This window comes from Acipenser ruthenus, chromosome 28 (genome assembly GCF_902713425.1).
Source record: "Acipenser ruthenus chromosome 28, fAciRut3.2 maternal haplotype, whole genome shotgun sequence".
Taxonomy (NCBI): Eukaryota; Metazoa; Chordata; class Actinopteri; order Acipenseriformes; family Acipenseridae; genus Acipenser; species Acipenser ruthenus.
In genome coordinates, this window is record NC_081216.1 from 5,009,813 (window position 1) to 5,070,760 (window position 60,948).

Genomic DNA, 60,948 nt, shown 5'->3' on the forward strand with positions numbered 1-60,948 from the left:
TTTCCCACTGGTGAGGGAGGTAAAATCAGCGGAGACTGTGTCTCCTCACCGCACCACAGCCCTGTGAGCTCAAAGTGAACATCTGTAGTGCTGGCCCTTGCCCCCCCGGAGGCTAGTATCTTGCCAACATCCACTGAAGAGCTCCTGGATGTAAAGAGGCGATATACTTGACTGTGGGATCATTCTCCTGAGCTACGGTGAAAAACTGGGGAGAAAAATAGGGGTAAAGTAATTGGACACACAAAGGAAACCAAAGGGACAGACCATTTATTACAGGAGGTTTTCATTTTTGATTTAGACCATTTATATACTGTTTATCAAATTACATGTTACTTTCAATTCCTTTTTTATATGTTGACTGAGTAAATAGCTGATTTTATAGAGAGTACTGCCTATGTACGACTGCCACTGAGAAGAACCTCATATAGACAATAAAGTTAAATTGTGCGCAGAGCACCCAGCAGTAATAATGAATGACTAATGCTGTTCTATACAGGTAATAAATCACCAGCATTCTGACTGTTCCTTTATTGTGTTCACAGTATTTGTACAGGATATAAAATACTGTAGAGGGTATGTGGTGCAATGACACATCAGAAAGCAACTACTGTATATTATAATAAGCTGGTGACTCTCATAAAAGAATAATAAATTAAAAGCCCCCTGTGGCCTCTATAGAGCTCTCCATCATCGTACACCAGCAATACTCTGGATGTAAGAAATACTGTATTTGTTCTGTTGTATTTTTCACTAAGATATTTGTTACATACACTAAGGGCAGAGTGTTGCAGGTGGACAGATATTGGTTACGCTCTGGTGTACCCTTAAAGTTTACCACAATATTTTTGCACGTTATTTTTGCAGTTCTACCATGCTTTTTTATACTATACATTTACCATGGTTTACCCTGGTTTGCCACATTTATTAATATGCTTTTCTATACGTCGCCATTCTTCACATCCATAACTCTACACTCTATATATGATATAACATTTTTTAGCCTTTTATTTTCCACACAATAATAGAAATAATAATAGTGAGTTTGCTTTAAGTTTTGTTTTTCAACAGGAATAATGATATATTACCTTGTTTAGAAAGTGAACATCCACCAAGTGAACAGCCACCACTGTCAGGAAGTCTTGGGCAGTTATAAAGAGACTAACTAACAAACAGTGTCCATGTCATATTCTGACAAAGTTCCTTTATTATGTGTTCACAGTGTTTGTGTATGTGGTGCAATAACAATAATACTATATATTACAATAAGCTACTCCCAAGAAAGGAGCCACCCAGAACTTTCTAGACACACACACAGCAATCTGGGGGCATTTCCCCAAACCAATACCTGCTGATCACTTGCAATGATTAACTAATCAAAAATAAAATGCTCGACACACAGCGCCAACCCAATGGTGGACCTAAAATAAGGCCCAACAGGGCGTCCGTATACGTCAAATATACGGACGCCTCGGGGCGTTGTGAGACACAAGACGAACCCCAGAGTGCCTCCAACCCTTGAGAAGTCTGTATATTCAACGCATACGGATGCCCTGAAGGGCCTTATTGCATTTATAATCCAGGACAAACAGTGGATTTGAAGAAAAAGAAAAAGCATAAATCACATTTAGGGCAAAAAATTATTCATTTCTTTTTTTTTAATTAAATATCCTTACACCAATAAAATAGTCCCATTTATAACTTTGAACTACACACTAAATTAAGCTGAGCAAACACAGTGAGCAGAACAGACAAGAGGAATAAAAATAAATACAGCAATGTCTTGGATTTCAGTATTTTTTCAATATATGTGTCTGAGAGGGGTGGATTTTGTGTTTTTCTGTAGAGTATAAAGACAGCATTTTTTCTGTTGCTATCTTCCAGTTCATTTAATTGTTCTTCATCCAAATCAGCGTGTCTATTGCTACTTATAGGAGGCTGTGTGGTCCAGTGGTTAAAGAAAAGGGCTTGTAACCAGAAGGTCCCCAGTTCAAATCCCACCTCAGCCACTGACTCATTGTGTGACCCTGAGCAAGTCACTTAACCTCCTTGTGCTCCGTCTTTCGGGTGAGACGTAATTGTAAGTGACTCTGCAGCTGATGCATAGTTCACACACCCTAGTCTCTGTAAGTCGCCTTGGATAAAGGCGTCTGCTAAATAAACAAATAATAAAAAAATAATAACTTAGGGATTTTTTACAGGTAATTAGTCACTCAGTTTCATAGTTACAGCTGTAAAAGCAAGATGGCTACCATCTGATACTTTCGCAATCACTCATGCGTGCAACCAGATAGGCTCTCCTATAAGTGGTGTGCTGGTCACAGAGAATGCAAAATTACTGTACCAACAAATGTATCCAGAAAGGTGAGGCAGTTTTCTGTTTACTAACTAAACTTTTTTACTTCTTTACTCTAAATTCACACACGATAGCTAATACGTTTAACAGTTAGAACAAAACAATTTTCAAACACACACAAAACAAAAAGGGTGTACACATTGCCTTCTTTTCTTGACACCACATAGGTCTCTTTACATATGACAGTCTCTTCACACAGACTGGAAACTGCCCTGAACAAACATTTTGGTGCTGTACCTGCCTGCTACAGGCAGATGACATCAGTAATTTAACAAAACATAATTACACCTGTGACTGTGCAAACACAGCCACACCCACACACATTTATATGGCAGGGACATAAATTAATCCTATCCCTGCCAGCCACCAACACATTTTTTCAGGCAGGGATTTGCCCTGCCACAATATATAATCTTTTTATAATACCATGATACTGTTCCTGTGGTCGTGTTAATTGAAGTCAGCATAATTTTACCATTGGGACTGTCTCTAAGCAAGCCTGAGTGACCACTAGGGGTGTGCACCACTAATTCCTTTCCCCTGTAAAGCCTGGGACAGACAGGCATGACGCAGCGCCGCTTGGCATTTTCATGGTTATGTACCGCTAGTCTGCACCCAGACACACAGGAGCGGTATGCACTATGCGGTATAGTAGTTGTCAGTACCACACTGTAGGCTATGTACTCAAGTATAACTTACATATATGGCCAAAAGTTTTGCATCACCTAGTAGAATATTAGTCACATGTCACATTTTTCAATTTTTGGAAACTGCAAAGCGATATGTAATTTCAATGTCAACGTAACATTATTAATCCAATAGGGTGTGATGCAAAACTTTTAGCCATAGCTGTAATGCACCCCATTTAATCTACTAAATAGAAATACTGGTTTGTTTTTCAACTTGCCTGGCCTTTTATGAAATATGGGAGGGATCAAACACTTCAGGGTGCTCAGACATCTCTGTAGACAACAGTTTCATTCATGATTTTTCCTGGCAAGCACGTGTTGTCAGCACTTGGCTGTGATTGGTTAATCCACCGATGGTACCGTGCGGCAGGCTGAAAAAAGTCACCTGAATTCGATTTGAGCACCATTGTCCCACACTGATCTGTCCAACGCATATGAAATATGAAAGCAATGGCAGCGATACAGGTGGCAAAATGCCTCGCGTGCCGCGCCGCACCTGTCTGTCCCGGTCTTTACAGTAAGTTTCTTTTAAGTTATTCACAGCAAATCTTTAACAAAGTCACTGTTTCAATTCTAAAGCAAATAACAACTGAAAACTATTTTCAAGCCCCTAAATGCAGTTGTTAATTTCTGGTTAGTTAATTATTATTATTTTTTCTTTCTTAAAAAACTGTTCTAATGACAGTTTGAAGTAAATTGCTTTGAGAATCTTGCCCAATGATGTGATTCATTACGTGTTAAGATAACCTGCTATAACAAGTATCAAGTTTGGACAGTTTAGGCAATTAAAGCCACAGACATCATTTATGTCGTTTTCTAGGCTTCAGAGTCCTTAATAAATACCCACGCTTACAGTATTTTGCTTTCCTGGCATTCATTTTGAATGCCAAATGAATACTAATCTTGAATCAAAGTTTTTTCTAAAATCTAATACATTCTAGCTCCAGAAATACTTTATTCTTATAGACAAGAAACCTATTCGCTGGACCCTAAGCTGCAACACAATATTTTGTGTGTCTCAGTGCCAAGCAGTTAAAAAGGTGCTTTGAGGGAAAGTTAACCGATTCTGACTGTATTAGAAAAATATTTTGTTCACATACTATTTCAGGAGTAGCGATTTCACAAACGTGCTTGTTATTGTTTGGTAACAATAAAAAGTTTACCGCAGTATACCCATAACAAAGTGTGTTAAGTCTGCAGTAAGGCCCAACAGGGACCAGAAAAGTAGTCCCATTCATAACTTTGAATTGCACACTAAGTTAAGCTGAGTAAATTGATTTAACTGAAACATGCAAAAATAAGTAAATCTGAATTGCCAATGAAAGGATCCACCAGGAGTTGAGACGGCACAGAATTATTTATTTTTGTTCTGTGAGTGCAAGACACTGTTGTTTCAGCAGAATGGGAGTAAATAATAAAATAAAATAAATAATGGCATCTCGGTAAACGGTGAAGCATTTAAAAAAAACATTGTAAACTATGGGAATATATATTTGGATGAACTCATTTCCCAGCACAATCTACTGCCTGTCTATATAAATAGGATTAAAGGGTCAAAGTGCCATTTAGGATTCTCCAGACAAGCTCAAAGCCAAGTGAAAGCAGATTTAGAAAAAAATATATAATAACTCAATATTGGAGCATTATATAATAATGATATGTGGGAGGCCCCTTCTTCACTGTATGTGGTTCCTGACTGGAAAGTGCACTTTTGGTCTTTCCCATTATAGAAGTAAGGACCATGGCTTTAAAAGGTATTTCTCTACCTCTTTCTAGTACCAGCAGTATTACAACTGGCCATTCACAATCCCGTTTTTAGTACATGACCATCATGCGTTATTTAAGTAATGTGAATAGGCTTGACAACTGCAATAATAAAGGAGGACTGGCAATACACAACGATGTGTATTGCTCAGTGAAATAACCACAGGGTTCAGTCCCAAAATAATAAATACGTATAAACACACACAGAACACACACACGATCATCAGTCCAGAGTAAGTGCTGAAGTGCAAGTGAAGCAATACAATTTATTAGTGAACACGAGTGCAGTGATGTCTGGGTTGGGTGCTGGCCTTAAGCAACAGCTCCCGGGTTGTGTTAGCCGTCTATCAAGAACAAACTGAAACAAAACAAGATAACACTGATGATTTTCAATTACATCTGTTTTCTCAGGTGTGGAAAAAGTATTAAATTTGGAATAGTAAATAAAGTTTTTTTTTTTTGTTTTAACTCAATCGAAAATAGTGTTAATCAGCGGCTATAGCAACTACTCTATGGTTTTATACACAAGTTGTAAAACAAATGGTGCAGACTGACATTCAATAACTTTATTTCAACGGATCACCAGCAACACAGACATGGTACCTGTTCTCTGACAGCACTTTGAATAAACTTTATAAACACAACAGCACGATTACCAATAACACATTTCTAAAAAAGTAGCCTCACAGTAATATTTAGCTGGCTGTACAAATATACACTCAGTGTGCTGAAAGAACGAGTAACGGGATGCTTCTGGGAAACGAAGTGGAGTAAAAAGTACAACATTTTCTAAACAAATGTACTTGAGTAAAAGTACAAGTATCCCAAAAACAAAGTACTTCAGTAAAGTACAGATCCCGAAAACAAATATTTAAGTACTGTAACAAAGTGTTTCTACTATGTTACTTTCCACCCCTGGTAACCAACCAAAGGAACAATCACTGGGCCTCTTCCCCTAAATACCCTCAGTCAGGGCCTCTTTCGGTGGCGCGCCCAATCACTTATCCTCCAATCCAACACTGACACATTGCCTTCCACATTAAGGCTATGACTTCTGGTATCGTGGCCCCGTCCCCTTCCTGGATGGCCAGCTTCCAACTGACCCTGGAATGAACTGCTAAACCATCCATTTTGGGGCACTCTGCTCCAGTTATACCGCACCCTCGCAGGTCGGAAGGGAGATTGCTGAGTACGATCACTCGCTTTCTGTCACAACATTAATACCCCAGAAGCTCTGCCTGCATGTCTCTTTCGTAGCATTCGGGTTCAAAGTGGTCCTCACACACAAAAGAATTTTGACCGAATGGAAAGGTTTTCAGTGTATTCCTCGTTCTCAAATTATATAGCCGTTTTTTTTGCTATGATCGCCCATTCTGAATTAATAGACTTTGGCACACAAAATAACTTTTTCTTCTTGTTTTTGTGCTTATTATTCAAGCACCTGAAAGCTTTGCACGCCCCATGTTACACGCTATGGGTTTTCACTGCTGTATTCCATAAACCCATCAGCGCAACTTTTGGCCAATCAAGGAAATCAACGACTTGATGTCATGTTGCTGCCTGAAAGGCACTTGACCCAGAAAGCTGACAAACAAATTGAAAACATCGCTAAACGCACAACTTATTGACCAAATCGGTGCAGCAAGAAGCATTTACTGAAAATGTGGAGCACTTAGAGAGCTTTGTTATTTTTGGCTACCCTTTAAGATTTGTTAGACTATGTGTGTTTCTTTGATGTGCCAACTGAAATCTAGCATTGCTCAGTTTTTGCAATCTACAGTAGCAGATGTGCTTTCTACTACATCACGTGATGGAAAACAATCACCTTGTATTCCTTATTGAGCAATCTAGATAGACAGAATCCCATTACTTACACAATATTGGAACAGTATAATCACATTTTCTTGCCTGGGTGTACTTGAGCTTGAAATTAATAACTTTAGATCTTGTGTCGAGTCTATAGGGGTTATAGCTAACAGTTATAACTTTGCTTATCACTGTGTTTCAAATGATGGTATTAAAATTGACATTATTGTGATAGGGTGCCAATGCTGTTGTATCACTTACCATTTTCCAGAAGCCTATCATTATTTAAAAGGGCCAGTGAAAATTACATTTGTGGAAAACTTTTTTTATGACAATTGCTATTTGACTTTGAACTGAGATTGGGAGATCAACTGCATTACCCATGGATGACCTCTTCAAATCTCAAGGCAAGGTAATGCTGTTTTACCAAAAGAACCAATGCTATAAAGCAGAGCTGTGGAAAGATCAACTTATTATGGATATTATTGTGGATCAAATACATATACAGTTTTAAACATTCGTTATTACATTCAATTTTATGGAAAATAAATTCTTATGTGATTTATAAGTTATAATATCTTATTAAAGTTTCCCATAGTAAAATCATATAAATATCACAGTGAAAAGTAAACCATAGGTAAGTATTGTAAGCCCAGAGAGGTATGGCGTGAATCTACCCATTAAACAACTGTATGTGCTTCCCATTGCAGGAGATTTTTTTTTTCAATCCCTCTGATCTCCTTCTTAATCTGTCCCACATCCTCCCTCTCTGTTTGACTACAGCTATGGCCAACCGTTTTGCATCACCCTACAGAATTAACAAATGTTTCATAAAGTCGAATGAAAGCTGCCGGATAATGTTACGTTAACATTGAATTATTTTGTAGTTTTCCATATACTTAATGAAAAAAATACTTAATGAAACAAACTTTTATAAGGGTGGCTAAGGTCGTGTGAAATCCGACTACCATGTCTAAATATACATTTACAGATTTGTAAGCAGCTGCCTAACCAGCCCCACGACCAAACAACGCCGTTACCTTCTGTTGTTAAAAAACGCGTTGATTAGTATTACAGTAGGAATATTTTTTGTTAAACGGGCTGCAGAAGCGCCACTCCTCTCTTAAATAAAGCCCGCCCAGTGAGGTGGGGTCTTAACTTTAAACCGCTAAGACTGAGATATCATTCTGGCAGAACAGAAAACACTGGAGCATTCATTCACCTGGTGTGAAACTAGCTATACCGAACAGGAAGATTTAACTGCACGCCTGAACCAGCGGCGATCTGTTTAATTGAAATACTTGTAAGAGTAAAGGACAGTAATTTACCTTGGAAATGGTTGGGTTTAGGAACGTTTTCCTCTTCTATTTGCTATCTCTCGATATGTTGTTAAGAGTAGTATCAACTTCTACACCCGGCACAGGTAAGATTAAGTTTTGTGCAATCTAATGTGTTGTTATGTTTTTAAAGCAAAAAAAAAACATAGCGATCAGGTGAGCAAAATCTGCTAAGAGAGTTTGTTAATAATATTATACCAAGAAAAAAAAAAAAAAAAACAACATATTGGAGATCATCTACACTAACAATGTTTTATTTTATCAGGTCTTTATGATTTACATTAAACGAAGTTCTAAATTGTGGTACGGCTTACTAAGTATTTGCGGGGGTCTCGATTGAATGTATATATATGTGTGTGTGTGTGTGTGTGTGTGTGTGTTTTAATGTTTATATTCTTACTGTGGTAAGCCAAAAATGATCCATCAAACCCAAGTACAGTTGGTTAAGGAACACGAATATTTTCTTGGATTTTTCTTAGAGCATAGTCTGTTAAACACGTTGTTATTCAGAGGCGTCTATATTCCCATAAATTATAGTATGCCATACAGTCGATAGCGACCGTGGGAAGAATGTAACCCACAACCAAGCTTCAGTTATGGGATAACCGCACTCCACATTTGATAGAAAAAGGTCATCGATACGCATCCACTAAATGGCACATAAAGTCTGCAAAACCGCGAATCATAAATTGCAGCAGATCAAAGGACAAATTAACTAAACTGAGCATACCCTAAGGTCAAAGTAAACTAACACAGCAAGTTTACTTAATTTTTTAAACGAGGAGTTTCTCTTGGGTTGTAGTATTTGGTGGTAAACAGTTCTAACAAGTGGGCAATTTGAAGGCTATATTTGGCAATGGGAAATAATCTGTAGTTAGGGTTATATTTGTTTTAATTTTTTATCAATAAAACCCCATGTAATGACCCAAAGGGATTATATAGTAGTTCTTAAAGTTCCAATACCGTGCACCGTAATCAAACACGCTTTATTTTTAAATTGACGATACTAGATATTGCACAGAGTGACTACCCCACTCCACTCACACAACGCAAATCTGAGAAGAATCTTAGTAAGAAGAGAAATTAGAAGTTGAATGAAACATCTCATACAGGAGAAAGTGGTGTTTAGAAAGCCTAGATTTTTTATTGGATGAAAAAAAGTATAATATAGCGCTGTATGCAATCTGAAATATCTCTGGAGTATAGAAACCACCTGGGGGCCATGAGATCACCCCACAAAACAAAGAGAGACAAACACTCAAGCTGTGTTTATCTGAGTATTCAAATATTTATCTCAGCACTACTGGTATGAGGGCTTCATATAAGAGTAATACTTATAGGGTTATGTGATCAAATTGTCTTTTTAAAACATAGGATAGAACACACCAGTCAAGTCTGCTTCAGTGTTTGAAAGCTGGTCAGAAGCTTTTGACACCATGGAAAATACCATCATTCCTTTAATATTCACATTCAGTACTTGCTTGAATAGGGTGCTAATAGGTTTTCTGTGGTAAAATAGTTTCATTAAAAATCTTACAAAATTACCAGGCATAAAATAAAGTTTTGGCGTTAAGTCGGAGTTAGACACGTTAAAAATGTCACTGGTAATTGTGGGATGAGGATAAAGACAAATATTCTGTTGGTTGCTGTTTCACTAATTGTTGAAACATGCTGCAGTGTACCACAATCTGTGTGTTCTGTATTCAGGGCCATTATCAGAATACATACACAAGCTCCCCTCCCCCTTTGCTACTGCCTATCTTGGTGAACCAGATACTGTTGGCATGGTCCTGCAACTACTATCAGAATGAGGTAATAAAATAACATTCAAACTATTAAGAGTGCCACTGTTTTTCCACAATGTGTAATGGAACCCACTGAATAGATGTTGTTTTACAATGGAAAACCTCCTAAAAAAACAGTGTTAGAACACCACAGTACATCTTTAAATGACAGCTTCTCTGTTTAGCAAACAGTAATCATTTATTCTATTGCATGTTTTATGAGAATGTTTTATATTTATTCCAAGTTGTATTGTTATTATGTGAATGTTTGCTCATTGAATGTCCCTGTAATGTAGTGCTAAGGTAGCAGCTATCTCTCGCATACAGTACAACAGGATTAACGTGGGGTTTAGGAACTCTAATCTCGTTTTGTAATTGGGAGCTGCATGCTACCAAACGGCAGGTTTATTAGGATATTATGCAGCACATCTGTTTTACAATCGATTTCAGCAGATACCATCTGGTACCTGTAATTAAAGCCTAATTAAATCCGACTACAGTTCTGAAAATAATCACCCTCACTGTGTCTGTAGGAGCGTATGATGCAAAAAGGAAACCAGTTAATCATAATATAGAACCATTATGATATTATAAATAATAAACTGGATAAAAAAAAAACAATGTATTGATGATGAGATATAGAGGATACATCATGAACATTCATGGAGTATTATAACTCTTCTGAAATAACCTGTTTCTGTAACAATATATCTTGAAAATAAAGTGAACCTACATTTAACAACTTCCCTTAGGTCAGTCTCTGCATCTGTTTAGCAATATGGTGTGATTCACCTGTTGGATTTGAACAAATCCTAAATAGAAAATGTATTTAATGCTATGACATGTAATTACACAGTAAATGGTGTTGTGTAAACAGTGATTGATGAAACACAACTGAGATTATCTTGACATTGCAACTAGCTTAATACAAAGCTGTAAAAGTGTATTATGACACTGGGGGATATGATCCATAATCCACAAACTCCATGGATTTTTAAATGCATCTGTAGTAAACAAGGAGATGTTTGCAAAAGCCTTAAGCTGGGTACACACCTACACAAAACATTTCACAAGCAACTTTGTAGAGACCACCTGTCTGCTATTTGATTGTACATGGTGGACATGTTGTTTGTTAAAAACTAGAAGCTTCCAAATTCACCCAGTACAATCAGCGGGCTTGCTTATCAACACGATTCACTCCAAATTATTATTATTATTATTATTATTATTATTATTATTATTATTATCACAAGTTACAAAACTACTCAGATATTTAAGTTTGTGGCTATTAAAGGAACTTTTAGTATGGGTATGTAATATCATATTCATCAGAACTAATTTATTTGTTGTGTCGTTTAGATGCACTGTCACATCCTGGTGGCTTCTTAAAACCCCCATGGTCTCAATGGAGCTCTCAAACATGTCTTCTCTCTAAGTACAGAAGGTTATCAAAGTTTACCGTAGTAAAAGCATAGCATAGTGTAATAAAGCACAGTGAAAGCACGGTAAAGTATAGATAGGTAACCATTGTAAAGCCCAGAGAGGTCCAGTAAAGCATATTAAAAAGACTGTAAAGTATGGTAAGCAATGGTAAATGCAAAGTAAAAGCATGGGCAAAGCATGGGAAAACTCCAAACTTACCGTGCATATTTAAACTTTTATAAGATCAGGTAGATTGGTTTGGGGAAATGCCCCCAGATTGCTGTGTGTGTGTGTGTTTAGAAAGTTCTGGGTGGCTCCTTTCTTGGGAGCAGCTTACTGTAATATATAATATTATTGTGTTATTGCGCCACATGCACTCTACAATATTTTATATCTTATACAAACACTGTGAATACATAATAAAATAACTGTCAGAATATGACATGGGCATTCTTTGTTAGTTAGTCTCTTTATAACTGCCCAAGACTTCCTGAAAGGAATAAATAGATGTCAACATCAGCAGTGCTGGCTTTCTAGTGATTAAACACTGTGCCCCTTGCTCCCCCTGACCTTTCTTGTTTGGACTGATGCCAGGTCTTCATTAAATACATTTCATGGCACACAGTGCAGGAAGTGAATTCATTCTTATTGGTCTAATGTTTTCCCATTTTCATCATTCTTACCACACCTGGCATTCTTCACAATGTGTAACATTTATTCACTCCACAACAGGGGATATTTTTGAAAAAAACTTGTTGCCCAAGGGACAAAATGCTAGAAAAATCTGCTTGTCTTTATTAAAAATCTACTTGCCCCCTACCCATTGCGCAAAAAATGTAGAATATAACTTGTAGGATTTTGTTTTTATTTAACAGTGAACACAATCAATCAATTAGTGATTAACAAGGGAGGATCTAGCCTTGTAGCTTGACGGGTTCATTAAATTCTTCAAGATACACAAAAGGTTCTCTATGACCCCACCTCACCTCAACAAATGTATAACATACAGTAGATGCTGGTTATTAGCAACCCTGATAAGGACAACTTTCGGTTATTAACAACATTTTCCCAGGAACCAATCCCGTCCAATAGACTTTAATGTTAATGAAATTCTGATATCACAGCAACTGCACGACGCTTATTGACAACTTTATTACTAGGTGCCAGTGCTACAGAGCGCACTTGCATGATTTATGCACATACTTCATGCAGCTTTTATAACACACTGACTTCGCAACTGCGTATTTCAGCTCAGAGAATCCGCAATGAATGAATGATTGTAATTAGAGATGATTTAAAGAACTGTGATGGGCACTGAGGGCCCGATGACTGTGATGGGCGCTCAGGGCTTGTGAAAGATAAATTTGGCCGGAGGCCTCGTCCGTGGGTGCTCGACGGCTACCTGCACAAGGCCGGCTGGAAAAACATGAACAGTTACATGCATCCCAGTCAAGCAGATAGGAAGTGGCTATGGGCCACCCCCCACAAAAAAAGACGAGGCTGCCAAACCATGAAAAATAATAATAAATGATTAACGCACCCCACAGTGGCGCACTGCCACCTACCCCCCCAAATATTGAAAAATTACTCAATAAATAATAAAATGTCCAGTTTCATTTCACTTTGCTAGCAAAAATGAATTAATACATAAACACATTGCCATGAGATTTACAGTCTGTATTTAAAAAATAAAATATTGTACAGATAATCTCATAAGCATTTCATTTCTATCATTATAAACATATTTGTCAATCGCCATGTTTTAATAGTTACACAAATTGATGGATTGTGCGTGTCTAATAAATAATTAATATCGCTTTTGTTCAGATCTATTAAAAAAAATATAGCATTTAAATCTAAAAAAAAAAATGCAAATGTGGTAAATAGCAAACAAGGTTAGCAACACTAAAATTGAAAGGAAAAAAAAAACGATACATTTTTTGCCAGGGAAAGTTTGTCTTGAAATGCTTCTAAACATACGTTTTACGTTTTTTTTTTAAACATCCCAGCAAGCAAATTGACCACGAAGTGTTATAAATTTCACAACACGATTTTTTTTTCTAATCCGTTAATACCTTCGCCATTATGGTATGTGTGTGTTTATTTTATTTTTTTTTATTTACTTTACTAGATTACAAAATTTAAATGTCAGGTTCATGTATTAAGAAAGCAGTACCACTTATTTGCTAAATTTACAAAAAACGTAAATAATACCTTCAATTTAAAAGATTAGTCTATGCGTTGCTAGAGGCTCTCTAGGCAGCCATTTGTTGGTTTCTTTGTAACCAATAGAAGATCAGCTTCTTACACAGCTAGCCAATCAGAAGTGACAGGGGTGGAACGTAAACACTTTTTAAAATGTGTGCTTTGGCGCTAGACTTCCGCAATTCAGTTTTCAGAAACTTGCGTGGCTCTCTACATATATACCCGGAGCGTCTTTCTAGCAACAGAGCAAACATAGGACAAATAAAAACTACTTGTCTGATGGACAAAGTATAACGGCAAAACTTGTTGTCCGCCACACAAATCGTGTTGCCCCCGGGCATTGGGCGATACGAATTGCACACCCTGGCATGATAAAGATAATTGTAAAAAAAAAAATTAATTAAAGCATTTTAACTACATGCATAGAAACAAGGTCATATATCAAGCTTTTTTATAAACGCAAACTCACTATTATTGTGTGGAATATAAAGGGCACAAAAACTCTGAATATCATATATAAATTATGGCTGTAAACAATAGCGATGTATAGTAAAGCATATTGATATACGTGGCAAACCTATGATAAATGCATAGTGTGATCATGGGAAAAGCATGGTAGAACTGGGGTAAACTTTTATGGGGTACACTAGAGTGTAACCATTATCTGCCCCACTGCAACACTTAGTGGAGATAAGAAATACAGCTGTAAAAAATACAACATAGAACAAATGCAGTGTTTCTTGCATCCAGAGTATTGCCGGTGTACGATGCTGGAGAGCTCTGTAGAGGCCACAGGGGTGCATTTAAGTTATGATTCTATTATGGAAAAGTAACCAGGATGTGATGACTGAAACAGACAATGATATACAAAGTGATTCTAAATAACAACAAGAATGCATTCGTTAAGATAACTGATATTTCATACCTGTGTGAGTAATCTTAAATTGTTTCCTATTAATAATTTTGGAATTGGAATATATGTATGTAGTCATTCCAAACATTGTTATATACAGTGTGAAGGGGAGTTCAAACAAGGTTTCTTTAGAAGGAATATCTGGGATTCTGCTGTGGTGCTTCACCCATAAAACTAAATGACTGCTTTAGGCCCATGTGTTGCGAGGAAAGGACGATTAATGCTTAACTGCTTACTGAAATGGTAATAAAGGGTTTTATAGATTAAATGAATACAATATTGAGTTAATAGGGATTGGTCTTTTTTAAAAATAAAGTACCATTCTTATTTACCATGTTGTCATGGTGTTTAGCTTTTGCCAGGTGCCCTCTGCTTTACATGTATCTACTCTGTTGAATGACCACTTTATGGCTTTAGACAATCATTATTTTCAGAAAGCAAATGGTCATACTTTGCAAGGTCAAACCCTTCATCAGTTGTTGGTGTCAAAGAGGTTTTAAAGTACTTACCAAAAGATGCATCTTTAACCCAACAATGTTGAGGTAAGAGGCTGCTTGTTTCTGTGTGCATCAGGGCCACTTTAAGGGTGTTTATCTTGAGGCCTTTTAGATGCTTTTCGACTGCTTGGTGTTGTAAATGATTGCTTTGTTCTGGCAGTCAAGGCTTTTTAAGGAATTTTCCTTTGGCTAGTGATGCAGTCACCTACCAATTTCCTAATTAAATATCAAATAGGTATTAATTGATGCTATGAGAACATTGTATTGTTCAAAGGCAAAAAGCATGTATAACTTGACTAATTGACAAACTCATTTAATTTCTGGATTCATTGTACCATAATCCATCAATTAAATACACTCAAAGTGAAAAAGTATCATACCAGTTCCTTTTCGTCACACGAAGGCTGTCTTGTTCACTGAGTTGTGAATAAATTCAACACAGTTGGAGAAATTCTCTTTGTAATGATATTTCTGCATCTCCACAGATCACATAGGAAGTAGATACTTCTGCCTAAACACAGCAGTATGTGTCCTAATTATATTGACTGCAGGGTTGTCCTTAAATGCAGTGACCCAGCTGGAATATACCTTTCAAAAGCACCTCTTATGACGCCATCTTTATGATGCCAATATTATTCACTTACTGTTATTTTGTGGTATCCGCTTTTATTCAAGTTTAGTTAAATAGAAAATAAATAAATAAATAACCAGAAAAAGTACCATAAATTTAAATTTCTGAAAAGTATGATGTTACACAATTTCTGAATGCTACTTTTATGTTTTCATTATGCAAGATTTGTGTATTTGGCTCAATCGATATGTTTCTAAATGTTGGCACCCTGTAGTGTGCAATACTTTGATGTCATATTTGAACACATGGTTAGTTCATCCATAACTATGAAAGACAATATGTTGTAGTGTGGGGACAAATATCCAGATGTTCGTATTCGCTAAAAATGACAAAAATACCTTGCACTTATTTACCGCCTCACCAAAAGTTACACAACAGTTTAAAAAACGGCAAATGAAAAATAACTTTGTGAGATGTGAGATTAATATAATAAAACAGAAATAAACACAGCATCATCACAGCAGCTCTTGAGCATCTTTAAAAGTTTTAGACAGCAAAAAGTAAACAAACCAGATTATGCGCGCGCGCACTTAGTGATCTCTATGGAACACTGGAACACGTTGTGCTGCTCATGGGACAGAAAAAAGGCAAGCATGTCATTCTGAAATGCCTTTACTGGGATATTTCTCTACTTTAACGTGTTACATATTGTAACGTTTTGCTGTAAAATAAAGGCACACACGGGCCACAACCCCGGGCACTGGCTGCTATGCTGTCTCTATAATGGCTTTTATTACTTTTTGAAAAAAGAATGAATATCCACACAAATATTTTAATTATGAGCTAATATCCGAACATGAAAATCCTGTGTTCGCCCCAGCACTAATATGTTGAAATACTACATTAAAGTTATTAATTTGTTGACAAACATTTTGAAGACATTGGCTTTTAGTCAAAACTTTTGTGAAAGGATTTACTAAGATCTTTTACCATTACTGCACAAACATAGGGTAAATATCTGAAAATGTTTTGGTGTCCCGTTTGTTTCCTAAAGCAGAATATGGGGATGTGCACTGTTTGGTTAACAGTGTTTGTTTGTGATGTAAGTTACCTGCAACACTGCTTGGTTAACAGTGTTTGTTTGTGATGTAAGTTACCTGCAGCCTGCTTGTTTGTACTCCTTGAAAATCAACAGATCTTGTTTTCAGGGGTTTCACAACAGAAGGGTTTGCTTGTGAAACACAGCTGTACAAACATGAACATCATTTTAATTTGGGTGTTGGTTGGGGTTAGGGGTTAGGGCTTAGGTTGGAGTTGATTTAAAAAAAAAAAATATATATATATATATATATATATATATATATATATATATATAATGTATTTGTTCTTTTAAAAAGCTATGCATGGTCTGCTTTTTATTTTATTGATGTTTTATAGACCATATTGAGAGGTTCACATTATTTCCTAAAAACTATTTTATATTAGAATTTATTTTATTTGTTTTTGTTCTGGTTGTTATTTTTGAAATAGGATACCAAGACATAACAATAGAATGCCCCCATTTCAATATGATTTTACAAAACCATGCTTCACAGCTCAAGAGCAACAGTTTCGCTGTCTTGTGTTGAATCAACAATCCTAACAAATAACCTGACGCGTGACAAGCATTAACAAAAGAACAGGGTTTTTGACTGAAACTGGCTTCTCATTGTTGATTACTAGAAAACATTATCTGTTCTGCATTCAGGTTAAATTAACACAAACACAATCCAATCTACATAACAGATGGAATTGGCAACTTCTAATCAGGCAACAACAGTGCTTAATGTGTAACAAACTATTTCAGGAATGTCCTCTAATCCTTTTGTGCAACCAGGGTTGTTTCCATGGTAACATGGGAGCACTAGCTTAGAGTTGGGCAACACTACCTCTTTATTTAAAAGCTTCTTATAATTGCCCCATTTCCTTGTGGTCATAGTGTTCCCTTATTTGCTATTCCCTTACATTATTAAACAAAATGTTTTACAAAATGAATCCAGCACACTGGATATTTAATTAGACAGTCCAGATAGCATAGTTGTCGTCAGTGAATGGTTTTAATAAAATATGCATTAAATGTATTTAGTTTTTATTATAATACTGTATTTTTCTCCTCTCATAGACTATAGCTGGACATAACCAAAGGAGACATTTTTACGTGTATCTAAATAATACAATTTAGTGGTAGATTTTGTACTTCTGTCACCAGGGTTTGAAACTCCCATTTGACCTATGCCCAGTCCTGGAATTCCAAAACTTCCCTTGTTTAGGTATATTATTGAAATGACCAAGAGTTTGAACAAGCAGACCCCTGGTAAATCTGCTCTGAACTGATCACACTTACCACAGCATGAAGAAGTCACACCTGAGTCTGTATATTTACTATTAGGAGATATGCATGGAGCTACAACAATGTATTTAACAACAAACTCCTGAACTAATTTCAATTATATACTTACTTCAAGATAGTTTCTGAAACCCAGGACTGGGTCCGGGGCTATTGTGAGTTTGTATTTACTGTACACACTGTGGATGCAGGTCAAGGGTATTTATTTTCATGATCTGGAAAGCTCTAATTTCATAGCAGGGAATGTATGTTACTGACATGACATACATGTTATTCCATGTGTTTTTCCATCCAACTATATGAAAATAACAAGTGCTGGGATGTTTAAATGTTCATGATTGGCTTCCTGTACATGATATCGTTTTGATACAGTATGGTTATGGTTCTGATTAACAAAATTAATGTATTTGTACAGCTGGAAATTTAATGCAATTGTACTGCACCATATGCAACACACAAATGTTTTGTTTACTGGTTATTAGATGGTGCACTGTTTATTTATTTTTCGGTGTTTTTTTATTGATACAAGCAGCACTGTTTAATAGTTTTCTTTCAAATTTGAATTAAAAAACGAATTTGTAAAAGCAAATGTAGCTGGAACTATTGACCAAGTGTGGTTTTAGAAAGAAATGTTCATTAAAGCAAAGAAGGTGTGTTCTTTAACATGTTTGAGTACTTGATAAGCTAAAATAAAATAGGTTCATACAGATGTGATGTGGGATGTATAACTTGATTAAATGACTTTGTAAATCAAACTCATTTAATTTTTGGATTCATCGTACCATAATCCATCAATTAAATACACTCAAAGTGAAAAGCATTCATACTTGTTCCCTTTCGTCACACGAAGGCTGTCTTGTTCACTGAGTTGTGAATAAAGTCAACATAGTTGGAGAAATTCTCTTTGTAATGATATTTCTGCATCTCCACAGAACACATAGGACATAGATGCTTCTGTCTAAACACAGCAGTATGTGTCCTAATTGTATTGTAGTAAAATTCATAGTAAAAGAAGTACAATTTTGTTACATGAAGTATACGAGCATGGTCTTTATTGCCACCGAACCTGTTTCAAGAAGTGTTTGTTTGAATATTTGACTATTTATGCCAATATTGAAAATGGCCTTCAAATATAAGTAAGTGGGTATTTTAGCAGTGTATGTAAGTAGTCAGTAGTCTTTCCTGGAAGACCAAATGATGGATATCTGATGACATACCAAAGATTCCTTGTGTTTAAAGAGTTAAGTACTGCTCTATGAAACATTACAGAACCCAATAACCAATCTCTGGACAATGATGAAACTGTGGCTCATTTATCAGGAACCAGAATCCAGTTGTAAGCCAAGGGCAGGCCAGGTTACACCTTTCGTTATCTGCAGTGATAAACACTGAAAGGGCAGAGAAGCATTCATGTTAAAACGACTTTGTTCAACAAATATGGGAAGCTCTGTTTAAAAAAAAGATTACCCATTGAAGCAGGAAGCGACTGGACTGCTTTATTTCGTACTGCAATTCCATATCAGCCGAGCCTGTTTTCTCCCCTCCAAAGGCACAGCAGAGATCCAAACTTCACACCACTCAGTTCACACCACTCTGCAGCACAGGCTCCACTCGCTTTTGATTCAGCTACCACAACCTCTGAATTCTCAATTTCATCTGATCCTTCCTCAGATATACGTTTTCAGATTTTTAACGATATCAAGCAACTTTCATCCTCTTTCCACCTCCATTTCTGAAGTATCTGATCGCCTTGGAACCAGCAGCCATTTCATCCTGATCAGAGACACCAGCAGCAACACTCGCCTCTCCCACTGCTTCAGCCACGCCCACCCCTTCTCTAGTTGCCAATTATCACTCTAGTGACCACCTCTAGTTTAGGAACCTCTGCTTCAGTTGGTCATCGCCACTCTCTTCCTCTCCTCAACTGAGACGCAATATGATTGAGGGCAAAGATGTTAATTTGGTCTCTATTCTTACTGCAACCTCAGAATTTGTGGATCACAGTGTAGTTGACTGTGGAGATCTGTCTGTTACTCTAAAATCTCACTCTTGGAGAATTTGTGCTTGCATTTTCTGTTTTTCGTGATGTCCTTTGTGAAGTTTATGCTCACCGATGGCAAGAACTGGACTCATATCTATTTAACATTGTTAATCTCTCAGTCAGATATGGCGGTACCATTTTTTATGAGTATCTGTGGCAGGGTGCCCCGCTCCTGCGCGTATTTTGAGTTTTGTGTTTTATTTTGTTTGTTATATGTTTTATTGTAGTGGTGTGGGTTATGTAGCACAGGTGATGTAAAATGTAATTTGTATGTAGGCATGGGGAAATGCACAACCACTTCAAGTGCAGATTAAAATGGGTATTTGTATGGGGCCACAGGAAGTGCACAATTAGTTCACATGCAGACAGTGCCAAGATTCAAGTGAATGATTGATTAACAATCGAGTCTCGGCACAGCTGTATAAAAGAATGACTGTTTCACGCACACAGGGTTGGGTGTACAGTGAGGAGGTATGAGAGAGAGGAGAGAAACAGGAAATAAAACAATTGCTACTCAACACCAGCATGATACTTGTTTGGTTAAGTGTTTGTTGTGTTTTGTTATACCTTTTTATTTGTTCATTTATAATAAACCGGCACAACAGCGCGATTTACTCACAGCACTGTTGTCATTCTTTCCTGGTCTGATGTCGCCCGCCAGCCAGCCTGTTCACACTACCATAAAGCATTGGGCAATACATTGATTGACTAATGTCAACCTGATCATGATCTCTTTAATAGATTCTTCAGTGGTCTCCATGCTAATGCTTGTAGAGATTGTGTTTCTACTGCCCATTCTACCTCTCTGTGCCCAAACGCAACCTCCTCTTCAGTCTCCTCATCAGCCTCAAATTATTCTTCCCCCTACTCTCGACAACAAGGATCATGCGTCTGCAGTTCCTCCTATCCATTCTTCAGCTCCGCCTGCTTTTTCAACAAGCTAAAACAAAATGGCCAAATGGTTTAATAGATCAATTTGAAAAAATTATCCAGAGAAAAAAGGCACTTTATAGAACATTTGAAAGGGACCAAGAACAAAGTACACAGAAAGAGTACTTGGAACTGCAAACGCAAGTCAAAAAAAAAGAAGTTAGAAAGGTCAAGAGAGAGATAGAAATGAGCATTGTTAAGGGGGCTAAAACCAATTCCAAAAAGGCTTTCCAATATTATAACAGCAAGAGAACATTCAAGGAGGAGGTAAAATGTCTAAGAGATACAAATGGCAAAATCATATACGAAGAGAAAGAAATAGCAAATATATTAAATGATTACTTTACACAAGTTTTTACAAAGGAGGACACGGACAACATCTCCCACATGTTGACCTGTTCATATCCAGTTTTAAATAGATTTAGCATAACAGAGGCAGAAGTGTTAAAGGGACTAGGAGCTCTTAAAATAAACAAATCCCCTGGGCCAGATGAGATCCTCCCAATAGTAGAAATGAAAAAAGTTATTTACAAATCGCTAACCAAGATCATGCAACAGTCTCTTGAGACAGGGGTTGTCCAACAGACTGGAGAATTGCAAACGTAATACTGATCCACAAAAAGGGAGACAAAACCGAACCATATATTTTATTACGGTATATGTAAACTTATGGAAACTATAATAAGATCCAAAATGGAAAATGATCTACATGGTAACAGTATCCTGGGAGACAGTCAGCATGGTTTTAGGAAAGGGAGATCATGTCTAACTAACCTGCTTGATTTTTTTGACGATGCAACATCGACAATGGGTAATTGCAAAGTATATGACATGGTTTATTTCCAGAAAGCTTTTGACAAAGTCCTGCATATAAGATTAATTCTCAAACTGAACACAGTAGAGATTCAAGGAAATGCATACATATGGATTAGGCAGTGGTTAAAAATGTGCATTATAAATACCATATGGGAGGTACTGAAATTGAAGAAGGAATCTGAACAAGTAACCAACATCTTACTGGCTTAAAAAACATCTACTTTTAAAGCCTATACAGGGAAATGGAGGGAATTTGTCCATTGGTGCAACTCAAAATCTTTGTACACCACAAATATAAATCTACTAACCTTTTTATCCTACCTGTGCCACCTATTCCATAATGGTCTTGCGCTCTCCTCCATCAAAGTGCACATCGCTGCACTATCTAGCATTTTACCTGGCTGGGAGGATCACCCAGTAGGTTCTCACCCTGCGGTGTCCAGATTCCTTAGGGGGGTTAAACACCTAAGGCCCCCAAAGAAAAATATCCTTCCATAATCGAACCTCAGTCTAGCACTGAATAAACTCATGGTTCACCATATGAGGTAAGAAGACGAAGATTACCTGTAATATGGTTTCTTCGTAGAATGGTGAACTCCACACACCTATATCCCATCCTCCTTCCCCCTTTCTTGGTTTCACTTTGGGTAGTTGGTTTGGAAATTTGGACATAGATACTCTAGGAAGGGGAGGCTTAATAGAGGAGGGATGTTACTTGGCGCCAAAAAAGGATTATATAAATTATCTCTGGGAAAGAGATTGGCTTTTCTGACCCAAGTGACATGGAGACTGGGAGTTCTCTCTGTGTGTGGAGTTCATCATTATACGAAGAAACTATATTACAGGTAATCTTCGTCTTTTTACATATGTGTTGTTTCTGTGGTGATGCTCATTCGTGTTCCATCTGCCCTCTTTCATTACCAATCGCCTCTACCCCATCAACATCCCAGCTCTATCAGATGCTCTTCAGTGTCACCCTGATTGTGTTTTTTTTGTTAAGTCATTTCTGGCCTTATTAATGGTTTTTCTACTAGTTTAAAATCCATCCCTTCTTCCTCTATTATTTGTAAAAACCTCCAATCTGCTATAAAAGAACCAGAAGTCATCGATTTTCTCATCAGTTCCGAGATTTCAAAGAGATTCATGGAGGGCCCATTTTCAGCCCCTCTCTTCCCTCAAATCTGCATCGATCCTATTGGAGTAGCTACAAGGAAAATGTCAGGCAAGAAGCGCCTCGTCATTGACCTCTCTGCCCCTCGCAGCTCTTCTATCAGCAGCATTGATTCTCTAATTCCCTTGGATCAGTTTTCTCTTGATTACATCACTATATCTGATGCTATCCATTCCATAAAAATATCAGGATGAGGTTCCTGGTTAGCTAAAGCAGACATTTCCAACACCTTCAAAGTCATGCCTATACTCCCTTCTGTCCGTCATCTTTTTGGTATCTGTTGGAAGGGACAATTTTACTTTGCTAATAAACTAACTTTCGGATGCCGCAGCAGCCCAAAGATCTTTGATTCACTGTCCGAAGCCCTCTGCTGGCTTGTACTCAATATTAATCGCATCCCCTTTTTGCCACACTTATTGGACGACTTTATCTCCTCCATCAGCCCCTCCAGCTGTAGACCTCTTAGAACTCAGGTCTCTCTTCTCAGCAGTCAGCGTCCCCCTCTCAGAGAAGAAAACCATCGGCCCAGTTCACTCTCTTGAGTTCCTAGGAATAACTTTGGATACTATTCAAAGAGGCAGCCTGACTGCCTCTCGGTAAACACATTTGCTTTCTCATTCAATCCTTTGAGATCAGTCATTCAGTTTCTAAATGGAACCTTTTTTCACTCCTGGGACATTTCAATTTTGCAATTTGCATCATTCCTCAAGGTAGGACATTTATTTCTTGTCTTCTCGCTCTTTCTACAACAGCTAAAAATCTCATCTCTCACGTTAATATTACAGCTGAAGCCAGGAAAGACATTAGTATGTGGTCCTCTCTCCTACAGCACTGGAATGGCCTTTCTCTGTTTTACAATGACTTCATTTCTGCCCCCAATGACCTCTCACTCCATACGGATGCTTCTTCTATCGGTTTTGGCAGAATTTTTCTTAATCAATGGTTCTCAGATGTCTGGCCTCCAGAAATCAACACTCTTCCTCCTCAGCTTAAATCCACAGCCTTACTCGAAGTATTCCCTATTGTCAATGCAGCCTATCTTTGGGGCCCATTTTGGCAGAAAAAATCTATGTTAATCTTTTGTGATAATCAATCTGCTGTTCATATTATTAATAAAGGCTGTTCCTCTTCCCCTCTAATTATGCAACTTTTCCGCTGACTAGTCTGGATTTCAGTTATCAATAATTTTATTTTGAAAGTCCAACCCCTTCCAGGTATCACTAATAACACTGGTGACGCTCTTTCTCGTTTACAGAATGCACAATTCAGACGGGTTTGCTCTCCGCCAAGTGGTTAGATTAGTCTTAAAAAAAAATTGTAATTAATCACTTACTTTCATTTCTAACTAACAATTTTCTCTCTTCTTTGCATTGGTGGTGCAGTTGCGGGGAGCCGGGGGTTCTCTTTTGGGGGCAAGTGAAGCTCACTTCCCGACATTAGAGGCCGACTACGTCACAACGCCCTCTGAGAGGAAGGTTCCTGCTGTCCAGAGGTGACAACTGGCCAAATAACTTAACTACATTTTGTTTTCCATTCTCCTGCTAAATCTATTAATTTGCACCCGTGCCAGTTTCCCCCTTTGGAGAGCAAAGCTTGCTCCCAACTTTTGAGCTTGTCATCGACTCAATCAAGTGTGGCTCTTACATTCTTCGCTTTTGTTCTCCCTGCATAGATCGCGAGGCTGTCCATGCAGCCTCAGAGTGTCAGCCGAATCTGACCACTATTGACTAGATGACTCAGTAAGCCAGGGAGACCTTGGTTTGTCCTCCCATCCTTTCTTAGTTTCCCGTTGGGGAAGTCACTCGCTTCCTGTTGATCGGTTCTCAGAGTACCCTATTCTATTACTAAGTCACAAGCACTGTGTCTGTATTCTAGTAGTCCCTTTATGCAGGCCTGGCTCCTGCCTCGTGAAGTATTGTAGATGTCCAGTTAAGGCTGTTTAGTTAAATATCTTTAAATTAAGTATTATTCATAATTTAAGTCTAAATATGTACCTACATTAATCCACATTTTGGGTTGCTGTTTTAATCAGTTTTTGTCTGTTTATTAAATAATAAACTCATATATATATATATATATATATATATATATATATATATATATATATATATATATGCACACACAGGGTTAGAAACTCACACTTGCTCACAGCGAATTAAATCTGATGAGGACTAGTTGATGCCGGTGTCCTGTGTCTCAGTAGTCCTTTGGGCGAGTACTTAAAACAAATGTACACATATACGCTCACGTTCAGTCTTGCGTTACAAAAATGCAGGGAAGTCAATTTTCTAATGGGGTGTAGCAGTGGGGTGTAATCATTCACAAATAATGCTTAGAAAACATTCACTCTGAACTGAAACCTTACTTCATCGCCCCTGCAATACCAACCCCACTTAATGACGTTTTATGTTTGTGTTCCACCTCTGCGCGGGATGCAAAGTTTATTGTTTGAATTTACTAAAACACGTTGCATCTTTTGAAGTGTAAAGTCATTTTACAAAAATCTGGAGATTTATACTGGGACGACCCTGACAGAAGATGTCATTAGCAAAGGGGGCCAGTTGTACTGACGAGGTCAAACAAACAATTGGTCACGTTTTACTAAACATTTTAAAACTATTAAACAAACACTTGCCATAGAGAACATTATCGCAGTATGTTGCTTAAAACATAATAACACAATATATTAATAATAAAGTTGAGTTCTTATCTATAAACAGTAACACGTTTAAAGCCTGGGACTCACTGTCTGTAGCTTGGTGTTGTTTATATTATCGTCAGCATATTTTAAGTGATGGAAGCTGAAATTACTTTAAAACACACTTTTCTTACACCAATACTGGTGAGCGATAATCAGTTAGTTTGAAAACCAGGCTTTAATCATTGATAGTAGGTGCACAGGTCTCCAGGGCTCAAGCACCAATGGGGGAAAATAAGGTCCCGCACAGTGCAAATAAAATAGTGTGGATGCTTCATAAGCAGAACTGTTATTGCAGCATTTAAAATATAAAATACATGCATAAAAAGTCTCCCAACTTTCTTGAAAATATCTGCGTTTCCCTCATTTTTCTTTTGTATTTGTTATGCTCTCATTAGTATCTATAGTAGATTCAGCGTCTGTCAGTTCTGGCAGATTCTACTGTTCTTGTTGAAGCGGTTTTCTCCCACTGCTAATTAAAAAAAAAAAAAAAGCCACCTAACAATTTCATCCCGAGGCTACAGTGAAACATATTGTCTTTAAATTGAGACTTTAATGAAGACTGCATATGTACGTGAGTACATTCATTATTGTAGATAGTAATTCATAACCAGCCAGCATTTTTGTAAACAGCAACAAATGTAGTGTACAATAAAATACACATTTTATTTGTGTCATCGGTGTCAATTTCAGGCGGAGCTTCATGGTCGGCAAGGTGACACAGCTGAGAGAATTCTTTCCTCTGTCATCCCGTCTGGTGTTGTCAGTTTCTCACACACAGTACAGTAATCGCTCAGTAACGAGGTGCAAACAGGGGATTGATCGATCTTTCTGAGTGTTTACGAAGGTGCTTTGTTAAAAAAAATGTAACTCTAAATTTATAACAGTGCAAAAATAAAATCTAAGCCTATTTTTAGGGACCCCAACTGTTGTTCTTGATTCCAACTTAGGCACTTCACATAAGGACTAGCAAGTTTACATCAGGACTACCAAGTTTCAAAAGGTACTAGGCCTTTGGACTAGTAGCACAATATTGTTAGTTTCTAACTCTGTGTGTGTGTGTGTGTGTGTGTGTGTATATATATATATATATATATATATATATATATATATATATATATATATATATATATATATACAGTACTGTGCAAAAGTTTTAGGCAGGTGTGAAAAAATGCTGTAAAGTAAGAATGCTTTCAAAAATAGACATGTTAATAGTTTATATTTATCAATTAACAAAATGCAAAGTGAGTGAACAGAAGAAAAATCTACATCAAATCAATATTTGGTGTCACCACTCTTTGCCTTTAAAACAGCATCAATTCTTCTTGGTACACTTGCACACAGTTTTTGAAGGAACTCGGCAGGTAGGTTGGCCCAAACATCTTGGAAAACTAACCACAGTTCTTCTGTGGATTTAGGCAGCCTCAGTTGCTTCTCTCTCTTCATGTAATCCCAGACAGACTCGATGATGTTGAGATCAGGGCTCTGTGGGGGCCATACCATCACTTCCAGGACTCCTTGTTCTTCTTTACACTGAAGATAGTTCTTAATGACTTTCGCTGTATGTTTGGGGTCGTTGTCATGCTGCAGAATAAATTTGGGGCCAATCAGATGCCTCCCTGATGGTATTGCATGATGGATAAGTATCTGCCTGTACTTCTCAGCATTGAGGAGACCATTAATTCTGACCAAATCCCCAACTCCATTTGCAGAAATGCAGCCCCAAACTTGCAAGGAACCTCCACCATGCTTCACTTTTGCCTGCAGACACTCATTTCTGTACCGCTCTCCAGCCCTTCGGCGAACAAACTGCCTTCTGCTACAGCCAAATATTTCAAATTTTGACTCATCAGCCATTTTTCTGCACCCCAGTTCCTGTGTTTTCGTGCATAGTTGAGTCGCTTGCCTTGTTTCCACGTCGGAGGTATGGCTTTTTGGCCGCAAGTCTTCCATGAAGGCCACTTCTGACCAGACTTCTCCAGACAGTAGATGGGTGTACCAGGGTCCCACTGTTTTCTGCCAATTCTGAGCTGATGGCACTGCTGGACATCTTCCAATTGCGAAGGGAAGTAAGCATGATGTGTCTTTTATCTGCTGCAGTAAGTTTCCTTGGCCGACCACTGCGCCTACGGTCCTCAACGTTGGCCGTTTCTTTGTGCTTCTTCAAAAGAGCTTGGACAGCACATCTGGAAACCCCTGTCTGCCTTGAAATTTCTGCCTGGGAGAGACCTTGCTGATGCAGTATAAATACCTTGTGTCTTGTTGCTGTGCTCAGTCTTGCCATGGTGTATGACTTTTGACAGTAAACTGTCTTCAGCAACCTCACCTTGTTAGCTGAGTTTGGCTGTTCCTCACCCAGTTTTATTCCTCCTACACGCTGTTTCTGTTTCAGTTAATGATTGTGTTTCAACCTACATATTGAATTGATGATCATTAGCACCTGTTTGGTATAATTGTTTAATCATACACCTGACTATATGCCTACAAAATCCCTGACTTTGTGCAAGTGTACCTAGAAGAATTGATGCTGTTTTGAAGGCAAAGGGTGGTCACACCAAATATGGATTTGATTTAGATTTTTCTTCTGTTCACTCACTTTGCATTTAGTTAATTGATAAATATAATCTGTTAACATGTCTATTTTTGAAAGCATTCTTACTTTACAGCATTTTTTCACATCTGCCTAAAACATTTGCACAGTACTATATATATATATATATATATATATATATATATATATATATATATATATATATATATATATATATATATATATGTATATATATAATTTGTACAGTATATAAATATTAACTGTATTGTAATTAAATGTACTGACGTATGACTAGATTATTTTTCTTTGATGCCCTGATGAAATTTACACCAGATGGAACTTGACAACACCACATACTACTGAAATATCAAATTACTAGTAAATTAAAGCAAGTCCCTCACATGACTGATTAAACTAGAGAAGAAATTGGAGATGTGTTTGCTTAAATAATGGTGCCCTACACCTTGTTGATAAGATTATAGCATCAGCGCCATGAAGTTATGAAATCCAAGCCTTTTTCTGTGGTTGTCAGAATGATCTTGGGCATGCAGTGAACCAGGGGCGGATGAATCGTGTGAGAAAATGCTCTGCTAGCTGATGATCAGTGTGATTAGATTGATAAACCAATCAAATAAGTAAAATACACCTCGCCTACATGTTGATCAAAAGTGTATTTGCTAGTGGGGATACAATCCATGTAATGTTGTTAATCTCCCACATTTTGCTGTGACCCAGCTGTACTAAGAACCATGGTGGTGCATTTATCCAAGTTCTGAAACTGATCAAAATGAATGCTTTTATCTCATCAGTGTTTGCCATAAGCATTGCATTAGCCTATATTTTCTTCTTTAAAAACCTTAGAAAAATAGTTGATACTATTTTTTTAATGTGTGCTGAATTACAATTGATAACCATTTTTAATTTTTTTTTTAAATTATTATTAAATATTAGCAGAGCTGCAATATCAACTCCTCTAGGGCCTTAAATGTTATTTTTGTTAAATGTGAGGGTGACGTGTTAAGCATGTTTTTAATATGTCTGAAATGGCTTTGAGAGGGGTGTACTGAACAACATGAACAGAGCAATTGCAATGCAACTGCAATTATTTTGGACTCTTTCTTGCATTCATTCAAACCCAATGACAGAACACCAGGGCAAACCGCACAATTCTAATTAATCTGCATTGCTAAGAACACAGCTATTTAGGACTCTGGTTATTTCAATGATGAAGATGGCTGTCACTTGGGCTTGTTGGTTATTCAGCATCATCCTATTTCTACCATGCTATCTGAAAAAAGCGGAAGCCGATCCATAGCTTATTATTAAAATAGTGAGTTATCAGTTTATCAATTACTTAAATATTTCTAGTGATTGATGAGAATCCTATTGGCTCCTGATTCTCCTTGGATATAGAGCTATAACCATTTTTTCAATACTGCAAAATTCCCATATGATGCATTAACTACCAAAAATAGACTAAACTGAACATCAGTGTAAACCTCATCAAAGTTCAATCTAACCTGGTAACTTTGAACATGTAGTTACAAACATGACCTTGGCACTGCCTTGCTTGGGATCCATGTGACTGAACTACCCTGATTGCTCCATTGAGTCGTGGTAGATCCTCCCTGGGCTTTGATCACTGTCTGTACGAAATTCCTGTGTTGACATCAGCTGTGATCAAATAAGAGGGAAAGTAATACAAAATACGTATGTGAGTCTGTGAACGAGTAGAGTGCGGTGTCCAGATTTTCTTTAAAAAATGTGTCAGGGTTTACCAGTATTTTCAAGTGTGTCCACTAGAGGTTGTCTGAATGGCTGTATGTACAACGCAGGTGTAAACAACTTTGTAATAAGTGGCAATTAATTATCTAATTAAGAGCCCTATAAAAGAGGCTGTTTATCTGGGTCTCTCTAGATGGTGAGTAGGAGTTTGAGAGCAGAAGCGTGTGTAAACTGTGGAAGCCATTATAAGTGTATGTAACCTGAGAGCAACACCGTCTTCTGGTTTAAAGCCACCACGAGTGAGTAATCATCAACAGCCCAGGTAGGGTGAATCAGTGGCTGTTTGCCTCCCAACACAACAACATTATTTTGTTACTGGGTGTAACAATTATCGTGTGTTGTTTGATTGTAGCAGTTCCAACCTTAGTTAGGGACATTCTACGTGTAGTTAGTATTCCAAGAGGAGTTAGGATTTTGTTTATTTTTTGTTGTGTTTTTGTTTTCCTGTTCACTTTAAATAAAACACACCCACTGTTTTGGAAACAATCTGAAGTCTTCAAGCTCTTTATTGTGGAAATCTTGCACAACATGCAGCCACACTGTCACACAGCCTAGTGCAATTGTAACAATTAAAACCATTTGAGTTTTATCAATTGTGGAAACCAATGTAAAAAACGGAAGCAGTACAGCTGTTATAAAGGAGTGTGGCAAGCTGGCCTGAGCGGTGACGTCAGCCCCAGAGGAAACACACAGCACTGCGAGTGAATTGCAATGTGAGTGCGCTTGCATGCGCGTTTTAATAAATAGAGATTTAACAACACAAACGGCGCAATGGCCAAAACAAATAGACAGACAAACAAATATGGACCAACCCAAAACAAGTATCATACTGAACTGTTTCAGCACGAATAGCAATTGTTTTCTAATTATTATTATTTTTGTCCTGTATCTCCACAGCCGTTCTCCACTCACAAACACACTAACCCCAAGGGCCTCTAATATCCGGTACTGATTTGTGTATCAACTAAAAATGCCTTATCAAAACGCTTTAATTCCATTCCAACACAAATACCTCAAGAGTTAAAGTAAGTATTATGCTACAGTAATAGCATTGTTTTTTAAATGATGTGATTGGCCTTAACTTGACGCACTAAAAACAACAAAACACATCACAATTCTCTTCTTATTTTAAATCAAGATAATTTAAAACAAAAGACTATTCAAACACAAACATAATTCTACTTAAATACATTAAAATTTTTGTATTGTATTTTACACATTTCAGAATGTTGTTGCCAATGCAGCTCAATGGGTGTACCAAAAACTTGGGTAATATGCCTAAATACCATATAATTCATTTGGCAAGAGACTTTCCCCCAAAGGACTTATTGCTTTGTTGAAAATAGCAAAATGTTCTTGTTTAGCTCTGAGATCCAAAACAGTGATGGTCATAAAGATCGAACATCCCCATCCAGATAGACAGGCGGTCCAGTGTTGAAATGTTACCCTGACCCCTGACGTGAGCAGGGGAGGTGAGACTCATGGAGTCTCTTTATCAGCTCAGTCTGCAGTGGACAATGGGACCATGGTAAAGGGCCTTCCCAATTAAAGGGTTGGGAAGGGATGTGAAATCGGCAGGGGAATTGTCTCTGTGAATGGAGACGATGTTCCTTGAAAGGCATCCTTCAGATGAATTGTAGATAAAGGCCTTTCAGCAAGTGGGTAATCACAGGCTTAGGTTCTTCTGATGAAGTCTTTGCATTGAAAGATGTCTGAAGTCTTCTTTTGTAGATAGTTGGTTTTGTAAATAGATCCCCGGTCTTGTTTAGAGAAAGATAAGTGTGCACATGCTATTCCATCTTGTAATGCTTATTTATTTATTCATGTATTTATATATGTATTTATTTTTGTCAAGTGTTACTCATAACAGCTACCATCATTTGTATTTTCCATTAAATGTTATCCTATGTATAGATGTAGACAGTACAGTGTTCGTATTTGTGATTTGTAATATGTTAATCCATCATGTGTGCTTTACGGTCTTCTCTGATGTGTCTTGTATAACTTTTAAACCGTTTTTTGTGTTGTTTTCATTACAAACATGGCACTATAGTTACCCACTCCAGTTTTGAATGTATTTCAATATATTTGCACAGCTGATGAGCTCACATACCATGTACCACAGGCCAGGTGTGCCATAGTAGACAGTTTAACTGTTCTGTCCAAAATCTAAATTCCACAAGCAGCTAACCATTAATACATACATTTTTATGGTATGGAAACAGTACTGTATTTCAGAAAAAAAATACACAATCACCCCAACCATTTTTTGGCATACTGTTCCTTGCTGTCTAGAACTAAACAACACCACAAATATATGTAAGGAGGCTGTGTGGTCCAGCGGTTAAAGAAAAGGACTTATATTTAGTTGTTTAGCTATTGTTTTGTACCAATTGCCTGATCTATGAAGGTAAACAACCATTTGTAGGAGGCTGTGTGGTCCAGTGGTTAAAGAAACAGGCTTGTAACTAAGAGGTCCTTGGTTCAAATCCCACCTCAGCCACTGACTCATTGTGTGACCCTGAGTAAGTCACTTAACCTCCTTGTGCTCCGTCTTTCGGGTGAGTCATAGTTGTAAGTGACTCTGCAGCTGATGCATACTTCATACCCCTAGTCTCTGTAAGTCGCCTTGGATAAAGGCGTCTGCTAAATAAACAAATAATAATAATAATACTAATATGTAAATCCTGCAATCCTGCAATACAGATTAATGATGGTCTGCATTAGCTATTGAGGTATCATAAAATGTCACAGATTAGAAGTGCTGTGTTTTAGCTCTGATGTCGGCTGTGGTGGATTTCAAAAGTTAGTGTGAACGATACTATTTACTTTAATTGCATTTCTAGTGGTGACACTGCCTTGAAATTGTGTGACCTAATAAAACTTTCAGGAACTACTCACTAATAGCAGGAACTTAAAACAACAGAAAACAAATAAAGGTCAATAAATAACCTTGCTTTTATTTCTGCAACCTAACGCTAACCTGTTAAAGGATAAACTTTTTACCTTTCTTGTTTATCAGTCACCCATAGCAGTGCCCAGCACTTCCTGTCTCAGTTCAAAGGTTTCCATGGCTACCATAGTTTTGCCCAACTAGTCTTTGTTGCATTTTATTTGAATGCCTCAGAGAAGTGGTTCTTCCAGTACCCAGGGACCACCAGCAGTACTGATTCAGTGTCTAAATACAGTCAGCACTCACATATCCGACACACACACAAACACACACACAGTGGAATGTGTTTATTGTTAAATATATCGCCCAAATATGTATGTTGTTTTAGGATTATAGGGTACTGTAATCAAGAGGTTACAAACTGTGGTTGACAACAAGCTGCTGCTGTATGTCGAGCTGAGGCGTTGCGTTGCAGCAAGAAGAGTCATGACTCATTTTTTGTTTTTGAGGGGAACTCATATTAGAATTTCATGACTCATTTTTTGTTTTTGAGGGGAACTCATATTAGAATTTCCACTGCGGAATGTGTGGTATTTTGTTTTTTGTTCGTTCTTTTACCATTTTGATGTTCACTTAGCAGCTTGCAGTGTGACACGTATTGTTTATTCTGTATAAATAGTTTCATCCCAGATATGTGTGCATGGTAAAACAGTGTTTTCATCAAAAGTAAACCCCGGAGAGAGAAGTTACCTTTTTTTAAAGTTTTAACCACCATAATGGCAGATATTAACATTTTGTCCTGGAACATGTGGGGTTTAAATTCACCAGTGAAATATACCAGATGTTTCGATTCTTTGCATCGTAAACAGGTATCAATTGCCTTAATACAGGAATCTAATTTCAAACGACAGGATGTACATCGCTTTCAAAATAAATAATATAGAGTCGCTGCTCATTCTTGTGCTTTGTCTAAAGGAGTGCTGATTCTAATTGATCGAAAGCTGCAACTGTTTATCGAAGCTTCGGTGTTAATAGTCAGTGCTGAGTTCTGTTGGCTCAATGTTGAATTTAAATTATTTTCTCTGTATCAGAATTCTCCTGGTTTTGCTAGTACCATTAGTTACCTTTAAACTCTGTTGGCGCCCTGCCTCTGCCCTGTATCATTGGTTCAGTGATCTCATAGATCTCGCCGAGGTAAAAGGGGGACGAGTGTAACAGGCAGTGTTGTGTGATGCCTTTACTAATTCTGACCTAGTCGATGAGATGATGTTAAAAAGCACTAGAACCACACATGCACAGATAGTTAAGACCCTTGCTTGTGGTGTGCATTGTCACTGGTTTACTCCCAGCCTCCTGTTACATTTGTTTTAATTAAATCCAACTCTTAGTATTTCTCTAATTTTCTCTAATAATCTGTGTATTTGACTTCATATACTGTAGTTTTACATAGCTTTATTACAGTTTCTTCTTTTAGCCAAAGTATCATGCTGGTAGCCTCTGGTCAGAAAGGCGCTTGTAAGAATAATGTGTTTTTATCTACGCTGGGTGCAGTTAAACAATGTTTTGCAGTTGTCCGCCAGAATAATGAAGTATTGTTCTAGTCGAGCTGGATCAGTACACACAAAGCAATCTTTCTGTACTTTATTAGAGGAAACAGTGGGAGATTTCAGTCTTTAGTGGATAAATCAGGCTTATCCCAGTGTCCCTGGGTGAAGAAAACAAGATGGGAAACCTGAAATATGGTCAATTGTGCCCAAAGTGATCCAGTGCTGTACTGTTTGCGATTTAGTTTTTGTTATTTTAAAAGCAGCTAAAACGATAGCAGTGCCATCCATGAAATATAATCCCTGGGTAACTGATTTGCTGTATTTTGTACTGAAGGTGTGTGAATAGTTTTGCAGTGAATCATGTAATCTGACAGATTTCAGTGGTATGTTTCCTGTACTGTAGAAACCCTGCTTACAAGCTATTGGTTAGTCTAATAATAAATGCAATTCTGGCAGACTGGGTTGGTTGGTGCATCTGTATCCTATACTGTACAATTACAGATGTTTAACAGTCTTTTTTTAAACAACTTTGCTGCAGATTCCACATTTGAGGAGTAAGGACAACCTTTTCTTTCTTTTGAAGTGGTGTGGGATCTTTAACAGCTGTCAAATTGATAAGACCTTTGTTTACCTCTGAACCATCTAGCAGACTGAGTGTTCCCAGGTTATTTTTAGGCAGTATTTTAAACTGAGGGGAGTGCCAAGTCTTGTGTAACTAGCACATATCTAAGCAACAGCTTTACCATAGCATTGGTATCTAACTTTATCTATTGAGACTGTTCTAGCTGTCTGAAACCACAGCACGTCCAGTTTAAACAGGCATACTTTGATCTTTTATTGAGCTTTAAGTGTAAATGAAAAGTTTTCTTTGCATTTGATAAAGTTTATTGGTTACATTTTCACATTTAATAATAGTTAAAGTATAGTCAGCCTCGGTTAACTCGACACCCCATGGGGATGCCATTTAGGGCAGCAGTGTGGGGTAGTGGTTAGGGCTCTGGACTCTTGACCGGAAGGTCGTGAGTTCAATCCCAGGTGGGGGACACTGCTGCTGTACCCTTGAGCAAGGTACTTTACCTAGATTGCTCCAGTAAAAACCCAACTGTATAAATGGGTGCTTGAGCCCTGGTGCTTGAGCCCTGGAGCACTGACAGAATCACCGCCTGTGCACATATTATCAGTGATTAAAGCCTGGTTTTTAAATGAATGCTTATCGCTCACCAGTACTGTATTGGTGTAAGAAAAGTGTGTTTTAAAGTAATTTCAGCTTCCAATCACTTAAAGTATGCTGACGATAATGTACACACCAAGCTACAGACAGCGAGTCCCAAACTTTAAACGTGTTACTGTTGATTATAGGTAAGAACTCAACTTTATTATTAATATTATTATTATTATTATTATTATTATTATTTATTTCTTAGCAGACGCCCTTATCCAGGGCGACCTACAATCGTAAGCAAATACATTTCAGTATACCACAGTACAAGTAATAATACAATTAAGAGCAAGATAAATACAATGACTTTGGTTCAAGCAAGTACACGTGTGACAAAATACAATTCAATAATACAGCAGATAACAGTGTTAGTGATAGTTACATCAGGATATGATTAAATACAAAATACTACAGATTAAACACTTGGCAGATTACAGTACTCTGAAGTACAGGATTAAATGCAGTAAAATAGGGGGCAGATAAGAAATAAATAATAATAATAATAAGAGCAAGTAAAGCGCATTTAAGGAAGGGTGATAAGTGTCCCAGGGGAAAATCAGAGTTCTATAGGTGCTGTCTGAATAGGTGAGTCTTAAGGAGGCGCCGGAATGTGGTCAGGGACTGGGCAGTCCTGACATCTGTAGGAAGGTCATTCCACCACTGCGGAGCGAGGGTGGAGAAGGAGCGGGCTCTGGAGACAGGGGAGCGTAGAGGAGGTAGAGCCAGTCTTCTAGTGCAGGTGGAGCGGAGAGGTCGAGTGGGGGTGTAGGGAGAGATGAGGGTCTGGAGGTAGCTGGGTGCAGTCTGGTCAAGGCATCTGTAGGCTAGTACAAGAGTCTTGAACTGGATGCGAGCGGTGATCGGGAGCCAGTGGAGTGAGCAGAGTAGTGGAGTTGCGTGGGAGAAGCAAGAAGCGATATATTGTGTTATTATGTTTTGAGCAACATATTGTGATAATGTTCATTATGGTAATTGTTTATTTGTTAGTTTTAAACTGTTTAATAAAACCTGGCCTATTTTTTTTTTACTTTGTTAGTACAACCTCTTTGCTAATGACATCTTAAGTCTTTTTCTTTTTTTTTTTGTGGTGGGGGGGTCGCCACCTGGTATAAATCTCCACATTTTTGTAAAATGACTTTACACTTACAAAGATGCAACGTGTTTCAGTAAATTCAAATGCCCAATAAACGTCGTATCCCGCGCAGTGGGAGAACTCAAACGTAAAACGTCATTAAGTGAGGTTGGCATTGCAGGGGAAATGGTTTCAGTTCCGAGTGACTGTTTTGTAAGCATTATGAATGCTTGTTCACCACTGCTACAACCCGTTAGAAAATTGACTTTACTGCTTTTTTTAACGCAACACTGAACGTGAGAGTAAATGTGTACATTTCTTTTAAGTACTCCCCCAGAGGACTGCTGAGACACAGACATCAACAGCGTCGCCGCCCGGCTGAGAAAACCCAATCCGCCTGTTTTGCAGATGCTACTGTACCTTTAACAATAAGGATTGATTTAGTTTCTAGCAGACCGTTGCTGCGTGAAAATAATCTGGGAACCACGACAGCTGTGTTACGTCTTGACACAATATTTAACCAATCAGAGAGTTGAAGGGGCGGGTTTTCTGTGTTAAGCACTTCGAGAGGCTAAAATGTTAAAAATAACTGCTAAAAAAATAACCATTATTTTCAAAGCAAAAATAGTGACAATGAATGCAGGGGGTCAAAATAATCTGGCGAGCGACGCAATCCAAATACTATATTTGTGCCGGCTACTTTATTAAAAAAATATTAAGATTATTTTCGGGTATTATCATTGTCCATTTTTTTGTCGTATTATTGTACTGTAAGGTGATATATAGTACATAATAGCTATACATATACACCAAAAAAAAAAAACGTATTCCTTTTGTTGTGATATTGTAACAATATGGACCCAGGTGCTTGTGAGAGATATTGGAGGTTCATGTATAGAGGCTGTATGCCTTTAAGAAGAAAGGCATGATGGGATATCAGCTGACCATTGTCATCTGACATACAAATGCTTAAGTGCAGCGGTGCTGGATTATTACACTCCAGTTTCATGCAACAGTTATGATGGTGACCAAACGTGTGTGAGTACTCTTTTGTAAAAAAAAAAAAAGTGGTTAAAATGAACAGTTGCATTAAAAAAATGTAGAACAGCAAAAAATAAAAATAGACATGCATTAACAAAATGCCCTGAAAACTCAACATAAAGAAAACAATTTAAATGAAGCAATAAGATCAATAATTAAGCTAAAAAGGAAGTGAAAAGGTTACCTTTTTTTTTTTGTGAACTCCAATAAACCTACATTATCTTTCGTAGAGTGCCTACATAAGCACGGTAATTTACCATAAAAAACAGTAATGAAAAAAAAAATGTAGAACATAAAGCGCAACCAGATATAGTCAACCAAAGACAACACATTATTCAAATTCTTTGTCGTATTTTATATTTAATGCAAGTTTATTTTTCCGTTAAAAGTGCTCCCGGCTATGATGTTCTGCCGCCCAGCTGTACAGAATACCTGGGGAGAACCCTGATAAATTATATATATTCACACAGTGCCTATAGAAAATCTACACCCCCTTGCTTTTTTCACATTTTGTTGTGTCAGTGCCTCAGAGTTTCATGCATTTAAATGAGGATTTTTTTCCACTTATCTACACACCATACTCCACACTGTTAAGGGGAAAAAAGTTATATATTAAAAATACAAAACTGAAAGATCATAATAGTATAAGTCTCCACCCCCCTGAGTTAATACTTGGTGGAAGCACCTTTGCGCCAAACATAACGCTTTGCATTTAGGCCAAAAAGTTCCATTTTAGTTTCGTCAGACCACAAAACTTTTTGCCACATGGCTACAGAATCTCCTGAGTGTTTTTTTGCATACTTCAAAAGGGATTCAAGGTGGGCTTTCTTGAGTAATGGCTTCCTTCTTGCCACCCTACCATACAGGCCAGATTTGCTTGGGATATTGTTGTCACATGCACACTTAGACCAGTCTTGGCCATAAAAGCCAGTAGCTCTTGCAAAGTTGCAACTGGCCTCTTGGTAGCCTCTCTGATCAGTCTCCTTCTTGCTCGGTCATCCAGTTTCGAGGGACGGCCTGATCTAGGCAGGGTCTTGGTGGTGCCATACTCCTTCTACTTCTTAATAATCGTCTTGACCGTGCTTCAAGGGACATTCAAGGACTTTGATATTTTTTTATACCCATCCCCTGGTCTGTGCCTTTCAACAACTTTGTCCCGGTGTTCTTTTGAAAGCACCTTGGTGCTCATGGTTGAGTCTTTGCTTTGAAATGCACTACCCAGCAGAGGGAACCTACAGGAACTGCTGAATTTATCCTCAAATCATGTGAATCACTACAATTTAAAACAGGTGGAGGCCACTTGGTGTGTGATTTTGAAGGTGATTGGTTACACCTGAGCTAATTTAGGATTGCTATTACAAGGGGGGTGGACACTTATCCAACCAAGCTATTTCAGATTTTATTTTTAATTAATTTTCTACAAATTTCTAGAATATTTTTTTCACTTGGAAGTTGTGGGGTAGGATGTGTAGATAAATGAAAAAAAACTATTTTAATGCATTTTAATTCCAGGCTATAAGGCAACAAAAGGTGAACATTTTGAAAGGGGGCGTAGACTTTCTATAGGCACTGTGTATGTATGTGTATGTGTGTGTATATATATATATATATATATATATATATATATATTAGTGTTGTAAATCGAACCCTGACGTTGGCATCGATTGTCGTGCAAATTCTAATGACAATTATCGATCATTATCGAATTAAAATGTTTAAAAAAATAAATAAAAATTCCCTCACAGTAACAGTTTAAAGTAACAATAAGTCCTCTTTTTATAGAGCTTGGTATAAAAAACTCATTCAAACAAATCCTGATGTTTTAAGACATGTTTGATAAATACATTGGCATTTAAATATAGCACACTCCAATTTTCATATCCCTGCAGTCACTAGCCTTTGCCTTGTTTTGTGTAAAATCTGACAAATTTCTAGTGTAAACAAATGGTAAATTAAGAAGAAAAAAAAAAATATATATATATATCAACCCACTGTTCAAAGGAGAAAAAAAAAGTTTGAAAACTACATTAACATTATGGCCTATTCACATGGAAATAATTCGATCTCTCATTTTTTTTTTTAATTTACTGTTGGTTACAATTGATGAATTACGTGACCCAGCTTCTGCTAGCGAAAGCAGCTGTCATTTTCATGCAGATGGCGAGCTACAGTCATTCTGCTGATGCGCAGGTTGTTTCTTCCTGGAATTTCTCGTGCTGTAGCCACTGCAGTCTGAAAATGATTATATGGTTGGATTAGTCGAATGTGATGGTCCTGTGTCGGTGACCCTCTGCCTTCCAGGACGTGGCCTGTCCCTCACAAAGCCAGTTTCCTGGTTTCTGTGGACTAGTCTGCTGATTGTTGAAGCAGAAACATCTCATTCTCCAGGTAACTTCTCTCACAGACAGGCTGCCTTCAATCATGCTGATAGCAACCAGGCATTCTTCATTACTCAAGCAGGGCAAGGTCTATCTTTCGCTGTTCTTGCGTTAATTAAAATCATGTCTTTTCGAATGGCTATTTATACAGGTTCTTAATCAACTCATTTTGGCAATTTTAACTCAATTCAAATACCAAACACTGACCACCTGGTGTTTTTGTGAAATCACATGACATGAGCTCAGTATTTTGTTATCCCAAGGAACACTATTTTTATTTATTTATTTATTTTAACCAGAACTACTCAGAATGCCGGCTCATAATGCTTTCGTCACTGACACCCACTTACTTATAAATTGTTGTAGTGTTTTAGGCATTCTAAATTGGGTGAAAAATACAGTAGATTTGTGTCTTAAAATATCTCTGTGGGATTTTCCCGCACTGAAAGTTGCTGATATGCGGAAAATGTGCGATTCCTGCAATGCCGCACTGAAATTCAAGCCCTGTCTCCTGCTGCGTCATTCTTTTCATAGCCCCACGAGGTGTGGTGGCTATTTAAATCACCTATGTGGATCGTAGGGTGGCTTGTTGGTGGTAGCGCTGGGCACAGCCATTCTGCGGATGGTGGCTTATACACGTTCACCAAGTTTGCCGATTTTGATGGCAATGGTGAAAGGATCAGTGATGGGGAACACTTGGATGGTGCCCTTCAGGTCGGGTTTGACGAAGGAGGCAAGTCCATGTTTCGGATGCTGTCACAAGGCAGTATCTGTTGATCTTCGAGCTGGAGCCTTCACTCACCAAGTGGGTTTCATGCAGCGCCAGGACGTCGATGTTTTCCATCCTCAGGATCTTTGCGAGATAATCACATTTGATGCTCGATAATCCTTCCATGTTGAACTGCATGATGCGCAGTGATGGACCTATTGAAAGGTTGGTTTGTCCCTGAAAAGGGCCTTTTGCATGGTTGCCATTGCTTTTCTGATCGGGAGGTTGTTTTAAGACGTTCGGTCACCGAATTGATGACATTTGTTGAAGGTTGTCCTTTTCTTCCCCAGGTAAAGTAATGAACCAGATACATGTATTTAATTTGCAACATGTGAAGCAGAGTGCAGATGTTGTTTAGAATTCAAGGCTGGTCAGCCAGGTGGAGTCCACCCTGTTATTATGTAAAATTAATAAAGGTTACAGTTTTATTATAATATATTATACCAATCAGTGCCCACATCGAGGAAACAAGGGACCTCCTGGTAGAAGGAAAAAAAAATCTAGTGGGCCTGTGACAGGGTGACTGGGCGGTGACGTCAGGGCAGAAGCAGGAACTAAACTGAAAAAACACTGACACCAAGTCTCAGTTTTTAACAAAAGAAAGACGCGGTGGCGCCATTTTATTTAAATAATACAAAAATAAATAAAAAAGGTTTAACAAAAAGACTATTTTAAATAAAACAAATCACGAACACAAAATAATAAAAGCAACACAGGTCAGACTGGGCAACTGCTGTCACTGTTCCTGTATTTAACTAAGTTTTGTTTTCTCTCTCCTCGCTCTCTCCGCTCCTCTCATACACCCCACCCCGAGGGTAGAGAGCTGCAGGCTTTTATGCAGGTGACCATCTCCCGATTAGCAACAAAATGAATCACTTAATTAATTCGGGAGATGGTCACCTTCTGCACGAGTTTATTAATTATTCCTGGCAGAGGACGAGCACCAATCTCGCCTCTGCCAGAACACGTTTTAAAATAAACAAAACCGCAGGGCTACGCCATCATATATAAATACAATAATAAATACAAAAACAATAACAAAACATACGGCCCTTCGCCATCATATAAATACAATAAATCATAACCACAATAATAAATCAAAAACCACAAATACAAAATAACACAGGGGTGGAGGGGGAAACCCTGTTCTAAAATAAACAAATACATTTAAACAGCAGAGCTTTCTACTGCCCTGCTACAGGGTCATATAGGTTATAAACTTTGTTTTACTGTGATTAAACTTGCTAAGGACCTTATTAAGCTATTGACTCTCTGAGTATATGGAGGCTATCTGTCTGTCTCTCCGACAATTAATTGCTTATCCAGTGATGATATATTTTAACAATAAGGTAGCACAATCTGGAGGTATAAGGATATTATACAGTAGATGTACCCCTTCTGTCTGACCCTTTGCCCTTATGTCACACTTTACCTACATCTAGAAAACCTCAATTGTCATAAAGCTTGGTATGGTCACACTTTAACATAACATATTGAGAGTATCTGGTGCAATATGAAAGTGGATGTAGGTCCTGAATGTCTACCTTTTCATATTAGTGAGGGCTCTAATTTAGAATTTACAGCTGTGATGGGGGGGATATGTCACTGACATTGTTTTTTTTTTTTCTTGTTCTTTCATAGACTCCACAACACCATCTCCAACGTCCAGCACTACAAAACAAATCCCAGAAACCACACATTCCACTCAAGGGACAACCATCAAAATGGAGAAGACATCGGGCACTTCCTCTGTAGTCACGACTTCCAAGCAGGATCCAACCACTTTAGATAACACACCAACTAGCCAGGCCACAACAACCACAGAAACTTCTTCAGCCAGTAAAACAACAACAAAATATCTGGCTTCATCTACATCATCAGCATCACCAGCAACCAGTGAGGGAAGTGAGTCAACTCAAGCCCCCAACTCTGACAGTACAACTGGAGCCCCCAACTCTGACACTACAACTGGAGCCGCCAGCTCTGACACTACAACTGGAGCCGCCAGCTCTCACACTACAACTGGAGCCCCCAGCTCTCACACTACAACTGGAGCCCCCAGCTCTCACACTACAACTGGAGCCCCCAGCTCTCACACTACAACTGGAGCCCCCAACTCTGACACTACAACTGGAGCCCCCAGCTCACACACTACAACTGGAGCCCCCAACTCTGACACTACAAGTGGAGCCCCCAGCTCGCACTCTACAACTGGAGCCCCCAACTCTGACACTACAAGTGGAGCCCCCAGCTCTCGCACTACACCTGGAGCCCCCAACTCTGACGCTACAACTGGAGCCCCCAACTCTGATACTACAACTGGAGCCCCCAGCTCTGACACTACAACTGGAGCCCCCAGCTCTGACACTACAACTGGAGCCCCCAGCTCTGACACTACAACTGGAGCCCCCAGCTCTCACACTACAACTGGAGCCCCCAGCTCTCACACTACAACTGGAGCCCCCAACTCTCACACTACAACTGGAGCCCCCAACTCTGACACTACAACTGGAGCCTCCAGCTCGCACACTACAACTGGAGCCCCCAGCTCTGACACTACAACTGGAGCCCCCAGCTCGCACACTACAACTGGAGCCCCCAGCTCTCACACTACAACTGGAGCCCCCAGCTCTCACACTACAACTGGAGCCCCCAGCTCTGACACTACAACTGGAGCCCCCAGCTCGCACACTACAACTGGAGCCCCCAGTTCTCACACTACAACTGGAGCCCCCAGCTCTCACACTACAACTGGAGCCCCCAACTCTGACACTACAACTGGAGCCCCCAGCTCTGACACTACAACTGGAGCCCCCAGTTCTCACACTACAACTGGAGCCCCCAGTTCTCACACTACAACTGGAGCCCCCAACTCTGACACTACAACCGTTGCAAAACCAACTACACAGCCTCCCAAAACCACTCCTCAAAGTATGTTAGAGCCTTTCTCTTCCATAGCACGTTCCATTGTGATGTTGTTATATCGTAGAAAATTAGCAAGGTTGGGTCTAGTCAGTACTTGGATGGGAAACCTTCAAGAAATACTAAGAATATGAGGGGCATTCTCTTCTCTAGTCCACAGCCACTGCCCTAGCAAGGGGGTAGGGGGCACTGTGCTGTGGGGAATATTATTATTATTTATTTATTAGCAGACGCCCTTATCCAAGGCGACTTACAATTGTTACAAGATACCACATTATTTTTTAATACAATTACATTATTTTTTACACATTATTTTTATATACAATTACCCATTTATACAGTTGGGTTTTTACTGGAGCAATCTAGGTAAAGTACCTTGCTCAATTATATGAAATACTTCTTTAGATCTAGACAGAGTCGTTTATTATCATAAATATTACATTTAATACCTGTATTATATTTAATATAAATAATAATAATACTGTTTTAACAGCAAATGATAAAATTATTACTTGTCTGTTTCCAATACATAAATTAATCTTTATCGAACAACCTTCATGAATATTTTTGGAATAAGTATTTATTTTATATTTATGAAAAACAATCCTACATTTATTTAATGTAATATTTGTAAGTATAGTTTTAAAATACGGTTCAACTATGATGATATAATTTCCTAGTTGCGAAAGCATTCATATGTGTTGAAGCATTGAATCATGGGAGTCTCAGTGCTTGCGTGTTGCTTGCAGTGGCAGCTGGGGAATGGAGTTCTAAAGAACTGTCCCCCATTAGAACTCTTTTCCAATTTCTGTGTCTCTTTTGACTCCCCGGATTCAAGCAATCAAGTTGAAATGTTAATGTCCTGAGTTAAATCATTATTTTCTTCTAGATCCATGCAGCCCTGGTGTGTGTTCTTTGGGTAGCGTATGTGTGCCACTCTTCATGAACTACACCTGTCAGTGCATTCCTGGGTATTACTATGAATCATCAAACGGCTGTGTACAAGGTAAGTTTAGAATTATAGCAGGAATAAATACTTCAGTTTATTACTTCCTGTGCTGTAGGTGATTACAGTGAAATTGACCTTCAACACAGGAATCATTTTGGTACAAGGAAGCAAACTCCTAGGGTACAACTTTATTATTATTATTATCATTATTATTATTATTATTATTATTATTATTATTATTATTATTATTATTATTATTATTAATAATCAGTTACTTCACACACAGTTTGAGTTATAAGTCCAGATGAAAGTTTGGCTAGTGCATTCACCGGTAAAGTTTTACTTTTGTTGAGGCACAGCATGGGCATTTTTATGATACTTTATGATATTCTATTCCACGTGCTGTTCATAGAAGTTGACCTACATTTTCATGACACAACCATCACGATGTACTGGTTACTGATAGCTATTTGTTGTTGGGTTTTTTCCCCTCAGCAAAAACCTTCCCTGGTGAATTGCATTTGAAAAGTATTAATTTCACTGAGAGTATGTCTGACAAAAGATCTAAAGAGTTTCAAATCACATCATCTCAAATTGAGGCAGAGGTAAGCAATTCATTTATTAAGAAAACCTGTTTTTGTGAAATGCAATATGTGAATTCAGTCACCTGGTCCCTTTGGAACTAGATTTCTAGTTTTTTTTTTTTTTTATTGAATCCAAACTCAACAGTATTTAAAAAAAATGTACCAGCTGTATATACATTTTAAATGTGTGTGGTCTGTTTTAATAATATTTGATTGTATGTTAAAGAAAGTTGTACAAACACCCATATGTAAAGCAAACTTTCTATATGGTAAATGTGCTTATCTGTTAAGGTAATTGATTTACTGTTTTCCCTTCTCTTCTCTAGTTAAACAGCATATTAAAAAATGAGAAAGGATATATAAAATCGGTTGTTCTAAAGCTAGCGTAAGTATACACTTTATATCTATCGGAATTGTGAATTTATATATTGGTCATAACATTGAATAAAACTAGCAAATGTAAAATGTACAATGGTTATTGATTTATTCAGATAAGCAATTCTACAACCTAAATGAAAACTACAAATAAAACCTATAGTGCAACAAGAGGGCTATGATTTTGAATACATCTGGACTGTAGTTTTTTCCCTCATAAGAAACCTTGGACAGATATCATTCTTTATCTTGCAATATAATTCTGTTTGTCATGGAAACTGTAGTACTTTTTATTCTATGTATGTATGTGTGCTGGCAGAACCATTTTGCAATGTCATTAACACAATTTTTTGGAAAACATAAAAACACCATGTACAGTTATGGCCAAATGTTTTGCATCACCCTATAGAATTAACCCTTTCAGGACCAATCATTTTCAGTGGGATGCTCCCCCAGGACGGGGCTTTTTGTTGCTGTATTTGACTCTCTCTTCCTTTAAAGATTCACCAGAAATCTATTTTTGCAGTTGAACACTCTGGGGAACATTATAAAGTACTTCAGAAACCATACAAACTTTTCGCTCAACACAATAAATATATATATATATATATATATATATATATATATATATATATATATATATATATATATGTATTCTGCTTAGAGGTACATGTATAAAACACGTTATTCTATGACCCGAGGGACCTTACAATACTTCCTGAAAGTTCTGTTGAAAAATATTGATGTTAGGGCAATTACATGATATAGTTTCACCTGACCGATTGCAATGACATAACACATGTTTATTCTCATGGTCTTTATTAGCAATAATGGACACTACTCTTGATTATTTTCTCAAAATAAATATTTATAAATAAAATAATAGTTATTCATTCCATGATTATCAGTAATAAGGAAAAATAAACATACCTGATACATTTAGTTCATTAAATAGTATCTGCTTGTATCCCCTCATTTCTTGACATTTATAAATGTTGTAAAAACATATATATATATATATAGAGAGAGAGAGAGAGAGAGAGAGAGAGAGAGAGAGAGAGAAAGATTAAAACATGAGACAGAATAAATGTTCTAATATAATTAAAAGTCAAATACATCAGATTTACAGTGTTTCCCTTTTCTTATTAGCTCTAAACAAGTTCCTGTGGTGTTTTGTTTCTGTTTCTGTCTCTGCAGACTGCTGTAAACTGTCTCCACCCTTTAGACACTAAATGCCCTGCTCAGTCACGTCACAGAACAAAAAACTATCAGAAAGTGAATGTCAGTCCCTCCCCTAACCAATGATATGTTTTTGAAGCCTGTACTGCAGAGTACGGTTGCCCTGTGCTTTTTTTTATCGTGTTTACACAATCACGGTTCTAGAAGACCCCTTCAGTATGATCCCGGTCCTTAAAGGGTTAACTAATTATTAGGGCTTTCCTTAGACTTTTGCAACATCATTGTGTAGTTTTTTTGATTACATGATGTTATATAAAATATCTAAATTATATTTATAAATCTATTTTCTTATTGTATTTCAGTCCTTAAATTCCAGGTGATGCAAAACCTTTGGACATAGCTGGAGTTACACAATTATAAATTAAATAAAGACTTTTAAGTAGTCTTCTAAAGTTTCTTACCTCTTACAAACTGCAGGCTGATAAATTGGTCTATAAAAAAGAAATCCACTCAAAATGACAGACTGCTAGTGCAGTCAAGTGAAAAAACCTCCCTTCAACCCAACAGACCAGTTAACTTCTCACAGTATTTGGTATCATTTTTGTATGCCTTATTTCCATATAAGACACTAAAACTACTTAATTAGTAGAAGTGCTGTCGTTATGCAAAGTTACTCAGTGCTAAAAGTTTTATTTTAAGTTTTGTAACAACAACAGGTGCTTTGGGGGCCGGACTGATCAAGAAATGTTTTGTTAAGGACTGTATTTTATGTCTGTAGTTCATGAAAACTTTTTACAACTGTTTTAGAGAGGGTTAGCGGTTTATTCCAGTTTCTACAGTACTGTATATCCTATGAGAATGTTTATAACCTCTCTTGAAAAAACATTTCTTAACGTTTTGTGAAAAAATAGTGCTGATGGTTTCAGCAGAATATTTTCCTCTTTTTTAGGCCAGGGAGTGTCCTTGCAAGTGTGGATAACTTCTACAACTTAAACTCCAATGTGACTGCAGAAACAATTTCAAACGCCATCAGAAAGCAAACAGAAACCTGTGACGACACCAACACCTGCAAACTTATAGATAAAGAGACCACTTACAGCAGTAAATATCAATGGAGTCTATTTTTATAATTTAAGCAGTGGTGAATTTACATAGTGAGCCTCCCTAATTTAAACCTGTCGCTTCAGAAAATAATTGAATTACATATTTCTGGAAGAAAAATGCAATAAATATTTTACTTAATAAAAAAAAAGTTTTAAATTGGTTCACCTTGTGTTCTTCGTTAATGCATTGTAACTAGTCAATAATACCTGTAACTTAGAGTTCAGTGCAGTGATCTGCATTGCTTCAGGTGAGAGTGACCCTGACCTCTCTAAATTACCAGCAATAATGAGCACTACTGCCCCCAAAGCTCATGAATCAACCCTGGGATGTCTGGAAATGGGTTTGGATGTTACTTTACTACCTAATGTATACATTTCTACATATCCCTTAACTGCATTTTGATCTTGCAAGTTATGTGTTGTGTCTGCTCTTTGTTTAATAAATATTCATATTTTTTTGTAGATGAAAATCTATGTGCACAGCACAACAGTTGTGACTTGTCGTCCACAACTTGCTCATCTACCAATGGCATTTTAAGCTGCACTTGTAAGAATGGGTACCTGCCATCCAGTTTCTCAATGCGAGTCTGTGTAGGTAAGTTTACTCAGTCCAGCATCTCTACAATAAAATTTTCAGGCCACCCCTGTGTTCAGTTGTGGAGAATCTTATTGCCCTCCCACCGGGGGATATAGAGGAGGTGGCTGTACGTATGCGTGTCACAATTTAGATTTTGACTGCTTATCCAATTGTGATGAAACTAACTAAGGAAATTATTTAGCTACATTTATTGGAGGTATATGCATTTAGAGAACAGCTTGCCCAATTGTGATGAAACTTCATTTTGTCTGAAAGGCATCTGTACAGTATGTCAAACTTACATTTGTACATATGCATGTGGTATGGACGCTGGTCATGATGATCTTATATGGTTACTGGCTGTATTTACAGCTGTGGCTAGAGATGATGTCACTGACATATATATATATATATATATATATATATATATATATATATATATATATATGTAATGCTAAGGATAGAATCTAGATTTTATGCTGTTTTTAAAAGAGATGAGAATACTAAAGATTAACCTGATTTTAATGTTGCTTTCAAATGCTCAAAGAGCTCAATTCGTTGCCTTTATCCTCTGCTGCCTGTCTTTTTAAACGAAGCAGCGGTTGGTATTAAAAAAAGGAGCAGCAAAAGTAATTGTTCTCCATTACCACTTTGAATGCTTCCCTGCACTTGTCCTTACTGCTGACACACACAGCTTGTCCTTGGCAGCAGCTGCTTGCTTTTATATCTTGTTGACTCCAAGGGGGTTACTATGGATACTGGCAGGGTTCAGATTGTGGAATAGAGGTGTCTTGCCAGTTTTTAAGCACTTTATATAGAGAAGGACTCATTAGTTCACCATATTGCAGAACACAGCCTCAGAACTTTCTGGAGTGTCCTCAGCTTGCCTGCAGGCGAGTCATTACCAAGTGAAACTCTTCTCTGAATTGTACTGAAGCAGATGCCTCGCTGACACAAATATACTACACTTCCAAACTCTCATATTTACATGTAAACAACTCCCAAATATCTGGATAGATACCTAAATATTCCAGATACACTGAGTTATCTGTTGTCCATTTTACCCTACTCAGAATTCATGCTTGTGATGACTTACCTTACCCTATTCTCATTGGTTGCAATTGTGTGTGTGTGTATATATATATATATATATATATATATATAATTATATTTGCATAGTGATTGTATTAATTTATCATTTTATATAATTATGAACAAAATATTAAATATGAATTCATTTTGGTATCAGTAACCCACATAGGGCTAAAGGGGAAACAATAAACTTACGAAACTAGAAATAAAAAAATAAGACTTTTAATTCACTGGCAGAGTAAAGTATTACATTGTTTATTATTTGTTTAAGACAATTTAATTTGAGTTTACCAATTGCCCTTATGACGATTGGGAGTAAATAGCTTTGAGATTCTGGCCCACTATATGTTGTTGTTTGCATCTGGCAGCTGGCATTGTATGATATTAATGCTAATAATCTCTTTCTGCATTTTTTGACAGCTTGTGCCAGCGGATACAAAGTAGAAAACAACAAGTGTGTCGTGTAAGTCTTCAAAAGTCTGTTGAATTATAGTTTTGTAAAACAAATGACCAGGTGTACAATATACCTATAACCTTTTTTTAGTGTTAAAAAATAAAACAAGAAAATAACTGGTCATAAATTGAACACCTTTTGTTACTTAATGTTGCCACCTAGTGTGTACATAGTGTAGTTTTTTTTTTTTGTTTTTTTTTGACAAATATAATTTGGGTCTCCGTTTTTAAGACTAAACCCAGGAAACCCACAATTCTGTCCTCTTGAAATAAAAAATGCTGTTTCTGTCAGACTAAAGAAATTATAGATTAATTTTGAAATGCTTTCATTATTATTATTTATTTATTAGCAGACGCCCTTATCCAGGGCGACTTACAATTGTTACAAGATATCACATTATCTTTTACATACAATTACCCATTTATACAGTTGGGTTTTTACTGGAGCAATCTAGGTAGAGTACCTTGCCCAAGGGTACAACAGCTGTGCCCCCTACCAGGGAGTGAACCCACGACCTTCTGGTCAAGAGTCCAGAACCCTAACCACTACTCCACACTGCTGCCCGTATACATAAGATTCCATAAGGGCTCTCATTGGTGAGCTTTGTACCACTGAGAAACCATTGGACCAAAGTAAAAATGTGTATAGAATTTCTGTTATTTTCATTGAAAATAAATTTAAACAAAGCCAGAAAAAAATATATTTTAATTAATGACAGACTTGATTGAAAAACAATAACATTTTACCCAGATTTTGAGTTTAAAAAAGAAAGATTGCAAACACATCCCTTGCTACTGTCTTATATCACTCTATTCTTGTTATGTAAATACTGTAAGATATCCTAAAACGGCATAAATACTAACACAGAATGCAATACCTTCTGTTACAGGTGCCCATTTGGTAGAGCAGGATTGAACTGTGACGACTGTGAGTACCATTAGTTTAAGATTAATTTATTTCTTGTATTTTTTCTATATGGTACCCTGATAAGAATATGCCATTAGTCAATCATTTTTGGCTAATTACGGTTCAACTGTTAAAGGCGCTGTTAGCTTTATTAATATTATTATGTTTTGGTTCTTCAATTTGAAATTAAACAATGCTATAGATATCAGTACATTTGAACTCAAGAAGACTTGGATACAGTTTCCTGTGTCAAAGTATCAAACCGCATTAGGCACCACCATAGCTATACGATTTAAAAAGTTGAATAAAATAACTACATATTCTTTTACAGCCTCTCTGCTGGCTGTGGTGGTAATCTCCTGTGTTCTGGGTGGACTGTTCTGTATTGTCATCTTAGCACTTTTAATATTGTGTTGCAGGTAAGCCACTGAAACATCTGAGTTTAGTTCTGTCCTGTTTCCATCTTCTCCGTGAAACCAGCCTTTTCAAATAAACTGGGGCTGGAGCCAGTTCCATCTGTAGTCTACAATCCAATCAACAACTAGATGTTGCAGGTCCAAGATCGCCTATATGTGTTCACAGCTTTGTATATTTCCCTTTTAAGAAATGACTTTAGCAACCTCCAATATGTCTCTAATATTAATGGACAGCCCTCCGCCTCTTGTGTACTTTGCATTAGACACAGTCCTGCCTGGGACTGATGAGATTCAAAGAAGTTTAATCTTGGTCTGCTGCCAATGGAAATGAACAGGACTGATTTCAAAGCAGTTTAGCACCAGCTGTAAAAAATATCAATAGGAATAAGATGGATGAATTTGTGCTTTTATGTCTGAAAACTCATGGCAAGAGTCCCTCAATTCCTATCTCAATGTATTCTTTACAGTTTAAAAAGGAGTTCCTCTTATAGCAGCCCCTACCCCCCGGAGGACTTTCTGATGTGGCCCAAGCAAGAGGTGCCCAAGATCCCCCGAGCCACTACCAACTGTGAGGCCACTCAACTGGAGATGACTGAGAATGGGAGCACCCACAACCTGGTGAAGAAACAAGACAACAGCACAGCAAGCCTCGGGCATTTAGAGATATAAAACATTTAAACTAAGATTTATTTGTTTAACTAATAAAAACAAATGACATTTTAAACATGCCATCAAAAGCATTACACAGTATATAGGGCTTCTGTTTTGCGGGTTTTATTAATTGTGTTTTTCGGTGCTTATTTTTAGCTAATTTCGAGTTTTATGTAAATTGTTTTTTTTCAGGGCTTTCTTTTTTGATATACTGTATGAAATTAGTGTTTCTGGTTACTTTCCAAAATGTTTGAGCGTTTTTATTTTTTTTGTTCTGTCAAAATATGTATAGTAGTAGTAACTCAACAGTACTTGCACACTTAAGTTGTACCTTCTTTCCTTTGCTGTCTTCCACAACGAAATCCCTATGATCACGGGCACAGTCTTCTGGGGTTTTTGTGTGTAGGCATTTTTGTACATTTCTTCAGAATTCTGTTTTAAATCCTCCCTATCTTAACTGTAATACAGCTTTAAGTCCCGCTAACAAGCATCCATCCTGATTGTAATCTCATTTTAAATCTTGCAAGTGGAGTCTCCAATAGAAATGTAGGAATGTGCCTTCACTCAGTAGTATTCAGACTGAATCAATGATAGATGGTCCAGATTCAGGGGGGACACATGCTCGTCCGTACAGACAACACATATGTGGTGTCCTACATCAACCACCAGGGTGGTTTGAGGTCACCCAGTCTCCACTGTGTGGCCCACAAGCTTCTACTGTGGGCACAAGAGAACCTCCTCTCACTCCGGGCAGTCCATCTGCCTGGAATGATCAATTGGGCTACGGACCGCCTCTCGAGGGGGGTCCCCAGTGGTTCATTGGAGACTCCATCCCAAGGTCATGAGCCTCATTTGGGAGAGATTCAGGAGAGCAGAGGTAGACCTTTTTGCCACACTGTCCCCTGTATAATAAGAGAAGGGGGACCTCTAGGGGTAGACGTACTGGCCAGCACATCTACTCTATGCATTTCCACCGCTTGCTCTGCTCCCACTATGCCTGGAGAAGGTCAGGCAGGACCGGGCCAGGGTGCTACTAGTAGCCCCATTTTGGCCCAGGAGAGTATGGTTCTTCTCACTGATGCAGCTTCTGAGCGGCCAGCCGTGGGAACTGCCGATGCGCCTCGACCTGCTCAGCCAGGTGCAGGGCATTTTGTGGCACCCCAACCCTTCGAGCTTACAACTCTGGGTCTGCTCATGAACGGCTACATTTGAGCTGGCTGGGCTTATCAAACAGGGTGATTGACACCCTACAAATCGCCAGGGCAGCCTCTACCCATTCCCAATACAGGTACAAGTGGGGCGTGTTCCAAGCGTGGTGCTTGTCTCGTGGTTTCGAACCCACGACATGCCCTATGGCAGTTATACTGAAATTTGTACAGGACCTTTTTGATGAGGGGAACTCTCCCTCTAATTTGAAGGTCTATTTGGCAGCCATCTTGGTGCGCCATTTCCTGGAGGAGCAATTTTCGAAAGGCACCTGGCGGCTTAGACCACCGGTGAAGGATATAGTTCCTCATTGGAGGTTGAATGTTGTGCTTATTGTACTGATGAAACATCCATCTGATGCACTCAGCTGTGCTAAAATTTTTGTCTTTCAAGGCGGCTTTCTTGCTTGCAATCACCTCCGCTAAGCAGGTAAGTGAAATGCAAGCATTCTCAATACCGAAAGCCTGTCTAATTTTTTCAGAGGCCAGAATGAAGGTTACCCTTCATACTAACCCTGTTTTTTTTGCCGAAGACCATCTCGGCTTTTCATGTTAACCAGTTAGTGGAATTGGAGGCTTTCCATCCCCCTCCTTTCCAATCTGACAGGGAGCGCCAGCTCCATATGCTTTGCACAGTGTGAGCATTAGCATATTATGTTGACAGGACTAAAAGCTGGAGGCAGTCAGAACAATTTTTTGTCTGCTACGGGGCTAATTCCCAGAGACAGGTCTGTCTAAGCAGCGTCTGTCTTACGTGGTTGACAGGCACAGTTAAGTCTGCTTATGAACTGGCCAATCTGCCTCCACCAGAGAAGCTTACCGACCATTCCACCAGGGGTCAGGCAACTTCATGGGCTTTGTTCCAGGGTGCATCTGTCCAGGACATATGCAGTGCAGCAGTGTGGGCTTCCCCCCATACTTTTACCAGATTCTACCGAATGTTGTAGATCCGCAGAACCCTGGTTTCGGCACTAGAGTGCCGAGGGTGGCTTTCCACCCTCACAAAAGAACATTAGAGGCGAGTTCATCCTAATGTTTCCTCCAGCTATTGCTGGGATACTGATTAACAAGCACAAGGCTTTGTAGCTCAGTAGTATACAACCATGTCCTTGTGACAGCTTGGGTATGCTCACCCATTTTGTAATGGTTAATATTCCATACTTGAAAGGGAACGTTAAGCTATTATCATAACCCTGGTTCCCTGAAATAGGAATATTAACCATTAATATTAACCATTAATATTAACCATTAACTTCAGGGCCACAGCGTTTATGGTCACAATCCTCGAAGGAAAATGACATCGTTGTCAGTGTAAGTAGCTCCTGTATTGCTCTTGGGTGCGTCACACTGCTCTGATGAAAGTCTTTGGTGTAAAGTTTTCAGGTTCGGGTGTCTTTTTGTAATGGTTAATATTCCTATTTCAGGGAACCAGGGTTATGATAATAACCTAACGTATTAATTTTTTATATGTGTTTTAATTTAAGTCCTTTTGTTTTTGCCTTTTAGGTTGCTTATGATAACATTGACGAATTGAAGACCTTCAGAGGCAAGAACCAATCTCGCTACTCATATCTCTGTCACGGCCAGGAAAACCCTTATTTTGTTCCAGATGAAAACAAGAAAACATAAAAATAAAGAAGTATGATACCAAGATAGTAGATCTTTCCCTTTTATTGTTTTTAATTAACATTTACAAAGTGATTGGATGTCAAACTTTTATACAGCAATCTTCGATGGCCCTAGTTCTTGAAAAATGTTATTGGGGGGAAAAAAGAACTTGAATTTTCATCCAGCACAGGCCACTACTTCATTACCTGCTGGGGCAAAAGGCAGGATAGCTTTGTACTTTTTTCTTTTTGAATGTCAAGTGCCAAAATGATATCACATTTAAGATTGATAATTTTCTTTGTAATAACCAGCTTTGGGAGCTGTCAAATAATAAAAAAAAATATATAAAAAGATTTAAATTCAGTAATTAATGCAATTTGACAATCCTAAGGGCCTCATTTACGAAAGGGCACTAAATATTATGGTGTACCATAATTGCAATTAGTCTGCACATCAATGATTTCCATATTTACTATTGCAACTTTATTAATTATCGCGTGCAATACTTGGCATATTATGGCGCGCACTAAATTTAGTGTATTTAAATGAGCATCCAGCTCGGAATAATGAGATGAGCTGTATTTACATGGTATTTCCTAAAGGGTGCTAATTTTAGTGCGTATGGAAACCAGGCTTTAACCACTGACTGGCGCACTTTTTAAACCTCTTTTTCTAGCCTTAAAGTCAGTGATGTGCAGTTCGATTCTTTTTACTGACTCGATTTGTTTGATTCATTCAGTTTACTGAATCAATTCAACTGATTTGTTTGTTTGATTCGCTGATTCGCTAACGTGAAATAAATACATCTTTCTGAATTGCTTGGTTATGAAAATGTGTTTGAATGGAAAAAGTCCAGAAATGAGAATTGATTGTAGGTCACAGGTGTCAAACTCATCTGGCAGCAAGGGCCATTTAAGTTAAGACTGTCCACTTGGTGGGCCGCACCATAAAAAATATATACATATCCATACATCGTAATGTACCTCTGTGAGCTGTGATTGGCTTAATGGGAACTCATACAATGCAGACTGCACGTGTTGAATATACGTGTTGAATACACATGTTATAACTATTTATTTTAAACTATGTCATTCAGCTTTAACTGCAACCTATTTAATAACCTTCAATTTACAATGTGTCTGTTGATCGCTCATTTTCGGTCAATGTAAGCCACCTCCACCTTTCACAATAAGCTCTTGACAAAAATATACACCTGGACTGCTGGGGCTTTTTATATGAAGGTGGTCATGTGTAGTCGTCTCGGAAATTATCGTGCACATTAAATTATTGCTTGCAGTAAATTCAGTACGCACGCTATGGCATGTAAATGAGCCAAACAGTGTGCACATTAATTAATACGTTCTCTGTTAGTATATGGGGCTGTAAATTTAGATTTATCGTGCAAGTTAGGCTCACTACTTTACATGCACGCTAACTCTAGTGCCCTTTCATAAATGAGGCCCTAAAGTCATAAAGAGGTGATCGAGGAGTAATGTTTGGCTTTCTAATGTTTAATTATTTTTTACTTATAATGTGTGTTATGTTTAAGGCTAAGCAAATGAACTTTTCAAGTGTAAAAATAGAAAAAAAAGGACCTAGGCATTGATTAAAATGATATGTAAAAGACATTTGTTACATTTAAATCCCTATGTTTCAAAGGGTAAACTGATAGGAACAGAATATGTGCCTATATATTTCTATGTTGAATGTATGTACAATAATGGTGATCATATACAATGTATTTAGTACAATCTACTGTATATTGAAGTTGCCACAATGATTTAAACATGTAAATACTATTTCACATGTTTTCTATATAATATGGCGAGGGTCATTCTTACAAAAAAAGTATAATAATAAAATAAAACAATTGTGTTCATTTAAATGTGATCTGCTCTTATTTATTTAAATATGTTCTATAAAGCCAATTTATCTTTGGTAAAGGTGACAATTGCTTAAAACCTTAACACGTTAATGAATAAGATATCTTAGAAGTGTTCCAATAGCTTGGGACTTTTAGACCCACTCATTCACTTGACAACCAGTTCACTTCATTTGGGGGGGGGGGGGGGGGGGTGTATTGTATGTCACCATTAATCTTTGATTGGGTAAGATCCATTTTATAAGCAAATATTTTTATATGTGTTGATTATTCATGTACAGGGTTAGCCATCTGTCTTATTCTGGTTTTGGGTTAGTATTGTTTATGTAAATTAAAGGTATTTTGACTATGAGTTCAAGAGCTGTCCTTCTTTTCTAGTTGCCTGCCATAGACATGTGTAATGTATAGGGTCCTGCGTTTTACGCGACCTGTTTTTTTCAATTGTAATTCAACTGCTCTCCCCTAGATGTCCCTGCAGCCACTCCAGTAATAGTAATCAAATTTTCAATTAAGAAATCAACATATTACACTTTGACTAATTAGAAAAATAAAAGCTAATTATGATGAGTATAAATGGTAATTGAATAAATTGATGCATTAAAAGAAAAATCGAGAGACCTAAACATGGAGTCAAAGACATTGCAATCAAAAGCATTTCATTGAGCGAACGCACGCAGCAATATCCACCTGGTGTTCTGTACACCGATGGGTATAATTTATTTTGCACAACTTGCAATTTATCTTTGGATCACACTCGAAAGTCAACAATAGACCGACATTTATCATCAGAAAACAAAAGGCTGATATTGACAGCTATGAGACGACGTCCTCCAGTAAATAACGTAAGGGGAACGAAAATTATGAACGCCAACGAGATGTTATTTTGGATTTGACAGAGGCATTTGTTTGTGCTAATATTCCACTGGAAAAAATTGATAAGCCCAGACTATGTGTATTTCTGAACAAACATGTAATAAATGCGGGAGCAATTCCTACAGCAGGTCAACTGAGAAGGGAATATCTACCCCAAATTGCTGAGTTGCACAAGATGAAAATTGTACAACTGGTAAAGATGCCTGACAGTGTATCTGTAGTTACTGACGAGTCTACAAATGCAAAAGATCAGTATGTTTTCCACATTTTGTTTGTTCTCCAAGGACTATGGAATACCTTCGAACTGAAAGTAATATTAGCCAATACAGTTAATCTGCACTCTGTGAATTACTCATCGGTGGCACAGGGCATTGTGAAATGTTTAAACACATTTGAAGTTAATTTTAATAATGTGACTGGATTTGTCTCCGATAATGCCAGTTACATGATCAAAGGCATACAATGACATTCTTCAAGGTTTACTGCCAAATTCAGTACATTTGACTTGTAATGCCCACATAATAACCCTTGCCGGCAATATCTGGGCAAATAATTTTCCGAAAGCAGACAAGCTGGTTGCAACCGTTAAAAAAATGGATTAAACACTGCCCATGCAGAAAACTACGTTTTAAAGACCACCTGGCAGAAGCAATCCAACAAGAATGCGGTACTTTATCCATAAAGTTGCCACCTGAGCCATGCAGAACACGATGGGGCATCTGCTATTCTGCTGCTGAATATCATTCCAAATACATCCCTTTTTTACGCAGGTTTCATGGAAAAGAAAATGCACATTTCACCAAACACTGTAGTGCCAAGGGACTGGTGGATCTGATTCTGTGCTTTGAAAGCTGTGAAGTGAGAGTCCATTAAACATATAATAAAGTTGCAGAATTAATAAATACATACCGAGCAATGGAACAACAATGTGTAAAAACCTTCCATGATGTTTCTGAAAAACGGACTAATTACTATAACCCGGATAAATGCAAAAAGAAACCACGTTTTTTTCAACCAGCTCATAACTTTCTGATGGCACTAAGGCTATTTGACCCACAAGTGTGTAGTTTGGATCTGGAAGCCCTCCCATTATATTCTATTCCAGGATTTGATGCTGACTGTAAATCAGAAATGGACAAATACCTACCATGTGCAAAAAAACAGCAGTAGAATGACTTTGAATGAATTTTGGATTAAAGCTGAAGAATTATTTCCCAATTTAACACGAAAGGCTAAAATATATTTGTCAGTTGTTACCAATTCTGTAGATGCTGAAAGAAGTGTTTCTTCTTATGGCCAAGTTTTTACAGAACAATGTCAATGAAAGAAGGCAGGGTTAACCAACTGACGATGCTTAAGTTTAATAGCAACATTTAATGCATGGGACATTTTCTTTCATGAAACTGTAAGTGACACTTAATGTGCTGCTTACGAACAACCTTGCATTATTATTATTATTATTATTATTATTATTATTATTATTATTATTATTATTATTATTATTATTATTATTATTATCTTTATCTTATATTTGTAATATGTGTGTTACAGCATTGATGTTATGATTTCAGTATTTTATATAAATTGTTCTGGGAATCAGTGCTGTTTTTTAAAATATTTTGTTGACAAATTATGTGTTCCTACTATTAAACTGAAACATTTAAATTATTTATTTACACATTCTAAGAAATAATATTGAATAAGACGTATTAGTAATAAATAAATGTCCGTAGCTGCTGCTGCCGCCTAATCAACGCGCCAATGCACGTTAATAGAATGACTAATTGAGATGATTAAAGGAATTGGGAGATTATTAATCAATAAGTGGTTTAATTAAGCAGACTACATGCGGTGGGAGGAATGAAGTGCAGCCTAAGAAAGCAGGTTGCGTAAAACGCAGGGCCCTAGTAATGTAAGCTAGATCAGACAAAGCTTATTTAAATTGGCAAATGCCAGCCCTAACTAGTCAACAGGTATGTACTGCAAGCAATATACAAAAGGAAACTTTTATCCATGGTAGTTGATAGCTAGGTGGCACTGGCTTTTAAGTCTCTAAAGATGCTGAGACAGATAATGTTACATATGTTTATGGCAGGCAACTGGAACCTATGCAGTATAAATGTAGCGTAGGGCAGGCTGGCAGTTTAAAGCTCATATTGTCTCATGATTTAAATAGAATGAGGAAGGCTGGACGGGTGTGAGAAATTAACTGAACACACGGGAGACAGAATCATTTATGTTCCGTTCTACCGTAACCAAACTGTAACAGGGTTGTCCAAGTTTCCCCTGCGCTAACTTGTATTTAAGTCCCAGAGAGCGTCCGTCTGTTTTTCTGGGTACATGGAATTTTCTTCTGCTGCAGCTGTCTTTCTCTCAGCACGTTACTTTTATTGGTCGATCGCCACGCGACACACCCTCACCCAACCTGCTACAGGGCCTGTAACTTTAAGGTCTCAAACTTTAAAATTAAAATACATGTGTGCTATAACATGCGTTTCTTTCAAACTTGCACATTTGAGACATATTTAGCTAATGGAACTGCAAAACAGGTAATATTTAGGAAATCATTTTGTTAGCTACAATTTCTTTCAGGAGATGTGGATGTAAAAATAACTAAAATAATAAGGTTCTGAATAGTTATGTTTCTAATTATGCTTCTTATTTTTACAGATACACCTTAATGGGTAGTTTTACAGATGCTGATTCACTTTAATCCTTCAATACCTTACCTAAATTAACATTGAGTAGTCCAAAATTTGTGTTAATCAGGGTTTGTTAAACTGCCATAAAATTGCTGTCTTTCACACAAAGTGGGAAATTTGAGTGTGTATAACAAAAGCCAGGAAGGACAAGGTGCATTTAGTTATACATCCCAAGTATGCACAATTGGAATTTGCTAGTCATTGTTTAAGTATCTGAGAAAACTTTGTATGTACTTAAGTCAAGGACAAGACAGTCAAAAATTTAATTACTGAAAGTCACAGAATTGAAACTTACATTTACAATTGTGCTGTACAAAACAAGCCTTGAACTTTGGATAGCCTCAGACTAACACAATCAAACTTTTATTACCCTATATATTAAAACACAGTGTAGTTTTTGTAGGGGTTCCACAAAAGGGAGGAACGCACAATCTTCAGGGACTGAACAATGTCACTATGCTAAAATAGCCCCTACGGGCCAGGCAATTGGCTTGGCGGCTGGATGCCTACTTACCTTCAATTTTCCAGAGCTGTTGTGGGGAGTATCTGCAGTCAGGAAAGATATTTGAACATTCAAAATTGGGGGGACAACACGCCATGTAAAATAACATTTCTTGTACACTGCCTGGACCTGTACCTTAATATCAGGTTGGGCCACCATTTGCCCTGATCATAGCATTGACACACCGTGGCAGACAATACAAGGTGCTGGAAAGTGTCTGAGGGATGTTAATCCACTCAGTAATTAATATTTCCTGTAACTGGTGCAGAGAGGCAGGCTGAGAGGACATGCTCAATTGTATTGAGATCCACGGATTGTGGTAACTGG

General features: G+C 37.7%; 1 protein-coding gene across 2 annotated transcripts; it reads left to right on the forward strand.

The window, feature by feature from the left end:
• The first annotated feature begins 7,783 nt into the window (after positions 1 to 7,783).
• On the forward strand, positions 7,784 to 56,547 carry si:ch211-198m17.1 (mucin-13). 2 transcript variants are annotated; one of them, XM_059003116.1, is made up of 12 exons: positions 7,784 to 8,035; positions 42,283 to 43,572; positions 44,453 to 44,569; positions 45,008 to 45,117; positions 45,423 to 45,481; positions 47,600 to 47,751; positions 48,217 to 48,348; positions 49,843 to 49,885; positions 50,766 to 50,803; positions 51,114 to 51,201; positions 51,666 to 51,816; positions 54,561 to 56,547. In XM_059003116.1, the coding sequence occupies exons 1-12, from the start codon at positions 7,948 to 7,950 to the stop codon at positions 54,681 to 54,683; spliced, it is 2,391 nt and encodes a 796-aa protein (XP_058859099.1). In that variant the 5' UTR covers positions 7,784 to 7,947; the 3' UTR covers positions 54,684 to 56,547. The 2 variants fall into 2 exon arrangements, with proteins under 2 accessions (XP_058859099.1, XP_058859100.1); XM_059003117.1 differs by lacking the exon at positions 7,784 to 8,035 and adding an exon at positions 29,881 to 29,984.
• The last annotated feature ends 4,401 nt before the right edge of the window (positions 56,548 to 60,948 follow it).

Bases quoted from the DNA above. Each gene is read 5' to 3' on its own strand.
- si:ch211-198m17.1 (XM_059003116.1), top strand. From the start codon at position 7,948: ATGGTTGGGTTTAGGAACGTTTTCCTCTTCTATTTGCTATCTCTCGAT. The intron at 47,752-48,216 runs GTAAATATCAAT...ATTTTTTTGTAG, and splicing joins TAAAGAGACCACTTACAGCA to ATGAAAATCTATGTGCACAG. The intron at 51,202-51,665 runs GTAAGCCACTGA...TATTCTTTACAG, and splicing joins CTTTTAATATTGTGTTGCAG to TTTAAAAAGGAGTTCCTCTT.